Below are 71,882 nucleotides of genomic sequence, written 5' to 3'. Positions count from 1 at the left end.
CCTAGAGCCTGTGCTCTGCAACGAGAAGCCACAATGAGAAGCCTGCACACCGCAACAAAGAGTAGGCCCTGCTCACCATGACTAGAGAAAGCCCGCTCGCAGCAATGAAGACCCAATGAAGCCAAAAATAAATAAATTTTAAAAACCTTTAATATGAGGTATATAAATCAATACACTCTTTCTGGTGAACAACATGACTATTTTACTTTATTTAAAAAATATTTGAGTACCTACAGTGTTGCCGAAATTGTTTTAAGGCCTTTAATCAATAAAAGTGCAGATGCCTCTGACCTGGTAGTTTTACTGATTGGAATTTCCCTGTAGATATGCTTACAAAAGATCTACAAAAAGTTTTTTTTTAGATGGTAGCTGATGGTAGCATTGTGTGTAAGAGAAAAACAACTGGAATAATATCAAAGTGTCCATTCATCAGGGATTAGTTGGAAAATCACACTGAGTTCACATTTATTATGGAATGTACGATGTGGCTATTAAAAAGAATTAGGCATATATTGATATGGAAGACACATTAAGTGATAAAGTTTGGCAAACTACAGAATCCTTATTAATATACATAAATAAAAATCAGCATCTGTGTAGATACATATGTTGGTATATGCATAAACTTTAAGGGGCAGTGAGAGATCACAGGGAACTCTAAATAGTGATTATCTTTTTAGAGAAATTCTGGGGGAGGGAAATGCAGAGGGTGAAGGAAGTATTTTACTTTTCATAGTTTTATGAACCACTGAATTTTCTAAACTTATACATGTGTTATTTTTATTTTTTAATAATGTAAGTAGAATTTATCTGGTGTTGAGAATTTAGGACATTCATTTCTGTTTTTAATACCTAATTGTGACATTTTATAAGAAGTCCGATGCTTTTCTTTCAAATCAACTTGAAGCTAGGGTCAGATCTTTCTACAGCTTGGTATATTTTCTTCCTTGATTTGTATAATTATTGTTGCTCTTCCATCTGCCTTTTTTTCTCCTTGTGACATTGATTATTCTCCTGTTAGGTCTCCAGGATTTAGCGGCTAAATCTCTATCTTTTCCGCTCGTGATTTCTAACACACTGAATTATTGCTCTGCTGTTTCACAGATTTCTTTCACTTGATGTTCGTCACTAATTTGGGTCTCACAGGTGACCATTCATTGTTGAAGTTGTCCATTTTAGTAGAGGTCTGTTCTGAATATTTTATATTTTATTCCTCAAGGTTCCTGGTTCCCATAGGCTCTTGGACCCCTTGGGCTTCTTGTCATTTTTGTCTGTCTGCTTTGGGGCTGAGGTCGAGTTGCTATGGACTTTTCTGAGGCAGTGGTGGAGCCACTGCTGTTTCTCCTGGGTGGGCTGATGGTACAGCAGAAGCAGGCATTCAGACCTCTCGTGACAATGGGGCTTCCCTTGGCTTCTCAGTTGCAGGGACAGAGGACCTTCTCCCAGACTCTCTCAGTACTTCTGCAGGTCTATGGGGGTCAGGGAGACATGACATCTCTATATTGGTTAATGTCCTATTCTCTCTGGTGGGAGAAGGGGGTGTCCAGTGAGCTTGAGCTCCAAAAGTGAGATCTTCCCTTTCAGGTCCATGCAATGAGGCTCTCTTGTGCTGGTCCTGTGGTTCTCCTTCTGGTCTGAAGGGGAGAAAATCTTGGCAGACTTTCAATCACTTCCTCCATGCCTTATCTACACACCACCTGGAGCTGCCCCACCCAGTCGAGCCCAGCCTGAAACAAGAACCCCAGCCAATCTACAGATGCATGAGTCCAGCTCAAGTGAGCAGAGGTGCCCAGCTATGGCCAGCATAGATAACCTAACCTTTAGCTGACCCTCAAGCGTGTGAACTACAACAATAAATGAGACTTGTTCAAAGCCACTGGTTTGTTACATAGCAACAGCTAACTGATACCAGAAAGGAGGTGGGATGCTGTCTTTTATATTTCTATTTCAAAAAGAGTCAACAAGTAAGTGTTGCTAAAAAACAAAAACAAAAAAAAAACGGAGACCAAAGAAAATATTTAACAGGTGGAAAAAAGAGATCTGATATAACTTGCACTAAGAGAAGTTGTAGAACCTCAGAGTTAAAAATACTGGACTGTATTTTGCTTGAAGATAGGGGGCTGTGTCCTACCCAAAGTTCCATTCCATAGCCCCTGGCCCAAGAGACGGGCCCAACATTTATTAAATAAATAACTTCTGAAATACTCCCAGTCAAATCCTTATCTGAGAGACTAATTGAGAAAAGTTTTCCCTACAGTATTTCCATTCTTGGTCCTGGGTCTGCTTAACCATCTTCATGACGGGGTACTCACTACCTACCAGACAGCTATTTCCTTTGTGGGATAACAATAATTATTAGAAATATTTTGTTGAAGCAAACAAGAAATCTAGTTGACAGCGTGAAATCTAAACTCAACAATTCAAAAACATGAGCTCTTCCCTCCTTAAGACACCCCCTTGGATGAAACGGGCATATTTTCACGGGCTGATAAACAAGCTGCTATGGATCAGAACATCTGCATAATAGTTTCCACTTATCATTGTTACCTTAAATTCTATCCAGCTCCAAAATTACACTCCTTCATCTGTAATAAATGATCTACCTTCAGTTGGAAAAAGCAAAACGATCCCTTTTGTATTAAAATTACCTAAGAATGTAATTAACGGCATCTCATTTTGTTAGCTCATCATCTTAACTCTCTGGAAGTCTTCAAATAGGAAAAATTGGCACTTTTATTGTGTTCCTGATGTATCGCAAACATCGCTTACTAGTACACGCGGTTACAGGGCGAGTCCAGACTCTCCACTGGATCGAAAACAAATTTGTGTTTATTGTAGTGAAAAATAACGTTAGATTTAAACAGCTCCTATTTAATATTACGAGGTATCTTAACATTCACCAACCTGCCTGATTGTAGGTAAGGCTCAAGGACAAAGATTATTAGTTGAGTTCTCTCTCACTCATCCTTTTAGAATAAGTCAATATGAAAGTCTCTATTCAATTTATATTAAATGATCAATAAAATATCTAATGCACAGTGCTTGAGAAAAGTCCTCAATTGTATTTACTATAATAATAATTACTAGCCAGTAGTACTGTGACTGTTCTTAGCTTTGCGAGCTTTCTAGATCATCACACAATATACTGGATCCTCAAACTCTTCCCTAACAGCACATTCACTCGCTCCTTCCCAGACAAAACTGGGTTGTTTTCATCTAGTCCAAGAACTAACATAACTATGGCAATAAACCTTCTTCTTGGCTGCCTTCTGAGGTCAAAAGCTAGTGGAGGCTTGGCAGAGAGGGTCAGGTACAATCCCAAAGGCTCTGTCATTATAGTTCTGGGCTCTCCTAGCTCAGGCTGTAGAGACTGAAGAAACCCGTGGGCTGATGGCACAAAAAATTAACTGGGTAAAAGCCAAATCCAGCAGGCAAGAAGTGCAAGCCTGATGATGTAGGGGTTAAAATCATCCATTACTTATGGCTTGCTCTCCACTGTTGTGCTCTAGCATCAAGCTCCATGCATGGCACATAGTGGGTACTTAATAAGTGAATATGGAATAAACGAAGGAAGGTGAGATTGCTTATCACAAATCAGAGCCAGAGGAATGTTTCCATTTTCAATCTGGGCAAATTGATAGTTAACCACATGGCAGGCAGGCTGCATTCCCCTTTTGACTGGTATGCTTTTGGGTTTTCTTCCAGATACAGTCTATTTGGGGCTATCATCATGATATTGCAATTATAGGCCTTACCCATTGCCCCTGTTACTAATGCAGGGTTGCCCAATATCTGGCACAGATGCTGCTGTTCTGCACATGGGCCATGACAGACATTGCTAATGGATTGCCGCACCGCCTTTTTGTTGAGTGTGTACGCACCCTGCGGCAGACACGGAGTTGCGGCATCCAGATGCCCTTTCAAGGAAATATTTGCTGTCCAGCTGCAAGGAGTATGGTCAGCAGATGCTCTAGATGTTAGCATCTTTGAGGTCAGCTTTAGCTGCAGTGTCCCCTGCCTGGAAGGCTTCCCAGGGCAGCCTTCACCTAGTGACTGAGCCGGGTAGGTGGGTGAGGCGGGGGCGTGGGGTGTGGGGAACGGTGGTCATAAAGGCCCAGCCATTCCAGGGCACTGTTGTACAACTCTAATGGAAAATGCCAGCTCCAGAGCCCTGCCCATCTACAACCTGAAGTTGGCTGATGGTTTGTCAGCCTTGCTTTGTGCTTTGTTTTCTCCCTGTACCCAATACTGCTTCTTTCCCCTTCTCTTTAGGTGTTGATGCTTAATAAACACCTCATACTTCAGACTCTCAAGGTTTCAGGGTCTGCCTCCGGAGAACCCAACATGGCAGCCCCTGACACTAGACTGGGGCTGGCATGTGAAATTAAGTCCATTTTCCATGCCTGTCCGTCCTAAGGCCAGTGCTCACTGATAGTGATACAATCAAGATACTCAGACCATTCCAATAATTCCTGAAAATAGACAAGCCCAAATCCTTCTTTGGCCTGCAGGCCACAGAGGATACAGCCAGTTTTGCTACTTTGACGCATTGCAGCAAAGACTCATGCCTTCCTTCAAACCATGCAAATAATGTCCTTGGTTGTCTAAGAGAGGGTTTCTCAATTGTGGCACCACTGACATTAGGGGCTGGATAATTCTTCATCGTTGGGGGCTTTCCTGTGCATTGTAGGATGTTTAGCAGCATCCCTGGCCTCACCCCCTAAATGTCAGCAATACCCACCTCCCACCAGTGGTGGTGACAACTCAGTGTCTTCAGACATTGTCAAATGGCTCCTAGGGGGTACAATCTACCTGCTTGAGAACCACTGGTCTCAGAGTTCTGTCTGCGGAGGTAGTCTCCAGGTAAGGGACATGAAACCCTGAGCATGTTTCAAAATACTCCTTCTCTGGGCTTCCCTGGTGGCACAGTGGTTAAAAGTCCGCCTGCCAAGGCAGAGTACATGGATTCGAGCCCTGGTCCGGGAGGCTCCCACATGCCGCGGAGCAACTAAGCTTGTGCACCACAGCTACTGAGCCTGCCCTCTAGAGCCCGTGAGCCACAACTACTGAGCCCTCGTGTCTAGAGTCCGTGCTCTGCAACAAGAGAAGCCACCACAATGAGAAGCCTGTGCACCACAATGAAGAGTAGCCCCCACTTGCCGCAACTAGAGAAAGCCCACGCGCAGCAACGAAGACCCAACACGGCCAAAAATAAATAAATAAATAAATAAACAAAAAACCCCACTCCTTCTCTGTGGGCCTTGATCTCCAACCTGAGCTCTTCTCTCAGCAGAGAGGGGGCAGTGGCTCTTTGAATTAATCATCACCAAATCAGAAGATGGGAGACTCCCGTTTCCTAGTTAACGAGCTTGAATTCCCAACTTGCAGGCTTGCTGATAGCTGTGCCAGATCTCAGAACCAGCCTACGACCCCCACACCCTGGTCCTTGAAAAGGCCTCTCACCCCCAGGCAGCCTGTAGGTGTGTGCTGGTTTGTCTGCACCCTGAGGGAGGCTACATCCCTAAGGTCCTTTGATGGCACTGAGAGTTGGCTTTCTGTCTCTAGGCCTAATGTGAGCATGAGAGGGGCAAAGTCGTTTACTTAAAAGCTAAAAACTGGGTTTCATGGGAACCTTCAAAAATAATTAGCACCTAAATATTGTTGGAACATTTGGGATCATATATGAATGTATATATGTGTGCATAAACTTATTTACTCTAGATTTTCACTTGTTCCATTCTTACACAAATACATACCCACTGAAGAAAATTAAAAACGGTAGATCACCCAAGAGTAAATAAAAATCATTCATACTTTTACTACCTAACGATAACTATAGTATTTTGAAAAATAATCTTCTGGCGCTCTTTCTTATAACGTAAATAGATGAAGTGTAAATTTTATAATGAAAACAGGATCATATTGTGATATCATGTAACTCTCTTTGTTCTACTTATAAACATAGGTTGAGCCTGTATTTTCTGCATCTCCACTCTTTTTTTTGGCGATTACTCTCCCTTCATTTACAATGAAATCTTCTGAGGGAGGGAGATTTGTCTTATGATGACCCTAATTCTGATTTTTGGAGGGGAGAAATAAAGGTTAGGATTATAAAGGTTAGGATAAATAAAGGTGAGGTGAGCTATGCTGACCACGTTCTGTGCCATGTCTCACTCACACCCACAGGTCCTAACCTCCACAACCAGCCTGGGGATGGAGTGCTAACTCTGACTCACTTCGCAGCTTTGCCTGGAGAAATTGAGGCTGAATCCTGAAGGAAACCTCCACTGATCATATAACAGCTGTACAGAGGACTTCAAAATACCATCTCCAACAGTCAGTGCCTCGCACGTTAATGCCGCTTACATAAGACTTATCTGTAGGATTTACAAGGGAATAGAAAGTTAAGTTTTCTCACAAAATGTTTCCTGCCTTTCAAGGTCAAGTTTTAGAGAAAAATGCTTTGGGCTGACCTTGGGGAGCATACATGTACCTAGAGGGGAAGATTGGCCTCAGTGATGCCTACAGTTTCCGGGAGGCACTGAGGCTGTATGGCTTCAGTTGGGGGCTAGCAGTGGTTTGCTATTAATTAATCCTGTGACCTTGCGGCCAATCACTTCCTCCCTCTGGGCTTGCATTTCTTCTTCTGTACAAGTATTCCTTTTTTTTTTTTTTTAAACACCAAATACTTATTTGGCTTTTACTGTGAGCCACGCAGAGTCTGGTGCTGTGGATAGAGCAGTAAAGCTGTTGTGTTCCGTGCCCTCAGGGAGATTACTGCTTCAAGCTGAGATGTCCAGGGGCTTCCCTGGTGGCGCAGTGGTTAAGAATCCACCTGCCAATGAAGGGGACAGGGGTTCGAGCCCTGATCTGGGAAGATCCCACATGCCACGGAGCAACTAAGCCCGTGCACCATAACTACTGAGCCTGTGCTCTAGAGCCTTCGAGCCACAGCTACTGAAGCCTGCGCGCCTAGAGCCCGTGCTCCGCAACGAGAAGACACCATAATAAGAAGCCCATGCACCGCAACGAAGGTAGCCCCCGCTCGCTGCAACTAGAGAAAGCCCATGCACTGCAACGAAGACCCAAAGAAGCCAAAAAATAAATTAAAAAAAAAAAAAAAGCTGAGCTGTTCACTGTGATAGCCACGAGACACACGTGGCTATTTTAACACTTGATATGTGGCTGGTCCAAACTGGGTTGTGCTCTAGGTATAAAATACACATGTTGGGCTTCCCTGGTGGCGCAGTGGTTGACAGTCCGCCTCCCGATGCAGGGGACACGGGTTCGTGCCCCGGTCCGGGAAGATTCCACATGCCGCGGAGCAGCCGGGCCCGTGAGCCGTGGCCACTGAGCCTGCGCGTCCGGAGCCTGTGCTCCGCAACGGGAGACGCCACAACAGTGAGAGGCCCGCGTACCGCAAAACAAACAAACAAATAATAGTTACCACACCTGGAACACTTAGCTAGTCCAGACTTGTGGGAAGAACTGTACACACTTTTTTTTTTTACGCACCTCTTCTTAACCTTAACAAATCCATAAAGTAGGAAGCATTACTATTATCCCCATTTACAGATGAAGCAATTGAGCTCAGAGAGGTGAAGCTGCTTGCCCAAGGTCACACAGCTGGTAAGAGGCAGAGCTGGAACTTTAATCCAATATCTGACGGAACGTGTGACAGGCATCTGAGAGCTTGAAAATGAGAGATATGTGAGCCCCAGGGGCCCTGGCGGCCCAAGGGCTCATTTCTTCACTAAGAGAATAGCCAGGATCTTATACAGATTAGCCCATTTGATTCTTAAAACCTCACTATGATACAGTGGTCATTTTTTTTTAATACAGGGTTGGTTTATGACAGAATTTAGGCAGAAGCTCTAGATGAAGATGATTTTCTCAATATAAAAAGAATTTTTAACTTTTTTGAAGGCCTACGGGTAGTTAAGTTCTGTGTTGTACCCTTCAGAGGGTATAAACATCAAGTCCAACCTGATTTTGCCTCCCCACTTCTGTCCCCTAGATATTCTAGAATGGAGTTCTTCCTTCTTGATAACACATTGCCAGCTCCTAAGGCCAAGTTTCTCACTGAAAATTCAGGTGTTCCATCTTTATTTCTCATCATATGCCTGAATTTTAAGGTTTTAAGAGAAGGGACTAGGAAAACAGGTACAAACTCTGGGGCTAGGACTGGACTTGACTTTGTCCTAATAAAAATATAAATTGAGAGAGTAGGAAGTAGTAATTTCCCTGTCTGTGTCTCTGTCTCTCCACACATACATATACACGTTCTGATCTAACTCTTCTCCTGTTAGTAGTTCCTTCAACTTATTAAATATTTATTATGTTTCTTTATTGGACGTTACTTGTAATTGCCTGGATATGTCCCTCCATGTAGACTCTTCAGAAACATTCATCTTTACATTTACCAAGATCGCCTCAATGTTTGGGGATTTGAAATGAAACATGAGTCTATTGCTCACACTGATAAAAAGACTCACCTGCAAGAAAGGTGGAATTTAATCGCATTTGGCTGAGGTTGTGTGTTGCAGAATTGTTGGAAATATTTTGGAAATTAGTTTTTGCTGATTTTCTGGGGGAAATAATACGTGTTCTCTAGGGCCACGTGTCACAGGCAAGAAGGGATACTTTCTGAAATGAAAACAAGCAGAGCCATTCATCCTGGGCCAATCACAAGCAATCATGCAGCTTCCAGCATTCAGTTAGATTTGTCACAAGTTTGTTAGCCCCTGAAAGCCCTCCAGATTTGCTGGGTTTGTTGAGTGCTGAGGGTTCCTGAACTTCAGGCTTAGAGGCTGGTTGGCGACTTGCTGTCACATAGTGGAAGTCAACCAAACCGCTGGCAAAGCCCTGGAGGAGTGCAGGCATCATATCCCCTTGTGATGAAGCAGAAGGGCTCTAGACCCTGACTGCCTGGGTTCAAACTCCAGCTCTACTGCCTGTCTGTGTGGGTCATTTAGCTCCTCTGATCCTGGGTTGTCTAATAATGAAACTGTGCAGGATCCCGCGGGGCACTTCCAAGTACAAAGCCCTTTCTGTGCCCCCCATTTCTTACTTGTAGGAAAAAGGTTTCAGCCTCCTAGACCTTCCCTGAGTTCCAAAGGGCAGATTCAAACACTTTATAATTAGAGGAGAGAGAGAATGAAGAAACAAAAGCGCACTGACAGGGCACTTTGCAATAAGGAAACATTAATTAACCGAGTGAAAAGATGTAACAAGTAACAACAACAACAAAAATAATGATTGAGTACTCTTTGGGAGGCATGGTAAAGGCATTTCTTCATTCACTGACTCATTCACTCCTTAGAATAACCCTGGGAAGAGGGTACAATTATTATCATCCCACATTCTACAAAATTTCAGCCACTCACCCAAGGCCACTGACGTATTAAATGTGGGAACTATCTTTTCAACTCACGTTTGTCTGGTTCTAGGGCTGGACTCCATTTTCAAGGCAACTGACAAGCAATCATTGAGTCCCAGGTGTAAACAGGCCACACTTATTTCCAGGGTTTCCTGTCCTCTTCCCCCGCTTTTGGTCGCCCTCTTCTTTTTCAGGTCAATTCCAGTGTAAGATACCTAGTTTTGTACCTTTTCCCTTCATTGCCACACCTGTGTTTAGCTGCAGAGAAATGACAGTAAAAATATTCGTGATGGTTTTGCAGTGGCAGCCCCTGCTTTATGTATTTGCATAAAAACAAACCCTTTGCTGGAGATTATGCCTTGGGCACACAGGCAGTGCACATGCTCCCAGTCACATGCAGAGTCAGGGTGCACACCCCCTTCTCAGGTGGCCTGGATGGGCCAGGGACTGTACTGGCTCTTTTACATACTATATGTCTTATTTATTGTTGCAACAACAATAAAAAGACAATGACAATAATTCTAAAATTAACCAATGTTTTCAAGAAATATTTTCCTGAGTACATCCTCTGTGCCGGGCACTGTTTATCTCAGGGGATGTGCAGACCTGGAAGTGGAGGTTGCCCGTAGCCAAAGACTGACCAGCTCAGGGTTAGAGAAGCTCAGCTCCCTTGCTTTCGGCAGGACAGTCTCTGAGATGTAATCTGCCCTCTAGAGCTCCCCAAGGGATCAGGCTGAGGCTGCACTTTTACTCGATCCCACGTGCCGCGGAGCGGCTGGGCCCGTGAGCCATGGCCGCTGAGCCTGCGCGTCCGAAGCCTGTGCTCCGCAACGGGAGAGGCCGCAACAGTGAGAGGCCTGCATACCACACACACAAAAATAATAATAAAATAAATGTCACGTGAATTACAAGTTATGAATGTCATGCAGCTTAATGAATGCAGGTGTGTGCTTCTTGGCCAGTTTGTTTCCAGTGAACTGTTAGGCTTCTATATAATAGGCTGCTTCCACTAGAAACCTGGGTATTTCCCTCAGCTCCTTACTTTCAGCCACCCTCCATATTCACCAGAGTCCAAGAATATCAAGTTGTAACAATATCACCTCGTGCATATCACTTGCATCTATCTTTTCTCTCTTCTCCATCACTTTACCCTCCCCAGGTGAGGCCCTCATGATTGCTCACCTGAATCAGTGCAGCGTCTTCTCTCTGACCTTCCAGTCCTGCTCTCCACCAGTCCATCTTCCCTTGCTGCCTGCGGGCAACGCAGACCTGATTTTGTTACTCTTTCCTACAACTCGACAGTCCGTCCCCCGCAGAACCTGGACAGATTCTGAATCCCCTAACACAGGGGTCCCCACGCCCTGGGCCTCGGACCGGCTGCACAGCAGGAGGCGAGCGGTGGGCGAGTGAGCGAAGCTTCATCTACCGCTCTCCATCGCCCCCCATCACTCGTATTACCGCCGGAGCCATTCCGGCCCCGACCCTGGTCTGTGGAAACATCGTCTTCCACGAAACCAGTCCCTGGTGCCAAAAAGGTTGGGGACCGCTGCCCTAACAGGTCCTTGATGATCTGACCCTGATTACTTTCCCCATCTAATATACCATTTAGCTCGGGAACACATTTCCCACTCCACGCCCTTCCTTCCTTCCCGGTCAGGTACTGTATGTGGCTCCATTTCTTGTACTTGGAGCTTCTTCTGCCTCCTTGCCTGTGCTCCCACCGTTTCCTCTGACTTTCTTTGCCAACCTACACCTATTTTCCTTCCAGACAATGAGTCTGGCTCCTCCAAGAAGCAGATGCTAAGATAGAATTAAACACTGAAGAAATTTTTTTTTAAGGAGAAATACCTGAATGAAAAGAGTTTGGGAGGGAGCTGGAAAAGGCTGGGAAAGCCGTCTGACTGGAAAGCAAGGAGACAAGGAGAGAAGGCTGAATGGAAGCATCTGGACGGCCATTGAGGAGTCCTTGAGCCAAAGTCAGCCCGTGGAGTGTGGCCTTGGTGCTGGGATGGAGTTCAGAGTAGCAGCAGCTGCAGCCCTCAGTCAGCTACCCTCCCTGTAGCGGAGGTCTGTCTGCAAGGGTCGTTTGCACGACCACCACGAAGATCAAGCTTGTGTCACCTCCTTCAGACTGGCTCTTTCTCTCCCACCCCATTTCTTTCTGTTGTTCTCTTACCCTTAGGCGATCGCCTTTGCTAGAACGCCACTTCCATTGTATTATAATCCCTGGCTTACTTGTCTTCTCTGTTAGATAGTAAGATCTTTGCAAACTAGGACCTTACCTCCGTTATCTTTCAGTTCCTAGCTGTACCATGGGATATGTGGCACACGTAGGGCCTTATGAAAAAATGCTGCACTCAGAGGGAGGTCCTACTGAACCAGGTTCGTTTTGCCTGACGCTCAGCAAGCCAAAACGCCGAGACGCAGAGGTTTGTAGCAGAGAGGTTTATCTGCAAGGCGACCAACTGTGAAGACCACAGAACAAACCTCACACACACACCGCCCCCCTCCCCCCCCCACGAAGGCAAGGGGTTAGGGGTGGGGGAGGGTTGTATTTATAGGATGAGGAACAAAGCAGCAGGGCGGGCTGAGGCGTGGGGAACATGCGGGGTGTGGGGTAAGGTGATTGGAATCAGGTGCAGGAATCTTCCTTCTGCGCAGGCGTAACTAGGCTACAGGGCTCTGCACGGGCAATGGATGGGGCTTAGCACGATCTGAGGGTGGAGCTTTTAGCCCTCTGATGTCAAAAGGTCACGGAGTGGACACAGGTGCATGCCCAGTTGGAGGGTCAGTGCTCCTATTCAGTCTTAACCAGCGCAGCTAGAACTAGACGCAGCTGACTCCAAGTTTCTGGAAAACAACTCAGGCAAACATCTTATTGTTTAGGCTCCGTGCAGCTTGGAGGACATGCAAGTCTTAAAATGACCTTGATTAGTGAAGGCAGGTGAAATGGATGAGTAATCATTACCCACAGTTTCAGAGGCAGAAGGTGTGCAGACATCATTACCATTTCACAGATAACGAAACAGAGGCTTGGTGGGATGTGTGACTAGGCCAGGGTTAGTCTGGGGTGCACTGGGGATTTGAACACAGGTTGCCTGACTTTACCTCGAGGGAAGAACCTAAGGGTGAACTGGAGGCATCACCAGCTTTTCTTAACCAGACCATTCTGCTCTGGGGTCTAGGAAAAGGCCTCCCGATTAAAAATATTCAGCAAGGAAATGTATTGGCTCAAACATGAAATAGGCTTGGGGTTTATCTAGATATTCTGAACTCCTAATGAAATAAAAGAAAAACCAGTCTCTTTTCTTTGTTTCTTCCCGTGTATCAGAATCCTGTTCCTTTTTTATTGGAGTCTAGTTGATTTACAATGTTGCGTTAGTTTCAGGTGTACAGCAAAGTGAATCAGTTCTACATATACATGTTTCCACTCTTTTTTTAGATCAGAATCCTGTTCTTCATTCAAAGTTGGAGTGGATGCTCTTGGTACCTGCCCCCCTCCGCACTCATCTCTACACACAGAAAGATCCTGACTAGGAGTGTCTGCAGTCTCTGCTTGACGGTTTTTTCCTGGCTGTAGGAGCACGCTTGGCCCTGAGCAAGCCAACAGCACCGTCAAGCTAATGCTCTCAGGAGCGGTTCTCAATCAGTGCTGGACAGGGAGCCTGTGGGTGAACACTCCAGCTTCCTCACCGCGCAGCTGGGATGACCAAGGCACATGTGACAGTGTCCTGTGGTTCCCCAGCAGCTCTGAGCTCCACTGTCCACAGTGAGATCTGCTTCATAACACACTCCTCAGTGGCTGCCTCCCGTTCCCTGTCTCACTCCCCTGACTCCCGCACCCACATTCGTGGGACTACTTCCCACCTCAACTACTTGCACTCAAATCTCTGTCGCAGGGTCTGTTTCTGGGGAACACAAATCAAGACGAAACTCTAGCTCAAGTCTCACCATGTTTCATCAACATTTTATCTAAATTCCCTTTTGAATCTGAAGGGGAGGTGTGTTGCCACAGCTGCTCCAGGTCTTTGCTCAAAACCCACCAAACCCCACCTTTAGCAGGAGTTAATATAAATCTTTAAGTCAAAGGGTCCAGAGATAAGAAAGGAAGCTACAAACAAAAAACCCAGATGGAACCAGCTGGGACCAAGATGGTAACGACGGACGCTCCAACAGAGTCTCATTTATGCTGATTTTACTATATTAGCATGTTAAATGACACACCTACCGGTGGCCCTGACCAGGCATTAAGGACCAAAAGAGGATAAAAAGGGGGTGGCACCCCACTCCCTAGAAAAAAGCCCTGGCCCTTCTCCAGTAGACTAATGCGTATGTCTCCCCATCATTAGCCTCACTCCTCCTCCCTTTGTTTTTACTCTTTAAAATTAAATCCCTCTCCCCACGTGGTGAGAAGGTGATCTGTGAACTTAGTTCCCACTTCTCCATTCTTTGCCCACTGAATAAAACTTGTGCTGTGTCAATCTCAGCTTCGGATTCATTATTTGCCTCCCTGAACTCAAAGGGAAAAAAGAACCCTCCCCTGACGAGGCAGAGAGCCGCGGCCAGGCTGGGCCCGAACGGGGTCCATTCTTATTTCCATTTACACATAAAGAAAATGAAGCGCTGACACATTAAGTAACTTGCCCAAGATTCCCCCATGCTACGAAAGGGTGGGGCTGGAATTCAGTTCCAGTGCTGACTGCAGACTCTGTGTTCTAACCACTGAGATGTTATCTGGCCGTTGACACTCATCAGACCTGGCCTAAATCATGATGTGACTTTGGACATATTACCCTAAGTTTCCTGTTTTATAAAATGGAGTTTATGCTATCAACTTCATAGGGTTTCTTTCAAGCCAATGTTTAGAAAATTTTTTAGCATCACTCTTGATATGTAGTAGCAATGCAGTCAATAGACTGTATTCTTATTGTTGCAAAATAAACACAATAAATACAACTTCTCATGAATATTGTAAGTTCCATGGCACTCTGACCCTTTTGTATATGTTACCAGAACCTTGCACTGTCATCCAAATATGTTATCTAGAGGTTGGATGATTGCACTTTATGGATGGGTTGTCACTGATCACCCCACTTACAATGAAGGGACTCCTGCAGCTGTATTTAATTTTCAGAAAGAAAAGAAGCACCTCACTCACTTGGAAACTTGTTTATAGTCCCTCCTTTTTCTCACTTTTCCTGAGCCAGCACAGTGCGGCCAATTTAGAGGGTCTCCTGAACTGGGATTCATATATAAAAACATTGTTCTGAGAAACCTTGGTGATGCCTCTTAGTGTTCTCCATAAACATCCCTCTCTGCAGTAGACAGTTTCAGTGTCCTAGACAATGGGAATTTGTTATCTTTTGGAGGGGGTTGTCCCTAAATCTAGTTGCCGTATTTGTTGATGTAAAGTTGTTCATAATACTCCCTAATTCTGGGTTAGGATGGGTGGGTCTAAGCTGCAAGTCTGCTGGTCAGTCAGGTAATTCTTCATTATGTGTCTGTCATCATATTAGGACCAGTGGGCCGGCTGGGACACTTTCCTCTCCTGGGTAATGCAGACACACAAGAAAGTAAGCAGAAGTCTGCTATGCCTCTTCACGTCTGGGGTTGGAATTGGCACATTGCCTCTTCCACCTTCATGCCATTGGGCAAAGCAAGTCATATGGCCAAAGTCAAGGTGTAGGGAAATATACTCAGCTCACAGCGAGGCCACAGCAAAACTGTACATGCAGGGAATCTGGCATTCTTTTTGCTTCATTTATTATGAAGTTCTGGTGTTAACATATTTATGATTATTATGTCTTCCTGATGAACTGAATAAATCAAATTCCTTTGATCATTATGAAGCATACCTCTTTATCTTTGGTAATATTCTTTATCTTGAAGTCTTTTTCATCTTTTATTAATATGGTTACTCTAGCCTTTTTATGCTATTGTTAGCATTGTATAGATTTTCCCATCTATTTTAACCTGTTTCTGTCTGTATATTTAAAGTGCATCTCTTGTAGGCAGCATATAGTTGGATCTTAGGACCAATCAGAGAAAGCCAAATATGCTCCCCTAACAAATCACACAGGATGCCCCGCTCCTAGACAGCCCTTCTCCACCTTCCCCATGCCAACAGCCTCCTATCTGGTCACGCCTGAAGCCTCTCCTTTTTTCTACTACAAACCTTTTTCATTCCTCTGCCTGCCTTTCAGTCTCTGCCACATGCAAGTGATGGTGGCCAACTCCCTTGTGTAGCAAGCTCTGAATACATAGTCTTTGCCTGCTCTCAGTTGGTTTTTGGTGATTTCCACAATATTATTATCCATACTTTTTTTCCTATGGATATTTGTTCATCATGTATATTTTATCATATGGACATGCTATATTGTGTACTTTTGAGAATGTGTCAGGAAGTATCTTCGAAAAGATGATTTTTACATGGCTGCATAATAGTCCATCTTGTCGACCTATCCTCAGTTAAACATTGCTCTGCTGTTTGGCCCTTTAGCCTCTCTTTACTCATCTGTAAAATGGGAACACTAATAGCAATCCTATATGATAGCTGTTGAGAATGAAATAAAATCTAATCTGTGTAGCTTCTAGCAGAATTTCAGTCACATGATAGACACCCCATAAATGTGAATCTCCGTGTCAGTAAAACAGGAGGCTTCATGGGAAGGCTCCATCCCTCTCACTCTCCCACCCCTCCTTCCCATACTCGGGGTGCCTTTGCAGGACCCCAGTCTTCCCCACTGGGGTCAAAATAATTCCACTGCCTAGGAAAACAGCCTGCGAGTCAGAGATCAGCTTTCTTAGCTTCTCCCATAGCTAGGAGCTACTTAGAGAACTTGGTAATGAGTAAATAAAAACCCCAATAGGGTCTCTTCCTGTTGACATGGCAACCTGACTACCAGCTGTTAGGCAGTGTTGTCAGGCCATGCATTTAGGGGACTTTACCACCCGTACCTGATTAACAATTCTCAGCTGGGGGAGGGGAGTGGTGGATGTATAAAAGCCCTCGTCCTAGGGCCTCCTTTCCCACCCCGCCCGCCGCCAAGCTAAAGAAGCCCCCCGCTTTGAAGCTTAATTTAGGGTGCACTTCTTATTGTCCTCCCTACCCCCAGCAGCTGCTTAACCCAAGACTGCAAATAATATTTGCTTGAAGACCTTTTGTCTTCAAGTTTCCACCTGGCTGCCTTTCAAAGCTTTCCCAGCCCATGATTCAGCCTATCCTTTGCGGGCACATTCTGCAAGCAGGACTACAGGGAGACACAATAGGCAAGAAACAGCCAGTTGTCAAAAACACAAGTGATTGGAAGACAGAAATCACTTCCTTAAGGAGCAAGTTACTGCTCTGGAGTCAGAGACAAGTAGTTTGGATCCCAGTTACCTTGAACGCACGGCACAATGGGGCCGAAGATGTCTGGTGTAACTGATTCACCCTGTCTTTTATCCCTTCAACTTCAGACAAATGGTCTGATTTCTTTCCTGAAGGGTCAGACAGTTGTCTCAGGGTGGCTTTGTATGGTAGCACAGGTTGTACATTGCACAAAGCTGCCTGACAAAGGAGGCCCAATAGGGAGATCCAGTGTGTGCAACACTCACCCCTCTGGCATGTGGTCCCAGAGTGGGAAACCTTCCTAATTAAATAAACGCCCTGAACAGCCTCACAGGGGCTCCAGCGAGGCTGTATTACTTTACCAAACCCTATCATGGAGGAAAATGGGTTTGTGGGTGTGGGTGAGGGAGAAGAAGAGAGCTTTTTTGCCTGGACCTCACATTTCCAAAGGGCCTCAAGTTTAGACTTTTCTCATGAAGTCCAATTGAGTGTCTAAATACAGCACAGGGTTGGACCAATAGGATTGAACAAGTAAGATAGCCCACAATTTTTATAATGTGGTTTTGGGATGTTTCTATTTTCCAGTACAAGAGGAGTCTCTAGGTGTGAAAGAGGTTTGAGCCACTCTGGGAGGCCTTGCTTGGCTTCCTAGGCCTAGATGGCCCAACCTGGGTTTCGTCCTGCAACATGGGTAGGGGTGTGGTTAGGTGTTGGTTCACTCACATTGCATTAGAGAGAACTTTCCCCTGTCTACTCTTTCCATTATTTCTTTGAGCCTTGGAACCAACACTACTGTTAAAGACAAGAGGCCCAAAATGGAATTACTTGTGCTGAGTCCCCACTCACCAAATCAAGACTTAATTCCGTTTCGGCTCTCTCAGAAATGGAATCTTAAACCAGCCAATCAGGAATTGCCCGATCAGCTTCAGTTAGGTCATGTGCCTGATAGACCCCTACCATCCCCTAAGGGAAAATAACCTTGCCATAACCGGTCTACTTTCTGCCTAGTATAACTTCCCTGTTCCCGCTCCCTTCTGCCTGTAAAATCTCTTGCCTTTCTCTCTACTAGATTGGATGCTGCTTGACTTATGAATCACTGAATAAAGTCAACGAGATCCTGAAAATTTACTCAGTTGAATTTTGTTTTTCAACACTATCTACTTCTCTGTGTTTAGGAAAATCTGTTGAATTGATAATTTGGGCTTTTTCCCCAAGCATTTTCCCTTGGTCTCCTTTCACAGGCCTTTTTGCATCCTCTGCCCTGGGATGGGGGACAGTGTGGACACAAAGGCAAGAACAGGAGTTGTGGGCGAAGGCACCTGTCTTCCTGAAGAGCATCTCAGCCTCAGAAAGACAAAGACTTTGTTTTCTGCGCTCTGGAAATGTCACTGCCTGGCATTTAATAGGTTGGGTGATCAACTGTCCTAGTTGGCCCAGAATTTTCCAAGTTGTAATTCTGAAAATGCCACATCCTGAGAACCTCCTGAGTTCCAGGCAATCTGGGATGGCTGGTCACCCTACAAAGCTTTGCTAAACAAATGAATGAATGAATAAATGCCTTTTGTTTTCCAAAAGTCCACACTCACTGAAGAGATTATGTTAAGTTTCTTTGAGGACAAGAGGCCGGAGCAGGGATTGGCCAGTTACTTGTCATGTGCCAAAGCTGGCCCCGCTGTTTCTTTTCAGTGTCCTGAACACTAAGAATGGCTTCTCAAAATCCAGTTCTAAAAAATCAAATGAAGAATAAAATGTTGTGACATATGAACATTTTGTGAAAATGAAATTTGAGAGTCCATAAGTAAAGGGTCATGGGGCTGAAGGCCCCTTCGTCCATTTATGCCTTGTCTAGGGCTGCTTTAGTGCTACAACAGAGCTGAGTGGCTGTGACCGAGACGGCATGGCCTGTGAAGCCTGAAGTATTTACTATCTGGCCCTTTGCAGAAAATGTTTGCAGAGCCCTGGGATAGAAGAAGCCGTCTGGACTCAAGAAGAGACCAGAGTCGGAGGGTGAGAAACGTCGGGATGCTTACATTGCAGAGTGGCAGTACCTCCCAGGGCAGCCAGACATCAATGGGGTGGCCGGAATGAAGACACCCAGGCTCTCCACTTTCATAGGAGTTGTGTTCCCACAGAAGCTGAGCGCTTTCGAGAGTGGGAGGGACCACTGCCAGCATGGCCCATGAGGAGGTTGGTGGGGGCCGTGGGGGCCCTTTCTCTATCTCCTGGGTACCACGAAAATCTCCTGGATTCTAAAGTGACTCCCAGAGAGGTAAACGCTCAATGGTGACGGAGAATGGAAGTTCCTCCCAGCCTGGAGGGGGTCAGGCTTGGAAACTGATTTAAACTGAGTTTGATTAAAACAAAGAAATAGCAGTGTCTTACATCTGAGCATGGGGCTAAGACTGTCACGTTCTAGGGAGGATCCTGCTGTAGGAGTTGAAGTGTTGGAGTCTGTACTGCAGAATCTGAGTGCCTACGTTACCTAAGAAGTGCACCAAGCCAGGAAGGCAGGAAGGGTGAGAAGCAGGAGTGAGCCAGGAGAGAGAAGAACACGTTCAACGTCCAGAGCCTTTTCTGGCCTCCGTCTCCCAGGACTAGCGCAAACCCAGCACGTAGTTGTTGCTTAAAAAAATGCTTTTAATGAGTCATTATGTTTTCTGTCTCCCTTCTAGCCCTTCAGAATCTGTCAGACTCTGATATGGATCATTTCTACCTTAGCGTAAATTTAAGTAAATTGCTACCCCTCCTAGATATTTGTGGTTAAGCCTGACCTATGATAGTGGAATAAAAGCCAATTCTCCACCTAAAGGGGTTCAAACATGAGCAAATCAGTTGGGGGAGCAGGTGACCTAGAGACCCTTCCAAGGCTCTTGAAATCAGAACCCCAGGAATTATACAGACAGCTACTGTGCACTCATTAGGTGTCAGGTTCTAATATAAGCACTTTAAATGAATTGTCTGGAGTCCTCACAAAATTACTGCAAGCTAAGTCTTCTTACTGAACAGATGAAAATGAAGTTCAGAGAGGTCAAGAAACAAGCTCAAAGTCACACAGCTACTGTTTAACATTCTCAGGCTTCTAAGGCCCTAGTGGGAGAAGGGATTTAACTACTTAGAAGGAAATGTTTGACCACCATTTCCCAGAAGAGTAACAGGTTGCCAGGACTAGTTGCCTAGCCTTTTCTTCTATACATTGAATTTCTGAACAGAAGGAGTTACAGAGCCATGACAGACTCAGTGCTGGAGGAAACATATTCAGCTTTTCTCCCAATTGTTTTCCTACTTACTTGCAGCTGATTTGTTCATCAATCATCTCGGAAGAAACACAGATAAACCTCTGCTCCATTAGCTTCATCTGAAGCCTGGGGAAATTTAGCCAGAGAACTGCATTATATTGAATAATTAGCTTTCTACCTTAGCATTTCCCTATGTGTCAGAAAGTACTTGCATTAGATTACTATGTCTGGCCCCTTACATGAAATTCTGTCTCACGTGGAGTCCAGTTCGGTGATATTCCCAGCAATGTAATGAGGTGCGAGTGGAGGATTAATTCCTACCCCTGTTACTAGACCTATTACAGAACAGACTTCTAGATCCAATGATAAATTATAATGCAATATAACATATTCCCGAATCTCACAACAACTTAAGGAGTTGAAGAGATAATTTACCTGGGAGTTATTTACATTTATTGCTTCTTGTTTTCATAATGCCAAATGCCTCCTATTTGTTATTTAAGGATTTTTTTTTTTTAACTGAATCCTTGTGCCCAAGTTCCCTGTGTTATCAGCTTATGGAAATAAGGAACTTGTTTTCTGCTGGGGGGACAGAGGGTTCTCCCAGTGAGGGTGCATCTGAAAAGGAAGTTTGTAAGGGGCGTACTTTTTTGCTTTCAGAGTATTTCGGCATTCGTGGAATGCTGAAGACCCAGGCTTTAAAAAAAATTATACGTTTTTTTCTGAGTATAACATGCAAAACAACCAAAAGAAGTCCTTGTAGACAATTTGAAAACAATTAAAATGCATATGACACCATTCAGTTATAACAACTATAAACGTAGGATTTGGCATATTTATATGTGCAGCATTTTTTAGGTGCCCAGCACTATGCTAAGTGTTTGCATGGATCAACTTATTTAACCTTTTCAGTCACTTCAGGAGATGAGTAATATTACCACCCACATTTTATAGATGAGAGACAGGGCACAGAGAGGTTAAGTAATTTGCAGGAGGCCACCCAGAGGGAGTAAGAGGTAGATGTGGGATTTAGACCCACCCAGGCAGTCTGAAGCCAGACCTCAGACTCTTCAACAGCATCCAGGGTTATATCAGTATTTCCACGCAACTGTTCAATACACATTGTATTAATGGTCATATATATATGTTAATGTAGTTACACTGTATATATAGCTTAGTGTTCCTCCTTTTCTTCTACTTAACTTTTTTTTTTTTTTTTTTGCGGTGCGCGGGCCTCTCCCGTTACGGAGCACAGGCTCCAGACGTGCAGGCTCAGCGGCCATGGCTCACGGGCCTAGCCACTCTGCGGCATGTGGGATCTTCCCAGACCAGGGCACGAACCTGTGTCCCCTGCATCGGCAGGCGGACTCTCAACCACTGCGCCACCAGGAAAGCCCTCTTCTACTTAACTTTTGTCATAGCATTTCCTCTTGTCGTTAAATTGTTAAACAACCCCCCCCTTATTTTTTTAAGTTGTGGCAGGGTCAGTTGGTTACAATTGTAGAAAATGTATATTTGTACATTTGTAGAAAACAAAATACTGATGTCTCATTTCACGTCATGTTCCAAAATAAATTCCAGAGGGATTAAGGATGTTTCAAAACTCTAAAAAGAAAACTAAGAAAACGTAAGTGAATCAGGCTCACCAGAGCTCAAATCGAAGTCCAGCTGGAAGCTCTGTGACCTGGGAAAGTGACTTAACATCTCTGAGCCTCTGCTTCTTAATCTGTACAAATGGAAATGATATCTAAATTAGAGGGATGTTTTTAAAGGATTAAATAGAGAGCTTAGCACCGTGCCTGGCATATAACATGCTTCCAGTACATGCTAGATATTGTTGTGATATGTAGGGAAAGAAAAAAATTTGTCCAAAATTTCGGGGGATAAACAGCCCCTCCCCTGCCCCAAAGATTGACTCCTAATAACCCAGTCTATCTAAATAACCAGACCCCCCCGAACCTCCACTCTATCGTGATAAGAGAGGTTTGCTCTAATTGGTAGCTAAGGAGGAATTGCTCTTATTCTTTTCTGTGGCTCAGAGCGAGTTAAGTCAGCTTCAAATTAAGTTCAGAAACGCGAATGTTGTCTTCCTTCCTCTCAGCTTCTTTTATCATAGAATCACAAATGAGAGGTTTGGAGTATGAGTCTGCATATTTAGAAGAGGCACAAATGTGATTTCCATAACCAGGCTCCAATCTCCAAGGAAAAAAAGCTGGCATAATTGCTAAGCAGAAACGGTGGGTGAATTCTATTTCAAAGCTTCAGGTTCCATTTAGCCCAACCCACTCACCCAAATGAAGCCAGAGTTGTTTGCAATTCAATATCAGGTCGTTGACACTTAAACATTTTTAATTTGTTTGACATCGTGGATGGTAAATCTGTCTGTAAACCCAGCTTTATGCTCTGCGTGTTTAGGTCTGGATGATAAAGTTAGACAGTGGCATTTCATCAGAAAGTGTGAAACAATATGTGGGAGATTAATGAAGCAGTTGGCACTTCCAAGAGATTCTAGAGCAACTATTTCAGCAACTGAAGCACTGTGTCCCAGGGTTAAAAATTACCTTTCAGAAATACACAGTTTGAACAACAGACTGGTCACCAATCTGTTGATATCCTGACCGAGCACTTGAAGAAGTAGGAAAGTCACTGTTAAGAACACAGTAATGTGACAACAATCTAAAATTTGTTGAATATTATCAGTGTGACAAGATATATAAGAAACAACCGGAAGCAAATTGGGATGGGTTTTGTTGAAATCTGTTATTAGCGCAAAATTTATTTGGTTGAGAATACATATATATGGGAAAAGAAAACGCGGGGGAGTATAAACACACACACACATATACACACCACACACACACACATATACATATGCAATATATAAATAAGTATAATATATAAAAATATATCCCCCTACCCCCATGTTTTAGTTTTTAGTTTTAAATTGGCATCCTTGGTTAACTAACTCATTTGGGAAGGCGTGTGGGCCGTTTAGGAATTTTGTGGTCTTATTTTTCCCTGGCTCAGATTTCTGTACGATCTTCACTCTTACTGAGGTTATTGGTTTCCTGTTTGGGAACAATGCAAGTCCTCCCTGTCACCTTTCCCTAAGGAGGTGTATCCCTTAATTATTATGCACTTTGTAGAATTATAAAATGGCACTTGTTGCTTCAGTTACAAACACCAAGTGCAATGGAAGAGTATTAGAAAAACAGTTGGGTGAATACAAAGACGAAAACACTACAAACATCCCCAGAGCAAATATCTAGTTTGCGCATCTGCGGCAGACTCTGTGAGCTGTCTTCCAGCATTCATTCATCCCTTGTACTTCAGTAATAGAACCCCCCCCGATTTTTTTTCACTTCTTTTTAATTTCTATTTTTGCTCTTATGATTACAGGCAGACCTCATTTTATTTCTCTTTGCTTTATTGCACTTTGCAGATACTGCATTTTTAAAAATTTAAGTAAAGTTGACTTACAATGTTGTGTTAGTTTTAGGTGTACAGCAATGTGATTCAGATATATATATATATATATATATATATATTCTTTTTCAGATTCTTTTCCATTATAGGTTATTATAAGGTATTGAATATAGTTCCCTGTGCTATACAGTAGGACCTTGTTGTTTATCTATTTTATATATAGTAGTTTGTATCTGCTAATCCCCAACTCCTAGTTTATCCCTTCCCGCCCCCTTTCCCCTTTGGTAACCATAAGTTTGTTTTCTAGGTCTGTGAGTCTGTTTTGTAAACATGCTCATTTGTATCATTTTCTTTTAGATTCCACATATAAGTGATATCATGTGATATTTGTCTCTCTCTGTCTGACTTACCTCACTCAGTATGACAATCTCTAGGTCCATCCATTTTGCTGCAAGTGGCATTATTTCATTGCTTTTTATGGCTGAGTAATATTCCATTGTGTATACGTACCACATCTTCTTTATCCATTCAGCAGTTGATGGATATTTAGTTTGCTTCCATGTCTTGGCTCTCATAAATACTGCTGCAATGAACATTGGGGTGCATAGATATTTTTGAATTACAGTTTTCTCCAGATATATATCCAGGAGTGGGATTGCTGGGTCATATGGTAGCTCTGTTTTGAGTTTTTTAAGGAATCTCCATACTGTGTTCCTTAGTGGCTGCACCAATTTACATTCCTACCAACAGTGTAGGAGGAGAACCTGCAGATTTTTAGTTGGGCTCATGGCTTCCTGGAATAAGGATTGCCTTTTTCCACCCTCCTTTTCAATTCAGTGTGGCCGTGTGATAAATCTATCGAAATGGACACTAGGTGTGGCTCATGGGATGTGTTCTTCAAGGCTGGGCACGTCTTCCTCCTTCCTGCTGGCTGGAATTAGTCATTTGAGCTTAAACCATCACGTCCTAATGTGGACCCTGAGAAGAAAAGAGCTGGGGCAGATGGCAGATCAACTCCCTGATGACTGGGCAGTGTCATGCCAGCCCTGGACTTCTCAAAAGTGTGCTTCTCTAGGAAAAAGAGAAATAAATATCTGTCTTGCTTAAGCCGTCTTTATTTTGGGGTTTCTCTCTCTTGCAGTTGAACTTATTCCTAACTGATATACTCTTCTTCCTGCCCTTCTCCTTTCCCTCCTTTCCCTTTAATTGAACTGGTCCAAGATTTTGGACTAGTTCGGAATTTCTTAATTTCTGCACTATTGACATTTTGGGTTAGATGATTCTTTGTTGTGTGTCCCGTGCATTGTAGGATGTTTAGAAGCATCCCTGGACTCTACCACTAAATGCCAGTAGCTTCTGCTACCAAAAATGTCTCTGGACATTGCCGCATGCCCCCTGATGGAGACGGGGTGGAGAATCACCCCCAACTGAGAACCATTGGATTATTTCAAGCAGAGAGTTCTTCTCCTTGAATTTAGGAAAGCTGGTAAAAGCTGAGTGTCTGGTTCCTTGACCTGTACCTCTGAGAAGTTTTGGGAACTCATAAAAGCACGCAGTGAGATGGCTAGAGATTCATCGGGTACCCTAGAGAAGACAGTCTTGCTGTGAACATGTTAAGTCACTGGGCCTCCATTTCTTCCCTTATAATCTGACAGGATTGCTAAAATCTTCAAATCTCTCAGTCAATGAATATGACATTTATTTTGACCGCAGCAAATTTCAAGACCACTGCTTTGGATAAGTAATGTACAGAAAATACAAGATTAGGCAAAAGGTGTTACTCTTCCCTGATCCAATCAATTTTTGGATAATTTTCCTTCCTTATCATGAAGTACACTCCTTGAAGGCAGGACTGTGTCTTACTCATGTCTGTAGCACTAGTGCCAGACACTAGGACGTATTCGGTGAATGTTTATGGAATGAATGAATGAATGAATAAAAGAGTGAGTCAGTGAGCTGCCTGTCATTCCTCCTACCACACTGTAGGTCTTTGGTATGTTTCTCAGACTCTTTTAAATACTTTCAGCTTTTTATTTGGAAATGATTTTAATCTTATAGAAAAAGTTTCAGGAACAGCACAAAGAACTCTTATGCACCCTACACCCTAGATTCACCAGCTATTCACATTTCATTGCAATTGCTTCATTATTTGCTCTATGATTTTTTTCTGAACCATTTGAGAATAAGTTGTATATACCAAGCCCCCTTGTCCATAAATACTTCCACGTATATTTCCTAAAAAGAATATTCTCTTCCAAAAACCCCAGTAAAGTTAAAGTGTTGAGGAATTTGACATTGACAAACTTTTCTTTAGCCCATCATCTATTTTCCATTTTTGTCAGTTGACTTATTAATGCCTTTTAAATTAGTTTTCCCTGGTACAGGATCCAGTTTAAGACCAGGTATTACATTTAGTTGTTCTGCAAAATGCCATAAAGATTTTAGGAAAAAACCAATAACACTACCAACCAGGTCACTGCCTAGGTGAAGCTTCCAAATGGTACCATCCTCCCTCTTCTGTTCTCCTTCCCTATTGATTGCACTTTTCAGGACAGGCAGAAATAGCCTTTTTGGCTCACATCAGACCTTTAATCTTGGGAACCTCAGACAGGAGTTTTGCAGGGAGGTTGGGAGTTAACACACTGCAAACGCGAAAACGTGAGGTCTAAAAGTTAAATGAAACGGAGGTGTTTTTCCCTCTCCTCAGAGCTGAACTGGGATGTGGAGCCTTCTTAGTATAGCTGTGCACAGAGATGACCTGCCAGCAGGTGACAGCTTCTCAGCCACTATGAGCTTTGGGTCACTCCCCCTACTGGAATTCGTCAGAACAGAGCACAAAACCTAATCATAGACCCTTATGGTTGAAGTGGTAGGATTTCCAGTACAACTTTGAATAGAAGTGGTAGGAGTGGGCATCCTTGCCTTGTTCTTTTTTTAAAAAAATTTTTTTTAAACATCTTTATTGGAGTATAATTGCTTTACATTGCTGTGTGTTAGTTTCTGCTGTATAACAAAGTGAATCAGCTATACATATACATGTATCCCCATATCCCCTCCCTCTTGAGCCTCCCTCCCACCCTCCCTAACCCACCCCTCCAGGTGGTCACAAAACACTGAGCTGATCTCCCTGTGCTATGCGGCTGCTTCCCACCATCTATTTTACATTCGGTAGTGTATATATGTCCATGCCACTCTCTCACTTCGTCCCAGCTTACCCTTCCCCCTCCCCGTGTCAAGTCCATTCTCTACATCTGCGTCTTTATTCCTGTCCTATCCCTAGGTTCTGCAGGACCATTTTTTTTTTAGAGTCCATATATATGTTTTAGCATACGGTATTTGTTTTTCTCTTTCTGACTTACTTCACTCTGTATGACAGACTCTAGGTCCATCCACATCACTATAAATAACTAAATTTCGTTTCTTTTTATGACTAATATTCCACTGTATATATGTGCCACATGTTCTTTATCCATTCATCTCTCGATGGACACTTAGGTAGCTTCCATGCCCTGGCTATTGTAAATAGTGCTGCAATGAACATTGTGGTGCATGACTCTTTTTGAATTATGGTTTTCTCAGGGTATATGCCCAGTAGTGGGATTGCTGGGTCATATCATAATTCTATTTTCAGTTTTTTAAGGAACCTCCATACTATTCTCCATAGTGGCTGTATCAAGTGACATTCTCACCAACAGTGCAAGAGTGTTCCCTTTCCTCCACACCCTCTCCAGCATTTATTGTTTCTACATTTTTTGATGATGGCCATTCTGATTGGTGTGAGGTGATACCTCATTGTGGTTTTGATTTGCATTTCTCTAATGATTAGTGATGTTGAGCATCCTTTCATGTGTTTGTTGGCAATCTGTATATCTTCTTTGGAGAAATGTCTGTTTAGATCTTCTGCCCATTTTTTGGATTGGGTTGTTTGTTTTTCTGATATTGGGCTGCATGAGCTGCTTGTATATTTTGGAGATTAATCCTTTGTCAGTTGCTTCCTCCTCGCTGGCTCACCTCACCGAGAGGTAAGAGGGGAGGCTGGCTTCATGGACTGCTGCCCCCCAGCCAGACTGGAGTCGGGGCCTTGCACAAAGTCGTCGTGAATCCATCACTGTATCTCTGAGCTCTGGGTCCTTCCGCAGTGCTTTCATTCTCAGGCGGTTCTCTCCAGTTTACATTCCAATGGCTTAGAAACCCTGGCTGAAAGAGAAGTCCTTTTTTCTTTTTTAAAAATTTTAAAATTTTATTTTATTTTAATTAATTTATTTTTGGCTGCATTGGGTCTTCGTTGCTGCGCACGACTTTCTCTAGTTGCAATGAGTGGGGGCTACTCTTTGTTGCGGTGTGCCGGCTTCTCATTGCGGTGGTTTCTCTTGTTGCAGAGCAGGGGCTCTAGGTGTGCGGGCTTCAGTAGTTGCAGCATGTGGGCTCAGTAGTTGTGGCGCACGGGCTTAGCTACTCCGCGGCATGTGGGATCTTCCCGGACCAGGGCTCGAACCCCTGTCCCCTGCATTGGCAAGTGGATTCTTAACCACTGCGCCACCAGGGAAGTCCAAGAGAAGTCCTTTCGCTAATGAGCAACGACCACATTTTCATCACTAACTCTCTGAAATGGATGCGTGCCCATCCCTGAACTGATCCTTGTGATTGTGGGCCCACCTAAGGTTCAGGGAAGATGGTAAGCTCTATGGGTGCTGATGGCCCACCCAGTTCATTTTCCAAGAGGAAACTGAGGTACGGTCGTGAGAAGGGGGAATGGACACTAGGTAAGCAAAGACAGCAGATGTGTGCTCCCAAATGGTGGAAAGGTGGCCAGTGAAAGCCTCTAGAATGAAGGGACCCCTGTTTAAAACCACGGAGTGTGTTTTGTTTGAAGAACAACAAACAAAAATCAAGGGGGCAGCACGGACTGGAGGTGGTAGAGGCAAGGAGATGGGAATGATGCAGTAATACATTCAGAGAATTTCAGTTTTCCAAATGCTGTCCCCTGTGTTTTCTTCTTTGAGCCTCCCTTGGACCACCTGGGTGGAAGACTCCACTCCAGTTTTCTCACCTGTAAATTGTAGATAGTATGTCTGCTGCAGAAGTGGTACCAGCAGCTCCCACTGTCACTAGGTCCAGGGCAATACATCACCCCTTGTTGGTTTCTCTTACTCTGTGCACACTGCTGTAAATGGTTCCTTTGTTAATGTCTCCTCAACTAGACTGCTTGGGTGTGTTAGCTGTGCCAGGCAGGGGCCTCGACTGGTACAACAGCATGGCTGGTTGGGAGTAGTGTGCAGTACAGCTGGTCCCCCACACCAGGTGTTTCTCTGGGCAAAGCCCTGTCTCATCTCCTCCCAACATATAGAAAGGGGTTGTCAAATAACAGTTACATGAATCTTGCAGCATGTTGGCCAAAAGTCAGCAGGAGAAAGAAATGAATTGCAGGCTATTTGTCACTAACAGGCAAGCCAATCAAGCCCCTTCATGATCTGTAATGCAAAGTTGGCTTCCACAGGAGACATTTATTTTAGCTTCATCACTCCTTCCTCCTAATGATGGTTACTCTGCAAAATGCTTCTCATAATTTCCTTTTTAATTTTTTCTTCTTGGCAACTGCATCCTCTTGTCGGTATCCTCTTTTATGCCAAGAGCCTCAGAGATTCCAACCTTTTCAGAAGACATATGACTCTATTAATTACTCTCTGAAATGAGACTTCTGAAACTCAGCTGTAGAATGAAAGAAGAACCTAAGAAATATCACAGGAGGATGAATGAATGATTCTATCCAAATAGACACTAGAAAGTCAAGGTGAAGACACTTTTCTAACAGCAACATTCAGAGGCCACTGATTCCATCCATCTTTCCTTCCTTTTGTCCTTCCATCCATTATATATTTATCCGTTGCTAGGGAATTAGACTGGGCTCTAAAGAAACAATAGTGAGCAAGACAGATATGGTCTCTGCCCTCCCAGGTCTTATGGTGCAAAGGGGCACTTGGAAAATTAAACAGCCACAGTGTAGTATGATCCGTTTTAAATAGGTACAAGACATTCATTATGTGAGCACATTAACAAGGGGACCTCAGGCAGTCCAGAAGGGAGGGCCAGCACGAGCTTCCTGGGAGAAATAATGTTTAAGCTAAACCTGGAGATGAGAAGGAATTAGCCAGGTGAGGGAGGAAGCATGCACCAGGCAATAGGAACAGCATGAACAAAGGCTTCAACGTGGGGGTCAGATACAGATGGCTTTCTATATCTCATTACATTTCCAATTGTACCTTGTCCAGCTGGTCTGCCCTTGAATCTGGCTCTGACTACATCACCGTAGTAGGCTCCAAATCCTTCAGCTCTGTTCCAGTTTATCTTCAGTCCATATCCTTCTCACTTTTGTCAGAGCACCTCCCCGCAAGTACATCTGGTCAGACATACTGTGGCTCCAAGTCCCAACTCCTTAGGCTACTGTTTGAGGCTGTTCGCGTTTTGTCTGTAACCATCCTTTGTAGTTTAAATCTCACTACGCTCTCAGCTCACTATTCTCGTCACAGCTTTGAGCCTGGCTTCTGCGCCCTTGGTTGAGCTCTTCCTTTCACCTGCACTGTCCTCATCCTCTCCATATCTGTGTGAGTCAGGCTTCCAGCACATTCCTGCTGGTACCCTCAAATGAGGCAGCTCAGAAGGATTAAAAAAGAGACTGCGTGCTTACATAGATGTTGGCAGGGTTGAGGCAAACCAGCATGAGATGGGACGGTCCCCACAGCTACTCCATGACCACCTCCAGACCAGAAGGGGCAAGAGACGGAGCAGTTACCGGAAACACAAGGAGGGGCTCTATGGAGAAGTCTCACACCCCTCCACCCTCCCAGTACCTCTGAGGTCATTGGCCTAATCCAACAAGAAGCCACAAGGCAAGGTCACCTGTTAATGGCATCCACACAGGTCAGCTGCCCTGGACCCAGATCAGGGGGGAAAGGAGTGCAGAGAAGACCTGGAGAGATAAACAAAGAATAAACAAAAGACCACCCCCCTTCCCGACTGCTTTCACCATTCATCTCAACCTTTTGAAATAACATCCACTAATTGAGACCCAATATGGATGCCAACTCATCCACGATTCCTCCCACCTATGCCCTTCACAGCCCTCCAGCTGGACGCACTTTTCCTCACCTCTGAATGTGCCAAGTGCTTTCTCAGGATCTCTGTCATAGTACTTCTCATTCTGAACCTCACTTCCTCATAACTTATATGCATGGGTCTTAGGTTGGGTTCCCCCAAAGCAGACTCGGACATGAGATTTTTGTGTCAAGGTGATCCATTAGGAAGTGTTCCAGGAGGAACCGGTAGGGAGGCGGGAAGATGGATGGGAAGGGAACCAAGGTAGGGTATGACTCACTGCTGCAGGGGAGGTTGGTCTGGGGGTCAGTGCACAGCTGGCTTCAGAGTTGACCCCATCAGAGGCAAGGGGCCAATTAGATGGATTCCCACACAAGTCAGTCATTGGCGAAGGACTTCGAGTTCTCTGAGCTCTCAGGCAAAGTGGCTCCAGCAGCCTGTGGTCAGACCTTAACAAAGGGACGGAGGGTCTGGCTGTTGAATATGGCTGCTCACTGGGATCAGATGTGGACAAAAGTGGTAAAGAAATTGAAAATGATGGGGAGAAGCACTGACAGGTCTTTTATTACACACATCTTCCCTCCCTCCTTGGATACTAACTTCTCTAGGGCGAGCAATGGAGTCTTCTTTGTAACAGCACATATATCTTTATAACATCAAACACCAAGGCTGGCTTCATGGGTGTGACATATGTAATCCCATAGTGCTTAGAAGGAGTCCATGCTTGGTTTAATGCTCTGCTGTCACCACTGAAATTCTTAAAAATTACGGAGAATTCTTAATAATCAATGCACAAATTAGGCATTTAACATGTGTTTATTGAATGAAGGAATGAATGCCTGGCATTCATTAGGTGGTCAGTAAATGCAGGTTAAGTGGGCGTATCAGGAGGGACTATTGTCCTAAGTCTTCAACTTCAAAAATAAAGAAGAGGGAGTGGGGTCCTGCCACCTCGCCCCCTCCCCTACTTCCCCCAGTCTTCACACCTTTCTAGGCCCCTGCTGAAGTGTGGGTAGGACTTGTTTATTTCAAACTGCTATTTATTTTTTTCTCTTCCCATGCCATGGAAAATTCCTGGCATCAGGCAGCCTCAGAGCAACACTATTTTTATTTCCCCAGCGAAATAATTAAATTTAGGCTCAGTTACTTTTCCCTAGTAGAGAGGCTGTGGGCAAAATGGGATGAAAAGGCTGCTGCAGAGGGCTGGTTGCGATGGGTTCCAGAGAGGCTAGGCACCATGATCTGAGACACACTTAACCATGGAGCCACACGGGAAGGAGGTAGCGAAGGCTTTGTAAAATCACTCAGTCAGACCTTTCTGCTGAGTAGGACAACCACAAACATGTCTTAGAATCTTAGAGCTGGATGGAGCTGTAGGAATGATCTAGACCAGGGGTCAGCAAACTATAGGTCAAGGGCCAAATCTGGCCCTGCTGCCTGATTTTGTAAATAAAGTTTCATTGGACCGTAGCCATGGCCATTCATTTGCGTGTCGTCTATGGCTGCTTTCATGATACAGCAGAGTGAAGATGCCGTAACAGAGACCATATGGCCTGCAAGCCCAAACATACTTATTGTCTGGCCCTTTGTAGACAAAATGTATTGACCACTGACCTAGACAAGGAACGCTCACAATGTGTTATGTGGAAACTACTAGTCTTTCAGGATGCTCTATACAAAAGTATGCTGTGGTCAAATATCTTTGGAAAATGCACAAACCTTATGTCCCCTCTTGAAACTTCACAGACCCCATCACCCTACTGCAGCAGCCCCTGTCCATGCTGTGCCCACATGCACTGCACACTCTGCTTACTGTACGCACCTGTGGCTCTTGCCCTAGGTTCTTGTTCTGTTATTTGTTGTCTTTTCCTCCCGATCCAGGGCGCAGGGCAAGCTGGAAGCACTGGAGAGTCAATGACCTTGAAAGCAGACATCAATCAACGATAGACACTATAAGGGAGAGAATTCCTCAGCTTCCTTGCCTGTTGGTTGGGAAAACTCTGAGGCATGATCTACACTGTCTCCTAGAGCTCACCTGAGGGACCAAGACCCCGCTGTCCACGGGGATCAACCTGCTCATTAACGCACCTTTAGTGACTGTCCTCACTTCCCCTAGCGGAGTTCTTTGAAATCACCTCCCAAACAAACGAATTCTATTCTGATTCTTAGTGTGCTTCTGGTGGAATGCAAACCAAGATACCTACTAATTAAAGGCTCTGAGAAGTCCTGTAGTAAACATATACATATCTTCTTAATTTGGCCCTCAAGGCTTTTTTTTTTTTAAATCTGGCTTCTATCCAACTTCCCAGCCTAATTTTCCTCAAATCTCCCCCACTCATCTCAAGCTTTTTCTTTTTTCCTATTTTTCTTCTTTTTATTTCATTTATTTATTGAACCTATTCCGCTTAAATACATATATACGTTGACAGCAGGAATTTTGTTTATCTTCAATACCTATAATAATGCCTGGCGCATAATAGATATTCAATAATATATTTTGAAAGAATGAGTAAATGAATGAATATTATAAAATATTCAGCTGAGTTGACATCTAGGTTCTGTGTACAACTATGTGTGGCCAATTTAAGGAAATATTTACTTATAAAAATAAAGTATAATTCCATTTTCATATTTATAATCTTCATAGACTTTTTTAATGTAGCTCACAATACTTTTGTTTCCACTATGAATAGGAAAGTCTTCTTTCTTTTTTTAAAAAATTTATTTTTTTATTAGTTTTCTATTTTATACATATTAGTGTATATATGTCACCCATCTCAAGCTTTTTTTCAATTTCTTGAACCCACCATATTCTTAATGATGTTATTCTCTTTCCTCATTGCCTTGCTAACACCTACTCACCTTTAAGGCTTTAAATACAATGTCATGTCATCCTGGAAGTCATCCAAAAAAAAAAAACTTAACCAGGACTAGGTGTTCCTGCTGGATATTCCTGGACTTCCCGTATCACGGTGTTTACCGAGCCACGCAATTCCCAGTTTGGTCTACCTTCCCTCCAAACCATGTAGCTTCATAAGAATAAGAACCATGTCTGTCTTCCTACCCCACTGTATCCCGGAGCCCAGCAGAAGTGCTTCATAAGAATCTGTTGACAGTGTGGATGGACAGTTGAATGCTTCACGTACTCTTTGTGTCGGAGCAGAGGTAGCACACTGGTAGGGTTTGACCAGCCTCTTGGTCAAACTTTAACCTGGTGCCTTTGAGCCCAGCTCTTGACCAGGTCTTTCCTGTGGCCGCCAAGCCCAGGATTAGCAAGTTTAGTGAGAATCCTCCCACTCTTGATATCTAATCAATTTCTTCTTACTAATTTTTCACCTACTCCCTCACTCTGACCATTGCCTCTAAACCCCCGCTTCTCCCTTTTATATTCAGAGTTGAGTTCCATTTCTCTCCCCTATTTGAATAGTTTTGATCAAAATCTTCTTTGCCTGTTTAGGTTAGAGTTGAGCTCAATTCTATATGGAAATCTCCTTTACTGCAGTACCTGGAATAAAATGAGTCAATAAGAGGGAGTATTGATAGAAACCTATTTCCTGTCTCCTTCCCCACCATTCATCTACCACCTACCCAAGTCCCAGGCACACAGAACTATAACCTTTCCCTGCAGTTACCACACATGTTCCTGCCTTCATATATATGCTGTCCCTCTTCTTCGAAGAAAGGGAGTATTTCATCTTCTCTGTCTCATGATCTCCAACTGTGAATCATCTCCCAAAGGATTCTAAGGAATAGCTGGAATTATCATTAGCAAGATTTCCCAAGACATCCACATGTACTTTTTGATTACTTACGATGTACGAAAAACTGTTCTCAGTCTCCCAATTCATCCCACCACCACCCCTTGGTATCCCCCTTGGTATCCATAAGTTTGTTCTCTACATCTGTGTCTCTGTTTCTGCTTTGTAAATAAGATTGTCTATACCAATTTTATCAGATTCCACATATATGCGTTAATATACAATATTTGTTTTTCTCTTTCTGACTTCACTCTGCATGACAGTCTCTAGGTTCATCCACGTCATATATACACTATTGATATTATGTATAAAATAGGTAACTAATGAGAACCTACTGTATAGCACAAGGAACTCTACTCAATGTTCTGTGGTGGCCTAGATGGGAAGGAAATCCAAAAAGGAGGGGATATATGTTTATGTATAGCTGATTCACTTTGCTGTACAGCAGAAACTAACACAACATTGTAAAGCAACTATACTCCAATAAGAATTTAAAAAAGAAAAAGAAAAACTGTTCTCAGTATAGGGGTCAGGGGAGGGGTTCTCTCAGTTTGGATTCCACCCCCCCCGCCCCCCCGCAAAGCAGACCGTGAGACAGGAAATTAGGTGCAGGAAGTTTATAGGAAGGCGAGCCTAGGAAGCAAAAGTAAGGAAACTGGGAAAGTGAATTAAGGAAAGGAGGAAAAATAATAAAAGTATATTAACGGGTAATTTACCACTGGAGGCAACTGGGTCTCAGTCTCCCTGGGGACCTTCTGAGAAGCTGTGAAGGACTTGACTCATAATCAAAGGGTGGGGAGGCTTTGAGGGTTTAGTCATTGATTTTCCTCCTCATTGGCTGAGAGTTGCCTCTAGGGGTTTTAACTCTCCACGTGCCCATATGTCCCCTGCCGGCTATAGAGCAAGCTCCCAGCGCTCCAGAGAAGAAAGATGTGTGTACCTGAGGTAGGAAGTTGTCAGCGAGCTGGAGATAGTCTCCTGAGGTGACAGGGGGACTCAGATGTGCTGAGAAGATACGTGCTGGGCATCAGCGTCATCCGCTACATAGTGACATTCAAAATCTATGACTCGTATGACATCAGCCCAGAGCAATGGGCATAGATGCTGATCGTGAATGTGTGCTGTGTACTTGCCAACGAGTACAATCAACCCATCCTCGTAAGGATACAGACACGCGTAAGAGTCTTAGTTCTCAGGCTGAGATGCTCCAGGCACAACTGACATGATTTCTCAGGTCATCTTTCTCAGGAAGAGTGATGACCTCCTCTTCCTGAGGTTTTGCATCAGCCCCCAAGCAGCTCAGGACAGTTGAAATGAAGATCAGAACTGACATCATACGCAAGTTGGCTTTGTGTGTGGCCTCAGGGTGCTGACAAAAGCCTCCCATTCCTCTGAGCCCGATCACCTGCCTCGAGCTTAATTTCAAAGGGGTCTCCTGGTCAAGAAACCGCAGTTCATTCCCACATGGTCACCCAGAGATTAGAAGTAATTTCCATTCTTCACCTCTCTTCCCTTTCTGATTTCAGGGAGCGGGTGGGCGGAGGGAATCCAGCGTGGACAGCTCATGAGTCATAAGCCCCGTTGCTCTGCCATTTAATGTCTTCACTATTCCACACATGCCTTGCAGGGGGAATCGAAGCTCTTTCCTTGAAGACCAAAGTGTCAGAGAAATCGAAGTTCTCCTTTTCCCACTTTTAATTTCATCATCGATTTTCATGAAGCCCTTCAGAGTCTCCCAATACCTCCAGCTTTCTTTCCTTCAAAGAGAGAGATTTAGAGAAAGCAGCCAGTTCCCAGCTTTCACAGGCCACTAGCGATGTGGCTGCCTTGCGACCAGATCAACCCAGTCCTGATCCTGAGGCCTCCATCTCTCTCCCTGGTGAAGGGTCCAAAGCTTTCCCAGGATTAACCTGTCCCACTGTGGGCTGCAAATCTGTCTGAGGTCAAAGCGTACTCTTAAGGTAAAAAAGGACAAGAAACTATAATGAGAAACAGATGAGGCCAGTAACATTTCTTGGAATATAAAGACAAATCATTGCATTTTGAAAAAGCTTCATCTTATAAATAAAAATGTGCCTTTGGACCTGGCTGAGGTCCCATAACAGATAAGACACAGAAGGAGCTGGAAGTGCACTTGAGGCTCTGCCCCCAGATAATCACAGATGGAGAGCGGTTCTGGGCTCTGAGCTCCACTGTCTTGATGGATTGTCCACTCTGTGTGGGCTTTATTGGCCCCTAGACAATGGGGATGTTTCACTCTCTGTGTCTTTGATCTCGACAATACACTTTGCACGGCTGATTTGCTGGTTCTGAGCTAAGCTAAAGCGAAAGCAATCTTAAACTGAGTATAAATCTTCATTCTTACCGATTTTTAAAGCTAGCACAGCCTTTGTCATCAGACCCAGTGTGCTCACCTACCATTAAAGCACACCATGTTTTCTTTTTTTTCAGCAAGACATTAAGCTGTGTCCAAGCAAATAACTTCATGTTCCCGTTTTGCACCTCTTCTGTTTGAGAAGGACTCATTCATTAATTTTTTTTGTTTCATACTCATCAAGCACCCCCTATACTCTAGGTGCTGTTCTAGGTGTTGAGGATACTGTATAAGCCTGGCAGGGCACTTACTTTTAAAGATGTTACTTACAAGCCAGTAAATGGCCACATGAATTGTGTGACTTATGTGGCACTTTCAAAACTTATATAAAGCATAGTTACATGTTTTTAATCTACAAAGCATTGAGAAATCATCAGCTTTATTTTTTTTAAAATCTATGTCTTTTTTCTCTGGGACATCTCTTGCTTACGGACGTTTAGCCCTCTGTGTATTGGGCTTATAACACAGACTGCCAAGGTCAAAGATGGGAAAGAGAAGTAGAAGAGACAGCTTTTTTTTTTTTTTGTGGTACGCGGGCCTCTCACTGTTGTGGCCTCTCCCGTTGCGGAGCACAGGCTCCAGACGCTCAGGCTCAGCGGCCATGGCTCACGGGCCCAGCCGCTCCGCGGCATGTGGGATCCTCCCGGACCGGGGCACGAACCCGCGTCCCCTGCATCGGCAGGCGGACTCTCAACCACTGCGCCACCAGGGAAGCCCCAGAGACAGCTTTTTAAGTGATTAAAATTTGTCCATATGGTCACTGGCACTTGCTATAATTTTCTTAAAAAAAAAAAGTCCGGTTAATACAAAAGATTATTTCAGAATGGGAAGGGATTTGGGGAACATACGGTCACAGGGCACCCTTTCACTAAGTGAGGAAGAATCTGAGACCTGGAAGCAGGGGATCAGGTGCAAAGCCGGGAAGAAAAGTCCAGGTTCTGCCCTCCACGTCAGCATCCACAACGACCCGCCTAGCAGGTGCATGTCGGGAATCCCTTCCTCTCCCAAGGGCCCTTCTGCCCTTCCTTCCCTTCTTCCATGGCCTCCCTCCTGCCACTTATACTTTCTTCAAGCAAAACCATGGGCTACAGACCACACAGATTTTAAAATTCCACGGCCTTTCCCCAAAGGAAGAATTGCCTTCCTAAATGACATAGAAAGGCAAGGAAAACCAAGTTACACTGTTACTGCTTTTTCCCTTAATGCTTCTTGATTCCCTTTGGGTTCTGGACGCGTGAGATGCTGCTGCTTGCTCTTCCTCTTTCTCTCTTCCTCCTCCTTGTTTTGGAGAACAGCTAATTATAATCAGGTATAAGCTGTAAATCATGGGGATGCTCTCCTTTGGGGAGTTTTATATCCACACGTGTCCTCACAGAAAGGAGCCAGACTGTGGCACGAGATAGACATGGGTTGGAACCCGGGTTTTATCTTCCACTTATTGCTCTGTGACCCTGGTAAGTCACTCGACCTCTCTAAACTGCATTCTCTTTGGTGGAATAGAGATCATAATACCAATCTCTTAAGGTTGTTTAGGGAATTAAGCAGAGGACCATCTGGCAATACCTGAGTGTAGTAGATGCTCTATTAGGGGCAGCCATGAGCAAGAACAATGATAATGACCATTTGTCCAGAATTAGACAAATCAGAGTGGATATGAGACACGTACACAGGCCCACTTTGCATTCCTGAAGTATTTATATGCTTCCTTAAGTCTCACAGTGACTTGTCTTAAGAAAATAGGTCCCACTCTGATCCCACATTTATGTTTGAAAAAATACGAGGCTCACTCAGAAAAGGTGGAGGGCTTTTTCAGGGCCACAGGGCTGGTGGTGGTGGAGCTGGGACCAGAGTCCAGCCCTCTGGACTGGTCCGCTTCTCCAGGCCAGCGATTCCTCCAGAGGCATAGACCCCGCAGCCATACCATCTGAACATTCGTGCGAAGTGGGAGAAATCAAGACCACCAAGAGCCTCTAGGTAGTTACGGTTCATGTTTTGTCACCAAATAAATATGAAAAACTTCAGCGTCCACTGTCCTTACATTCAGAATTGTGGATGAAGTATTGAATACGTGGGACAGGAACATAGGCCTCAAGTGCGCAGTAGTGGAGACCAGGCAGAGACCCTGCTTTACGCCAGAATTTGGTCATTTCAAAACTGTACCCCACAAAAGATCAAAGAGAAATCTGAATCCATGGAAATTAGAGGAAAGAGACTGGCACAATAAGTCTTTCAAGGCCAATTTGCTGGGTTACTTTCGCCCCTTGTCCGTGGACTGTGTCAGCTTTCGCCAGATTCAGTGAACTGGCCTTCCTTCTCTTCGCTCAGAATTCCGCTGAGAACTCTCGTTACCTTTACCAGTGCCGAAGGTCAGCTGACGTGCAGGACTCCTGTTGGTTTCCTTCCAGCACTTTCCCCCTTTCTCACAAAGGACTATTTAAAGCACAATTCCTGATCTCATACTTGGACCCATTTTTAGAGGCTAAAATAAAGAAAATTAGGGGTTCCAGGACTGGGTATGTTTCTGTCATGCTCACCAAATTGCAAGGGTGCTCACAGCTCTTGTATAAGAAGATCTTAACTACATTTAATCACAGGAAGCCTTCCCAGGGAGGCTCAGGTTTGCTCCTTTTATACAGTGATACAAGAAAGATTTTACCTGGAGTAACAAAGGAGATTATTCCATCAATTCCTATGTTTGCTGAGCCCATGCCTGAGAAGCAAATAACACTGCCCTTCTTATCCAAGTTATGGATTTTGTATTAGAGATTCTTATAATTTTCTGTCAGTCACTTCCTCCCTGGCTCCTCCCTTCCTTCTTTGAGAACCTGTCCATATACTTTGCAGAGTCAGTTCCCACAGGCCCTGCTGAGGGGGCACATGACTTGCATCCCTGAACACAGACAGCTAGATCTGGAATGATCCCTACTTGAATCCAGCCAATCAGGTTCTTGCTCTGGGGGATTGGAACTGGGCTTCTGAGATGCTAGTGAGTGTTGGCTGAGTGTTTAGAGAGAGAAGTGAAGCCAGCAATGGGGACAATGTGTTTGGCTTTTGGGCCTAGAATCAGAAAAAAATAACACAGAAAACCAAAAACCAAAAACCACCAAAAAAACAACTAGTCAAGAGGTACAGATAAAGAGAGAGGTAGAGATGGAAATGAGGGAGGGACCACATGCAGACAGAAGCAGAGCCAAGAAACCAATTCATTAAGAGACACTAAGAGCAAAATCTTGGTTTTGCTTTCTATCGCTGTTTCCAATGTTTCGTGGACATTAGTTGCATTCTCTGCCCTTTCATTTTGCTATATGCTGCTGTACTTTGTTGATAAATACAACCCGTGCCTTTTTCCTTCGTGTGTGTGTGTATATGTGTATGTGTGTATGTGATTCCAGCGCGCTTTGTTCTTTGCAACCAAGGGATACCAGGACAGATTTGCATCCATAATCACCTGTGATGACCAGTAATATTTTCAAGATGGAACCTTTGTTTGAAGAGTAGAGCTCATGGTCCTGGGACCAGAACCAAGAGGTGAGGCTCCTGTGATCTAGGGTCTTAGCACAGTGCTCATCAATTTATCTGTCACTGATGCTCCAAGAGCTTTTGCTCTGTTTTCATTCTTTGCATCAGGCTAAAATAGATTCTATAATTGATTTCCCCCTCAGAGGAGTGTGATTTCCCATCTGGGATGGAGAATCTTAAATCCTTTGGGAGCCCCAAGGGTTGGAATGGCTCCAAGATTCCTCCTCATACCATTGGCCAGGGTCTCTTTTTTCCTTTTCTGAAAGGTGTGAATCTGACCTTTCGATTGGTCACCAAGGTTGCCATATTCAGCTACTTGTGACTAAAATACAAAGGGCTTGGAGGGAGCACAGCCCACAGATTCTATTTGAGGAATGCCAAATGGTTCTCCAGGACCCAGCTGGTACCACGCTCTCTCTCACACAGTGCCTGAAATGTGCACAGTTATTTTTGTTAAATTATATTATTGCTCATGAAGAAGTCTAATATTAAAACAAAACAACAATGCCCACAGAGAGGGCAGAGAACTCTCCAACCTGCCAGCTGTGTGACTTTGGGAAAATCAAAACCTCTGTGCTTTGGTTTCCTCATCTGTGAGATGATAATACTAATACCTACCTCAGAGGGTCATGATGGGAGTTAATATTTGTAAAGCCCCTAAACCAGTACCTGGCACATGGGTTGAGTCTTGTTGAACACACATTCCTCCTATTAAGATGGTGACAGAGTAAAGTCTGGGGCTTTCCCTGACATGGTACATAAACTCTTGGACTTAGAATGCCTAAGGTTTGGAAAGTAGGGAGGACTAAGGAGTCGGGTCTTGGTGGATTTGGAACACTGCAAGATGAGATAACGCTTCTCCAGACCAGGGTCAGAGGTCTCCCTTTGGAAAGGGATCCTTAACATGTTGGGCTGGGAAGAAACGAGGAGGTGAGGGAGGGAACTCAGGAAGCTACAATAATATTATAATGAGTAAAAGTCTTTGAGCAAGTCTATCTCAAAGATTCAGGCATTGATGGGTGTGTGTGTATAATTTAAACTCAGGAACATAGGTATAGCCATAGGGGCTGTGTGTCCTTAAGACATGCCCAGCTTTAGATCATATTCTCAAGGAGTTGTTGGTTAAATCATGGCCAGAAATTACAAAAATACTGGGATTTGGGGGTTTTAAGTCATATTTACTTAGGTAGAATTCACATACAGTAAAATTCACCCTTTTTAGTGTGCAGTTCTAAGAGTTTGACAAATGTGTGCAGTCATGTAACCATTACCGCAATCAAGTTATAGAATATTCCCATCCCCCCTAAAAGTTCCTTTGTGCCTATTTGTGGACAACTCCATTTCCCACCTGCAGCCGTGGCAAGCACCGCTCTTCCCGCGCCCCCCCTATAGTTTTGCCTTTTGCAGAATGTCAGTAGAGCTTATCTGACTTTGATACCAGGTCTGGTGATAACAGCTCTTTTAGCATCCTGTAGCCCTTATCACAGTTATAATTATACTGTATATGCAATTGATTGATGAATTGTTCATAGCCTATCTCTACTGCTGGACTTCTGCAGGCATGTCTGAAGGCAGAGATTAGCTGGTTAATTACTGTATCCTCAGCAATACCATCAAGTAGAGGTTCAACACATTGTTTAATGAGTGAATGAATGAGGGACTCAATGATTATAAGGAAAGTGCTCTAAGACACTACTGATGCAGCAAAAGCAATGCAATATTCAGTGGTATCAAATCTATCATATTGTAAAGCACCAGAGACTATATTATTTAAACATTTTTGAAGAGTACGCATAGACTTTTTAGTTACACTGGGTCTGAATATTAGCAATCAGAACCATCCTAGGCAACCCCAGGTGCATTATCAGTACCTTCAATTAATTAAAAATAAAATGAAAAAAATTTCAATAATTTAATACTGTCTTTTGCCATTAATTTGTCTAACTATATATTTAAAGCTGTTTATTGCATAATTTTTTTTTTTTTTTTTGCGGTACGCGGGCCTCTCACTGCTGTGGCCTCTCCCGTTGCGGAGCACAGGCTCCGGACGCGCAGTCTCAGCGGCCATGGCTCACGGGCCCAGCCCCTCCGCGGCATGCGGGATCCTCCCGGACCGGAGCACGAACCCGTGTGCTTTGCATCGGCAGGCCGACTCTCAACCACTGCGCCACCAGGGAAGCCCTGTTTGTAGATTTTTTGATGATGCCCATTCTGACTGGTGTGAGGTGATACCTCATTGTAGTTTTTTTTTTTTTTTTTCAGTACGCGGGCCTCTCACTGTCGTGGCCTCTCCCGTTGCAGAGCACAGGCTCCGGATGAGCAGGCTCAGCGGCCATGGCTCACGGGCCCAGCCACTCCACAGCATGTGGGATCCTCCCGAACCGGGGCACGAACCTGCGTCCCCTGCATCGGCAGGCAGACTCTCAACAACTGCGCCACCAGGGAAGCCCCCTCACTGTAGTTTTGATTTGCATTTCTCTGATGATTAGTGATGTTGACCATCCTTTCATGTGTTTGTTGGCAGTCTGTATATCTTCTTTGGAGAAATGTCTAGTTAGGTCTTCTGCCCATTTTTGGATTGGGTTGTTTGTTTTTTTGATATTGAGCTGCATGAGCTGCTTATCAATTTTGGAGATTAATCCTTTGTCAGTTGCTACATTTGCAAATATTTTCTCCCATTCTGAGGGTTGTCTGTCTTATTTATGGTTTCCTTTGCTGTGCAAAAGCTTTTAAGTTTCATTAGGTCCCATTTGTTTTTATTTCCATTTCTCTAGGAGATGGGTCAAAAAAGATCTTGCTGCACACACTCCCTTTTAACTTTATTATGGAATAATTGACAAATATAATTGTATATATTTAAAGTGTACAGTATGATGGTTTAATACACATGCGTTGTGGAATGATTACCAAGATCAAGATAATTAACACATCCATCACCTTACAGAGTTAACTTGTGTGTGTGTGTGCGTGTGTGTGGGGAGAATGCTCAAGATCTACCTCAGTGACCTTCAAGCATGCAGTACCGTATTACTAACTATAGTTACCATGCTGTGCATTAGAGCCTCAGAACTTGTTCTTCTTAAAATTGGAAATTTGCACCCTCTGACCTATACCACGCCATTTTCCCCTTCCCCTAGCTCCTGGCAACCACCAATCTATTCACTGTTTCTATGAAACAGGCTATAAAAAAAATCACTTGTGGAATTAAAAAAAAAAGCCGATTTCACACACACTCTTTTAAAACAATCATAGATTCATGGGAAGTTGTACCCTTGACCCAGCTTCCCCCAGTGGGTGGCACCTTATATCACTGTGGTATGCTGAAACCATATATATTTATATCTTAAAGGAACTATAATACTTCTCTTTTAAACGTCTCAGAATACCCATAGAACCTGAGAGACTGTTTACTTTTAAGTTTTTTCTTGCTCAATCTACCATTAAATGTTGGTGGTTTAGGTTCTGTGTGAGGCCCTCCTTTTTTCTTATGCATTTTCCCTAGGCTACTACTTTCCAAAGTTTGAACATGTACTGCTGGTAGAATGTAACACAGTTTTAGGTGATGCAAGAATAAATATTAAATAAGAATGAACAGTCATCTATATTTTTTTTACTACATTCCACTTTTACCCACTGAATTTACATTTAAAATGGTGATCAAGGCTCCTTATAAAATAATTTCCTTTAAGTAGAGCATTCTCTTAACAAGTTCTAAGTACATTATAATACAGGCTATAGGCAGATATGGGAAAAATATTGAAGATGGTATTCAGGTGGCTGAGGTTTGAGAAAGATGCCTCTAGGTGATTTAGGTCACTTCCTTCTGTTCAGTAACCATTTTCACATTGCCCACTCTCAGTGTTATAGATCTCTATTCTGACCTTCCCGCTCACATATCCTGTTGCTGTCCGAGTTTCTCCACTTGACAGTTTCAAGGACATCTTAAACTTGACACATGCTAACAGAACTCATCACCTGCCCCCACCTCTCTCCCCACCTCAAATCTGCTTATTCTCCAGCCTTCCTCTTCTCTGGAAATGGGACCACCACCCACTTCCTCCCACGGTCAGAACTGAGGTATCATTATTTGTCCCCCTTGCTCTTCAGCCTTCATGGTTATCAGATCCCTCTCATTCCACCTTCCAGATGCCTCCCATATTTGCCGCCTTAGTCCAAACCAACATCTTTTGTTTGGATTCCTTCCCCACGGTTCCTCTTTTCTTCGTTTCACTCCCCATCCCAACCACAGTCTCATCTCCTACTGCAGCTGGTGTAATTTCTTCGACCCGGATTTAGAAACTTCCCTGGCTTCCTCCTGCCCTCACACTATGCCCCTGTAAGAAGTGGCTTCTCTTCACCTCCCCGGCCTCCTCTTCCACTGCTTCCTACTTCCCTTCCTCTTCTCACCAACACTTGCCCTCATAGGTCTTTGACATGCTTTATGCCAAATCCTCTGCTGGGAATGCCATCATTCTCATCCCGCACGCACCCCGCCCCCGGTCCCTGCTCACTCTTGATCTCATTCTTCAGATCTTAGCTATACCTTAATCTCCCAGGAGCTCTTTTTTGACCACCAAGCCCAAGATGGTCCCTCTGTTTTATTCTGTCACTGCATGTTCTACCCTTTCACGGTCCTCTGACTATTTCTAATTACTTTTTCAGCACATCTCTCTACTCTGCTGGATTGTTAGCTTGTTCACTGCATTAACCCCAGGGCACAGCTCATTTCCTGGCGTAGGGTAGGTGTCCAATAAACATTTGTGGAATGAAGCAACATAATGGTGCCTTCGAGCTGGAGTTGTTGACTCTTCGGGCCAGCCGTTACGGCGTGGCCCCCTGTTTCTTGGTACCTATTAGTTCTCTTACCTCTGTGAAATTCCTAAATTGGGTTTGCAGTAGATTTTTGGCAGTAGCGTTCCCAAGTTTGCCATCAGGGTCAGAAAAGTTTCTGAAAATCATAGCGGCAGTGGCGATGGCTTTTTCCAGATCTGAACCATTGCGTAGAGCTGTGAAAGAAGAAATGTACAACTGTGTAGCCTAGGTTAGAAATGACCCTTCCCCAGACATGAGGCTCTACCTTCCAGGGGAACTTAGGGAACAGGGATGGAAGGTTTGTGTCAATGTGATCCTGGCCTTGGGCTCTTTGCCACCTATCTGGGAGTGGGACATGGGGGAGTCTGATCCTTGACCTTTAAACCATGGAGAACAAAAGTCCCTCAGTAGCAATTAGAATTAGTAGAATTCGGATGAGATTTATCACCCTCTTCCCCTGTGACCTTGGGAAAACACCTGACCTCTCTAAGCCTTGGTCTTTCGACGTGTAATTTCATTCAGTTATTCAACAAATCTTTATAGAGCATCTACCGTGTGCTTGGCTCAGTCCCTGGCATTAAGGATACCTCACTGAATAAGACAAAGTCCTGCTCTTGTGGAGTTTATATTCTGTGTCAGATAGAGCATCACCACATGCCAGTGTGATAAAGGAGAATGATATCCAGGACAAGTCCTTTGATATCATGATAGACAAGGGATCTCTTTGAATCACGGCCTCAATCACAGTGATCTAGCTGGTTTCTCTGATTTAAATTCCTTGAAAGGATGGTACTAGCTCAGTCCCTTCCAGTGGGTAGCACATAGTGAACTCTGAGAAGTGCACAAAGGACAGTGAAGAAAAATCTTATCCTCTCTGTTCTCTCAGTCCCCAATACAACCCCTATTATAGAACTTTTCCTGCTTTACGCTTATTGCATGTTTAATCATCTTTCTCTCTAACTAGAATACAAGCTCCATGAGGCCAGAGATCATAGCTTTTTTTATCACTATATTCCCAGTGACGAGCACAAATGCCTGCTATGTAGTAGGCGCCAGTAAATGCTGTTGAATGAATGAATAGGAAGAAGAGAAAACAAAATCCAACAGCTTTCTGCCCAGGTAAAGCGCAACAATCATGGATTCAAAGAAAGGTGATCAGTCAGATATTTGTGACTTTTGTATCGAGCACTTACTGTGTTTCTGGTACTTTCTGAGCTGTTCAGCACATAGAAGTGACAGAACCAGATGTGGCCTCTGCCCTCATCTATATTACAATCTAGTGGGGTAATAAATAATAATCAAGAGGATATGTGTGTATACATATATTTGTTTTATACATATTTGACAATTATTTATTTCTCCATATACACATATATTATGCATATTTGCAACCTGTATGAGGCAAAGAAGGTATAGAAACAGAAGAAATAGAAAATTACAGAGTAGGTCTCAGAGGAAAAGTACTGAGATAGGTTGTCTTGGAGGCATCTACTATATAAGTAGATTAATATTTAAGCTAAGACCAATACGGTGGGAAGGACCTGCTGGGGTGGGTCAGCCTGGGATTAGGGTTGTTTTGAGTGTTCCAGGCTCAGGGAACAGCATATGTGAAGGCTCAGATCAGGAGCCTGGCACATTGGAGGAGCTGAAAGGAGACAGTTGTGGCTGGAGTCTAGAGGCTGAAAGTGTGTTTCATTAGAAAGGTTGGCAGGGGCTAGACCATCCAGGGCTCCTAGGTTCTGGAAAGGAATCAGGATTTTCCATCAGATGTACAGAGAGGGCATTAAAAGATTTTAAGCATTTAGTGTTTTTTTTTAAATTAAAGTTCAATACACAACATGGTTAATCAACTATACCCCAATATAAAATAAAAATTTTAAAAAAGTTAGATGGAATGACAAGAGTTAAGAGGAATGGATGAAGGGAAAAGAACTGTGGACCTTCTCAGTTTTTACTGTATCTCTGAACAGGACTCCAACTAAACAGTAAATGGTGTGCATAAACACCTGCCAAAGCATTCTAATCAATGTGTTGGCCTCTCTCTCTCTTGCATGAGGAAATGTGTGTCCTCTCCATCCCCCCGTGTCATTTCACCCACAATTAGGCCGAAGCTTGAGGCATTCGGACTTCCTGGTCCCGCAAATGGATAACTCTTTTTTGCCCCACACTCAAGAGTACCCACTTATTTGCTCCAAGCTAGAGCAAGTCAAGGACATGTGTGTAAGCAGCAATCTGGTTGGGATAGGAAGTTGGAGCTGCCATTTATTGCGCACCTATTGTGTGCCAGATACTTTAATAAATTGTATATTTACTTCTCATAACCACCATAGGGATTATTATACCATTTAAATTTTTATTGCGTTTTTAACCTTTTTATTTTGATATGATTATAAATTTACAGGAAATTGCCAATAAATACGCAAAAACAATCTCCCGCACCTGTTCCCCCAAGAAACATCTTGCATAATTACAGTACAACATCCAAAGCAAGAGACTGACATTGATACAATCCACAGTTTCTTCAGATTTTACCAGTTACATATGCCCTCATCCTGTGTGTGTGTGTGTGTGTGTGTGTGTGTGTGTGTGTGTGTGTGTGTGTGTGTGTGTGTAGTTCTAGGCAATGTTACCAAATGTGTACCTTTGGGTAACTATCACCACAATCAGTATACAGAACTGTACCTCCAGCACAAGATTCTCTCATAGTAACCCTTTATAGTTACAGCCAATCTTTCTACCTGCCCCCTCCCCCATCCCTAACCCCTGGCAATCACTAATCTGTTCTCCATCTTCATATGTTATGCAACAACAAATGTTCTGTGAATGGAATCATACAGAAGTTCTCTGAGAATGGCTTTTTAAACTCAGCATCATTCCCTTGAGGTTTTTTTTTCCTGTTTTTATTTTTTTATTGGGGTATAGTTGCTTTACAATGTTGTGATTCCCTTGCGTTTTTTTAAAAAATAAATTTATTTATTTGATTTTTGACTGCGTTGGGTCTCCGTTGCTGCGAGCAGGTTTTCTCTAGTTGCAGCGAGCAGAGCTACTCTTTGTTGCAGTGGGCAGGCTTCTCACTGTCGTGGCTTCTCTTGCTGTGGAGCACGGGCTCTAGGCGCACAGGCTTCAGTAGTTTGGCCACACAGGCTCAGTAGTTGTGGCACACAGGCTTTGTTGCTCCACGGCACGTGGGATCTTCCTGGACCAGGGCTCGAACCCATGTCCCCTGCACTGGCAGGCGGATTCTTAACTATTTTGCCACCAGGGAAGCCCCTCCCTTGCATTTTATCCAAGTTGTTGCATGTAGTGATGGTATTTTCCTTTTCATTGAGTAGTATTCCATGATATGTATGTACCACATTCACCACCAAAGGACATTTGAGATGTTTACAGTTTTGACTATTTTAGTCCCCTTCCCACATAAAGTTTAGAATAAGTTTGTCTGTTTTTTTTTAAAACAACTTGAATGTTGTTGTTTTTCATTAAACTTAGAGAGCAACTTGGGGAGAACTGGTATCTACTATGTTGACTCTTCCAACCCATGAACACTGTATGTCTCTCCATGATTATACCATTGTATAGATGAAGAAAGGATAGGATCTTGCTGAGGACACATTAATAAGTGGCAGAGCTTGAATATGAATCCATGTTGAAAACACAAGCCTTAAGAAGATAGGAATGTTTTGCCTGTCTTCTCTTCTGTGGAAACTTCAGCACTTAGAACAGTGCCTAGGATCTAGGAGGTGCTTCACAAATCTGTCGAATCAATGTCTGCAGAATCTGTGCCCTTAGCTTCCTACTCCTTGATTTCCTCTTTGGTTTCTGATCCTCAGTCCCATCCTGACCTGTGGCTTCTGTCTGCTAGTCCAGTGGCTGGCTCTCCATCTAGACTACTATCCCAGACTCAGAAAGTTCCCTGCTTCTTTGCATTCAATTTTTAGCTCTTTTCCCTCCTATCCTTATCCACCTCTTCCCTTCACTTCTGCCACATCCTGAAACCCACATTTAAAATTGGGATTTTTTGGCTTCCCTGGTGGCACAGTGGTTGGAAGTCCGCCTGCCAGTGCAGGGGACCCGAGTTCGAGCCCTGGTCCAGGAAAATCCCACATGCTGTGGAGCAACTGAGCCCGTGCGCCACAACTACTGAGCCTGCAAGCCACAACTACTGAAGCCCGCATGCCTAGAGCCCGTGCTCCGCAATAGGAGAGGCCACTGCAGTGAGAAGCCCGTGTGCCACAACTACTGAGCCTGTGCTCTAGAGCCCGCGTGCCACAACTACTGAAGCCCATGCACCACAACTACTGAAGCCCTCGCACCTAGAGCCCGTGCTCCGCAATAGGAGAGGCCACTGCAGTGAGAAGCCCGTACACCGCAATGAAGAGTAGCCCCCGCTCACCACAACTAGAGAAAGCCTGCGCACAGCAACGAAGACCCAACACAGCCAAAAATAAATAAATTAAAAAAGTAAAATTGGGATTTTTTTCCTCAATTACCCAAGATTTTCCTGCTCATCAAAAACAAGGAGATGGCATATTTCTTTTAGCTCATGTCTCCCTTCCCTGGGAGGTGGGGTTGAGGTGGTGAGGAGCTGTATGGCGGTAACTTGGCATTTAAGTGGCTAAAGAATAAACTCTGTTTATAAATAGTCTTGTTTTTAAGAAGCAAAGTGCTTAGAAGAAACACCTTAATTCCTTCGGAGGTAAATGTCCATTCTGTAACTTTTACCAGTTGATTTATTTATTCATAACCCAGAATAACTAGACAGGGCTTTAGTATGGGTTGTTTTGCTGGGTCTGAGACTTCTCATGGGGGACAGTAACCTCTTCCTCCCCTGGCTGTGCCCTTCTGGAAAGGAATGGGTGAGCTTCCAAGCTGTGAGTGAGCTTGCAAGTAATGATAGACACCTTTCTTTTTCTTTTTTTTTTTGCGGTACGCGGGCCTCTCACTGTCGCGGCCTCTCCCGTTGCGGAGCACAGGCTGCGGACGCGCAGGCTCAGCGGCCATGGCTCACGGGCCCAGCCGCTCCGCGGCATGTGGGATCTTCCCAGACCGGGGCACGAACCCGTGTCCCCTGCATCGGCAGGCGGACTGTCAACCACTGCGCCACCAGGGAAGCCCTAGACACCTTTCTTGCTTACTATGTGCCAGATGCCTTTCAAACATAAGCTTATTTAATGCTTCATAAACCCAGAAGGGTAGGTACTATTTGTGTCTCTATTTTACGTATTGGAAACTGACACATGGAGAGATTAAGAATCTTAAGGTCACATTGCTCCCGGGTGGCAGAGGAAAGATTCGAAAGTCTGTCTGCCTTCAAAGGCCACAGAAAGACCTGCCACTTTGGAATAACTCCTTCTAAGGGCATCTCCATGGAGGCTGTGGAACCAGACGTTTCCCAGTCCTCTGATGAAGTTCAGGTCTGACTGCTCTCTAAATGGGGACTCCATCTGGACTAGCCCACTTCTCTTCCTTCTCCTCCATTCATTTTAACACAGCATGCATTTTCCCTGACTATAAAATAACATATGCTCGTGGTAAAAACCGAACTAGAAAAAAATTTAAAATAAAAGATAAAAACGAACTCCGCTTATCCTACCAATACTGATGAGACTTTGTGAGGCATTTTTTGGTTTCCTCTTTTTATGGTTGGGTTCTTCCCTTAATAAACTCAGTGTGTTGCCTCCTAATTCCTGCCCTGTCTGCCTCACAGAGTTGTGGGCGAATATGTGAAAGCATATTGTAAAGAGCGAAGTGCCATTAAAAATGCAAAGGATTGATGTTTCTTTTTGGGTGTCTCTTATTGCCTCTCTTGCCTTTAGAATGGGGGTGGGGGGTGTTAATCCAGGCACTTCATGTCTACATTTCCTGCTAGCTCCTACCTCACTTTTTATGCTTTAATAATACTAAACTGTCTGCAGTTCCTTACACACTCTGTCCTCCCAGCAAGTACTTATTGCCGGGCCTTGTCCTAGTTCTGGGGACAGAGCAATATTAAGTGAGCAATATTAAGAGAACAACTCCTTGGTTCCTGGAGCTTGCATTGTGATGGGCGATTATGGAGCCCACGCTCTGTATGCCAGCCACTTCTTTATGGGGTGTATATGATTTGACTCATTTAATTCTTACATCAGTCCTCCGAGGTGGGTTCCAGTATCATCTCCACTTTATAGATGAGGAAACTGAAGCACAGAGAGGTTAAGTAGCTTGCTTAAGGTCACACAGTCAGTCTGGTTCCTCACCGTGATGCATGCTACCTCTAGATCTTGTTTTTCAGGCAGTGTATCCTGCAGGATTCTTTCCCAAACCCTGGGATAGGGCTACCTGCCCCTCCTTTGTGCTTTTCTACTTCCCTAAACATAAGCTTGTTATAACCTTCAGACTGAAACACTGTTTATCTGTCTCAGTTACCTTCTAGATCAGTGCTGTCCAAAAGAAATGTAATACGAGCCTGAATTATAATGAAATTTTTTCTAAGTAGCCACATTAAGAAAGTAAAATGACGCAGATAAAATTATTTTAGAAATATATTATTTAACCCAATTTATCAAAATATCATTTCAGCATGTCATCAACATGAACAAATTACTCAGATATGTTACACTTTTTCCTATTAAGTCTCTTAAATCTGTCATATATTTTACACTTACAGCACAACTGGATTCAGACTAACCACATTTTAAGTGTTCCATATCCACAGGTGGCTAGTGGCTACCATATTGAACAGTGCAGCTCTAGACTGTGTGTTCCCTGAGGTCAGTCACTGCATCTTATTTATCACTGCATTCATTCCCAGGCCCTGGCGCGTTGTATGCCTTAGCATAGACATGTGCTGAACTGAGCTGACTTGAACTTGAGAACAATCCCTGCCTCCTTCTCCTCACTTGCCCTGGAAAGTGGAACCTAAAATGTGAAACATTTCATCTAGTGAGTTCCTAACACTTTAGTGTAGTAGAAACACAAACCTCAGTACAGCAAAGTGTCAGAATCACCTCATTTTAGAACTTTTCTTAATATTAGTTATTTTTTCAAACAAAGAAATGAAGACCCACAGGAGAAACGTGGTTTTTCCCAGTATGCGTCAGTCGTACATGGCAGAACTAAAAATTAGATCTCTTCTGTTTTCTCGCTAGATCGATAGTTTCCCCAATACTCTAGCACTTTTCAAGCTTTTCCACTATAAAACTACTTTGGATGCTACAGGCAAATATGTACTCAACACCCATTTCTATCCACCTCCCCCGAGAGATCAAGGGCATAAGCCCAAACAGCCAGAAGTGAAAATGTGGGTTGGTACTGACTTCTATTCCATGATCTAGCCCTGCTTGATTTCAGTGAATAACACTTAAAATTACCATTGAATACAATACATTCTGGCAAGATGAGCCATATTTATCCTGTGTTTTCTTAAGGCATGGGAATAAATGTGGCCCAGTTGTCTACTGTAAGGAGTCTGGTGCCAGGAATGATGTGTGTGTGTGTGTGTGTGTGTGTGTGTGTGTGTCTGTGTATTGGTGGGCAGTGTGGATGATAGAGAGTTACACTCCCCCCTCAGCCTCTCAGAGGAGGCTGTTATATGAGAAATGTCATGGATATTTATCATGTCATGGACATGATATTTTGTCATTGACATTATCAAAAGTGCCTGAAATTGTGAAACAGAAATCATAGGTCTCTTGTGTTGTGATAGTGTAACAATAATATTCTCACCAAGATGAAGATTTATTTCAATAGAAATATAAAGCATCTCCTCTGGAGACATAGACCAGCCAGCTAGGAGGAAAACTAACTGCAATATAATAGAATCCAGCTGTGCTTGTTACTCTATAAAGAAGCCACATGTTTTGGAATAAGATAATGATCCCAGTATATGAGTATATTTTTTCTTATACTGTTATTTCCATGACAGCATTGTTGGCTCTAAAAATATTCTACCTATAAAATGGAATGCTGACGGCAAATGTGTACACCTCGGGAGTTTGCCACACTATGTCTTGATCGATCAACAGAGGCAGTTGGGGACTGATTGCACCCTGAATACCACTGAAGGTTTACGAGTCAGATGCTGACTTGGACACACTGAGGGTCCTGCCCATGGAGGGCCAACTGGCTATGGTGGGATGAACACTGAATTAGGAGTCAGGGATCCATGCTCCTATTATAGCTGGGCCTTTAGATTCGGGTGAGCTAATTCCTATCACTGGACCTCAATTCCCAAATGTTTAAAAAGAACATCAGGGGCTTCCCTGATGGCGCAGTGGTTAAGAATCCGCCTGCCAATGCAAGGGACATGGGTTCGAGCCCTGGTCTGGGAAGATCCCACATGCCGTGGAGCAACAAAGCCTGTGTGCCACAAGTAGTGAGCCTGCTCTCTACAGCTCGCAAGCCACAACTATTGAAGCCCGCATGCCTAGAGCCCATGCTCCACAACAAAGAGAAGCCACCGCAATGAGACGCCTGCACACCACAAGGAAGAGTAGCCCCCGCTCGCCACAACTAGAGAAAGCCCGCGCGCAGCAACAAAGACCCAATGCAGCCCCAAATAAATAAATTTATAAAAAAATAAAAACAAGAACAAAAAGAACATCATAAATGCTTGATGATTTATCTGCAAGTTCTCTTGCATCGTTGGCATTCTTTGGTGTCCTATTATTTTTAACTCTTGGCATGCTCTCACGGTAGAGAAGGAACACATACATCTCTGTCACACCAGGCCTTACCTTTTATTAAAGCCAGTTGTTTGGATATTGAAATGCTGCCAACAAAATGATAGAAACATAATGATTCTGGGAGTTTGGGTACTGATATCAGCATCTAAAGTAGAGCAATATAATGATTTAAAAATTAATTTATTTTCAGTAAATCTGCCCTGAGCGTTCTGGTGGAGCTGCCATCTGTCTTTCAAAATCCTTTCTCCCCTTGTCACATGGTAAAGAAGTACAATACTTGGCAATGGCTGGCCCCACATATCCTAGCCTTTTGTGTAGCCTTTTGTGACCGTATGACCAAATGCCCTCCAATGGAAAAGGAGCAGAAGCGAAGTGGTTGCCTTCTATGCAGCCTCTTCCCGTGCCCTTTCCTGTTTCCAGCCAATTAACACAGAAATTATCAGGAGTACTTTGCAAGCCACATCTTGAAGCCACAAGCCACATCAGCCTGTGTCCCTACATGGTGGCATGGAGTAGGACTGCCACCCACCTGGAACCCTGACTCTGAACTGTCACATAAAAAAGAAAAAAATAACTTCTTGTTTTGTAAAAGACTGAGGATTTGAAGTGTTATTTGTTCCAGCAGCTTAGCCTACCTAAGAATCTACCTACTGTGCTAGGGCGTGGGGACGCATCAGTGAATGACTGAGATGTTCCCACACTCTTGGGGCTTAGAGTCTAGCGCAGAAGGCAGATGTTCAACCCGTGATTCAATACAGAGCAATGGCAGAGCGCATACAGAGGGCAGGGAAGGACTAACCCAGTCTACAGGTCAGGGTAATGGTATTTTATCTCAACCAAATGAATCATTAGGTGAAGAAGGAGGAAGAGTGTTCCAAGCAGAGGGAACAGGGCGTGCTGAGCCCCGGAAGCGGGAGAAAGCATGGCAAGATTGAAGAACCAGAGGAAGAACAGCATGGCTGGAACATGGAGAGGGAAGGAGATAGTGGTGGAAGAGGAGGCTGCAGTCAAGGGTCAGGACCAGAGCACTTGGAGTGAGCCTTAGGATGGACGCAGGTTGTTAGCCTAAGGGTAGTGGGAAGGAAAGGGGTGGCATGATCAGATTTGCATTTGGGGAAGTTATTCCACCTGATATATGGGAAGGAGAGTGGAAAGGGACCAGATGGGAGGCAGGGAGATGGACCTTGCTGCTCCCTTATAAAAAGCAGACAAGGGCTTCCCTGGTGGCGCAGTGGTTGAGAGTCCGCCTGCTGATGCAGGGGACGCGGGTTTGTGTCCCAGTCCGGGAAGATCCCACATGCCGCGGAGCAACTAAGCCTGTGCGCCATGGCCGCTGAGCCTGCGCATCCGGAGCCTGTGCTCTGCAACGGGAGAGGCCACAGCAGTGAGAGGCCGGTGTACAGCAAAAAAAAAAAAAAAAAAGCAAACAACATTTGCTTGATACTTCAACCCCCAGTGGCTGGAGTGGTTTGGAGAAAGCCAGTAAGAACAGTAGAACTTGGTCATATCTTTGACAGCTCTTTAAAGGGAACTTTTGGGTTCGAGATCTGGTTTGGCACTAACTAGTTAAGAGATCGTGACCTTTGGGGACCTCATTTTTCTTACTTGTAAAGTTAGGAAGCTGGACTCTATGATATCTTGGACTTTTTATGGCCTTCTCCATGAGCTACTCCTAATTTTCAAAAAACTCTGCACCCAGGCTTCCCTGGTGGCGCAGCGGTCGAGAGTCTGCCTGCCGATGCAGGGGACGCGGGTTCGTGCCCCGGTCCGGGAGGGTCCCGCGTGCCGCGGAGCGGCTGGGCCCGTGGGCCGTGGCCGCTGGGCCAGCGTGTCCGGAGCCTGTGCTCCGCGGCGGGAGGGGCCACAGCGGTGAGAGGCCTGCGTACCTCAAAAAAACAAAACAAACAAACAAAAACACTGCACCCTTATCTCCTTCATAGGACAAAGGATGTGCACTTTATCCTACATACACTTTACACGACGTACACTTGCAACATGGCTCGTGTTATTTTCTTTTGCCACGATCTCCTCCATCAGAGTGTGAGGCCCTTGACAGCAAGAGTTCTGCAGATTCTCCATAACTCCTACCCCTGGCCCAGCAGAATACCTGGCACCTGTCAAGTGTTCAAAAACTTTTTTGAACTAAAGCAGGTCCCCTAAAGGGAATTATGTAAGGAAGAATATTTTTCATTTATTAGGCATAAATTTACACATTTGCATGATCCGAAACCACTTCCCTCTCTCATGGATAATTTGAAAGAATATGTCATACCCTTAAAAGCATTACCAATTTTGATTTACAAATGTTTTTCAAGAGGCAATCAAAGACATTTGTGTTAATTGTATCACTTTTTCAGTTTGCAATCAAAGCTGCAAATTTGTTCTCTTTAATTTTCCAACTCAGTTGAAAGCGGGATTGAGGTGGGTAACAGGCACCAAACTGGCACCATTTTGGCTACCAAGTTGTAGCCATGAACTCTGGAAATAGACCTGCAAGCTTAAATGAAACTCGATAAAGGAGAGCCAAGCGCCACTGACCTTCTGGGCATTGTCCTAGGTGCTAAAGTAGATGTTGCGGCTGCAGAAGGATTGGGCTCCCCTTCCAAGTGGAGTGCTTGGTCCTGGGTACTGTGCATACAGCCACACATACTCTGCTCTCCTGTTGTGTGTTGGCCCTTCCTAAGCGGCAGTTACTTGCCCACTGTTACTACTGTCATTTGTTCCATAGCAACTATACAGTGGCCCTTGCAGAAGAGCCTTTCCCTAGTGTTATTTGCAGGCAGACATTAAACCAGTCATGCCATAGTCAACAAATATTTGAGTGTCAAAAAAAAAAAAAAAAAAATATTTGAGTGTCTGCTGTGGGCCAGACACCGTACAAGGTACTGGGGACACAACAGTGAGAAAACTCAGCCATGGACTTTGATCCCAGAGAGCTTAGTGGTCAAGGCTGATATTAATCACGTAATCGCAAAAGAAGTCACCCCTGTGACAATACCGTGCAAGGGGGATGCTATGAGGTTGGTGTCAGTCAGGGAGGTGAGGGAGACATCCCTGGGGAGGTGATGTTTGATGCCGAGTAGGAAGGAATGAAGCAGGTGAAAGGGCAAGGGATCCACATTGTAGGCAGATGGAACAGCCTGTGGTAAACCCAGTGGCAGGAGGGAGTGTGGTGATTGGGAGGGACTGAAAGAAGGCCAGGGTAGCTGGACCAGAGAGGCTGAGGGGGAGGGAGGCTCCAGGTGAGGATGAAGAGGAGGCACGGTGACTAGACGACGCAGGACCTGGGAGGCCACGGTAGGGAATTTTCACTTTATGTCAAGAGAATAGGAAACCATTTGTGAGTTTTAGGCAAGGAGGCCGATAAACTTAGATTACAGTCTGGAGACATCACTCAGTTTTCAGTGTGAATAATGGTTTAGAGAAACGAACAGCGTAAATTCAGCAAGACCAGTAGGAAGGCTATTTCTCTTGTGTTTGCTTAGAGCTTGCTCTGTAAAAGCTGGGGGATGTCAGCTCAGTCAAATGAGTCTGGGTCAGGGAAGACATGACCAGCGATTACTTACATCGCTGATGAGTTGATGGGTGAGAGGAGATAGATCTCAAGAGAAGCCAGGCATAGTCATTGTTCTGGCTTCCGCTTGGCTCCAGGGACACTGCTGTCATTACTGCATCACTGGTCACTGCTCCAGCATATGGCCACTCCACTTGCTCATTAATGGCCTGCTTCTCTTTATGGTTTTCTTTTCTGTCCTCCCTCTACCTCCCGACTAATTTCCTTAGCATTTTTCATTTAAATACGGGAGGGAGAGAGAGTCTGATTGATCTCACTAATTACTGTTGCCCGTACTGGTCAGAGTTTTAATGCCAGCCTGCCCCGTCGGTTGTCAGTTAACCTATGCAATCAGCTCCCTCGGAGCAGGTGATGACGCTAAGCCAGCTTCACTGCCCACGTTAAATCCAACAGCTGGTTTCCTCAGTGGAGAGCTCTGAGTAGGTTTCTGAGAATCTGGATTTGTAAGAAACACGCCAGATGATTCTGACATGGACTATATTGCAGAACTGTTGGCAGTGGTTAAAAAGAGGCTCTGGAGTAGTTTGAATTCTGACTCTGCCATTTACTATCTGTGTTACCTGGGATAAGATCTTTAAAATGGCTAAGTCTACTTTCTCATTTATAAAATAATACTTTCCTCATGGAAATACATTTCTCATGGAAAGCACAGTGTCTGATACACAGGGAGCAATCAATAATAGACACGGAGATGACAGTAGAGGTGACGTGTCATCAGGATCCTGGCAGGACACAGACTCTAACTCGGATGGCATCAGAGACACCCATGAAGGGATCACTCAGCGGTCACGGTTAGGAAAATAAACATGGATGTCGAGGCACCCAGAGACTAGAAGCGATGGAAGACTTATCACTCATGTCCTGAAGGAGCAAGGAGAGGAAATCAGATGATGGAGCCCAGAGAGGGCAGGATTCTTGGAGCAGGGGCCACTTGACAGAAGTCGTGGATGAAGGGAGACAGCCGCGGCTACAAATGAGGCAAATCAGGGAGGGAGTGGGGAAGAGATACCCCAGGCTCTGATCTCCAGCCTGTGCCTCCCGTTGACCAAACCAATCAGGGAACCAGCAGGAAGGAGGCCTGGGAGGTGGAGTCTGAGAAATCAACCTCTTGGGGCAGAGGCTGGAATAGGAGGGTGGGGTAAACAAATGGGCGAGAAGCATGATGATGGTGGTGATGACGATGGTGCTGATGGAAGCAAAATACTGGTAATCAGGTTTATTCATAACCTTCTCCTCAAGACTGAATCAAACTTAGGATCAAAAAGGCGTAGCAGGGCTTCCCTGGTGGCGCAGTGGTTAAGAATCTGCCTGCCAAGGCAGGGGACACGGGTCCGAGCCCTGGTCCGGGAAGATCCCACATGCCGCGGAGCAACTAAGCCCGTGCGCCACAACTACTGAGCCCGTGCACCACAACTACTGAGCCCGTGCTCTAGAGCCCGTGAGCCACAACTACTGAACCTGCGTGTCACAACTACTGAAGCCTGCATGCCTAGAGCCCGTGCTCTGCAACAAGAGAAGCCACCACAATGAGAAGCCCGTGCACCATAACGAAGAGTAGCCACCGCTCGCCGCAACTAGAGAAAGCCTGCGCGGAGCAACGAAGACCCAATGCAACCAAAAAAAAAAAAAAAAAAAAAGGCATAGCAGTATCTACAGACAGTTCGGGTGATAATATATCATTTTCCCCTATACCTGAATTTCACAATATCATGGAACATTTAGACTATTTACACACAGTGTCAAAGCATCTGGAAAAAACATTAAAAAAATGTTTGGGGCTTCCCTGGTGGTGCAGTGGTTGACAGTCCGCCTGCCGATGCAGGGGACGTGGGTTCGTGCCTCGGCCCGGGAGGATCCCACATGCCGCGGGGCAGCCTGGGATATATGTTGCAAAAAGAAACCCCAGGGAATCCAGTGCCTTGTGGTTTGAATCCTGGAGTCCCTTAAGTCTGTCTTCTCTCCTCCACCTTTTACACTTGTGTTTGTTTTACGTATAATGGCCAGGGTTTTTAGTTGTACTTACTAGGAGGATTAGGGAAAATACGTCTACTCCATCTTCCCAGAAATGGAAGTCCCTGTGTAACTTTAGAAACATTAGCTTATTTAAATACTTGCAGTGTAATAACGAACAAGCTCAGAGAGCTTAAGTAACTTGCCCAAGAGCCTGTTTTCGGACCTGATACCTACAGTTTATATACCCTCACTCACGATGCTTCTTTGCCAATAACGGTAACCGCCTTTATGGAACTCCATGCATCCCGGTCAGTGTCCCAGTTGCCTCCACATACTGTGTAGCTGGGTCCTTATTTATTTATTTAGCCTCTCTAATAACTTTGGTATCTACATTTTGTTAACCTATTTCTATATGCCTGTGCTGTTGTGATGCCCTAATGGTCGGCACTGGGATGATCCTGTCTTTATAATGGGACCCTGCTATTAAACCCCTATGGTGACGGCCAGCACACTCCCACAGAAGGGTAGAGATTCAGGCTTTCTGAAAATACAGTTAGTACGTAGCAGAATTTGACCCTCACATGTTACATATTTTACGCGATACCTTTTTCGTCTGTCTGTTTTTAATCAAAAAGTTATTTTGCATTTGTTATCCACAAGCCAGCAGGCACTGGGGCCCCAAGCTCGTCAACAATGCAAGGGGCTCCCTTGTCAGACTCTTCTCCTCTCTTTGGTTGGTCATTGTTGGCAAAACCACATGAAAAAAACAAAACAAAAACAAAAACGTGGCTTTGCTATGGGCCGGGCTGGTGAGGTTGCCAGCAGATGGCTTAAAGCATCTAACTACCTGCCCTGATGTAGTGAAAATCGGATTTCTGAATAAGAATGCTCGATGTTTTATTGGTCTGGGCTTTAATTATCTTACAATGTAATGGGAGAAAAAGCGAGAGCCTTTCATTTTCCACTGGTGACTGTCATTTTGCAGACCTTTCTGACGCTTGCTTGGGAGGGAGAAACTGCTTCTACTGGTCACTGGAGCAGCCTGCGGCCCCTGCGTGAATAAAACATGCCGGGTAATTTCTGTGATGTGGCCAACACACATGTATGTAGAATCGATGCTTATTATCCCGTCAATTAACAGAGATAATTAAAAAGATTTTAAGCTTTGTGATTGTCGGGAATCCCCCACTCACGAAGAGGGTCTCTAATTTCTTTGGTTAATCCTTGGGTTCTTAATTTAGGATTTTAATGCCCACAGGGAGAAGGAATCAGACGAAAATGCTCAGCTCCAGAAAATATGCTTAAAGAGGTTTGACGTTCGAAAGACTGAAGGAATTGTTCATCCTGACGATGAAATGCTTGCTTGTATTTTCCTGAGATGGTAGCTTAGGCGGGGAAAAGGCTTGCTTTCAAAGTCATCTGAGAGTGTTTAATGATATACATTCAAACTTTTATTTTTTGAATAAATACCACATTTTCAGGCTTTAAACCAAACATATAAAAGGCAGAGAGTAAAAATTTCCTTGCTATTACTGTGCCTCATTTCTCCAGTTTTTTTCTTTCCCCTTATAACCACCTTCATCTGAATTAGTTAGAAAGTCTGAATTTTTTTTTTTTTTTCCCTCAAAAAATCCCGTGCATGGTTCTCATACAGAATCGCGATTGTCTTACGTCCTTTAGGGGACCAGACACAGAATAAGTGAGGACATAAATCCCGAACTATAAAACCAAGGATCCAGGGGAGACATGATAGAGTGATGTTTTCCCCTCTCTCTCCCTTGTGGACCTTTCAGAGGCTGTGTGCCTGCTGCCTGATTTCTAATAAGCCACTTTCTGTGTTTCCGAGAGCGGGAGAAGTCATGGCACTGCTCAGCTCAATAACTGGGAGTGTTTTGAGCCTTTGCTATTATCCTGGTGGGGATCTTGGCCGTCCCCTCCCCTGTTTCCTTTACTCATTTTTTTTTTTATATTGAAGTATGGTTGATTTACATAGTTGTGTTAGTTTCTGCTGTACAGCAAAGCGATTGTTACACAAATATATACATTCTTTTTTTTCATATTCTTTTCCATTATGGTTTATCATGGGGTACTGAATATAGTTACCTGTGTTATACAGTAGGACCTTGTTGCTCATCCATTCTATATATGATAGCTTACTTATCTACTCCTGACCTGCCCCAGGAAATTGCAGGGCTCAGCCTTCATTCAGGCCTTTCTTTTTCTCAGTTTATGTCTCCAGCACATGAATTTTCAAACCCAACAGAAGCTTTTTTCTAGGCTGGTGTTAGAGTTTGAGACAAATCTGCACTGAAGAAGTAAAATACAATATGATATAAATCTCCACTGGTGCTTCTGTGCTGAAGGGAATGTGATTTAACCTGGAGAGACTTGCATTCCCAGAATACTCGCAAGATCTATTTTCCTTTAGCACTTTTGTTTTACTCTATTTTGGACCACCTTCTCACCATAGTGTGTATATGGGGTTTAAATAGATGGTGTTGATCAAACTGTCCTTTTAAAACTTGAAACAGCTGGCAATATGTCTTCCTAGTGGTATGTTTGAAATTGGACGGATACAAATAAAGCAAGTTGTAAACAGAAATGGCCAATGTTGAGCCCAGCAGAGATATTAATAAACTGAAGAATCTATTTGGGGGGTTCTAATTTCCCTAACACAGTATATTTCCTCCTGAGCTCTGACTCTGGGAAGTGGGGCATCAGCAAGTTGCCTTGAACCCCTTAGCGCCTGTCATGGTGATAAATTGTTACACAGCATGTCTGCTTGAGCAAATCCCACTAGCAATTTTAAGTTGCTAAGCCCTTTGTAGGATTCACAGAGCACAGAATATACCTAAAAATAACACCTAAATAAAAATGAGCTGATACCTCAGTTACCTCCGCCTATCACTGACACCACTTATCAGCAAGAATTCTTATCTATTCGTACACTCTGAGATCACCTCTTTTCAAATATCTAATTTAGAACAAGTGTTACTTTTGGAAGGAACACACTTTGGAATCATTTCTTTATAGTTGCATGAGTCCGAAGAGATTCTTGCTTTATATATATATGTCCATCCATTCATCGATCCATCCATTTACAGAGTCATTCATCATTTGACGTTCATTAACCAACACAGGTTGGGTGCCAATTGTGTACCAGGCACTGTGTCAACGGCTTAGGGCTATCTAAACGCAATAAAGTTAACTGAAAGTAAAAATTCAGTTCCTTCGTCATATTTTAAGTGATTAATAGCCACATGTGGCTAGAGGTTACCATATTGGACAGTACAGAAGTTGAATGTCTTTATCACTGTAGAAATTGTTGTTGGACAGCACTGCACTAGATTTTAAATCCTGTGTCGATAGAGAATGTGTCAACTTTGTTTACTGCTGTATTTTGGGTATTAAGCACAGTACTTAGCATACGGGTACTCAATAAACATGAATCGATTGATTGTTTAATTGGCTGAGAGGCTGTTTTGTGAGGAGAGTCAGCTCCACTCAAAAAATGAACTGAGGCTGCATAGTTATGTGTAGATAAAAAACATTCAAAACTTCTCTCTTATCTGTGTCTTTCTAAAAGCTAAATCTGTACCGTCTGTGCTATTTCAGATGGGAATGATCTGAAACACCTGAACGATTTAATAGCTTTCATGTTTCCTTGGCAGTCCTTTCCCTGAACGGTTTCATGTTCCAGAATTTCCAAACAGTTGAGACTAAGCAAGTCGAGACATGCTCAGGTTTGTATGTTTTCAGCAATGGATGGAGTTGGTGCTTTTCCTAAAGGCCTCTAAGCATGAGAAAAGGCCTAGCTATAAATTCAGTGAATATAAAATGTTTAGTAATCATACACTGTCACTAAAAGAAATAGCTTAAGTGTTTAAGAGCTTCTACTCCAGATCACAGAGATCTGGATTTGAATCGTGGCTTCACCACTTAAAACCAATAGCATAAAAGTCCTAGTTTATTTCCTGACATCACACTATAAGGTGAGTACTACTGTTACTCTCATTAAAAAAGAAAAAGGAAACTGAAGCAGAGAGGGGTTAAACTACTTGCCCAAGGTCACACAGCTAATAGTTGTGGTGGAGATGTGGGTGAAACCCAGGTAGTCTGATTCCAAGGTCAGTTTTTTTTTTAACTACAGTACTCCCATGTGTCTGATCTTGACTTCTTTGTGCCTCAGTTTCCTCATCTGTAAAATAGGGATAATGCTACCTAGCTCACATGAATTGTTGCAAAGATAAAACTCTTGGGCACAGTATCTGCCAGCTACTGTTGGAGTTGTTTTCTCTTAAAGGAAGGTATTCATTAAGAAAAACAGTCTCATCACAAAATAAATATATAAACAACAAGGTTATAACAGTTTTCTTTTACCTATGAGACTGACAAAAACTGAAAATGAGATAACATCCTCATTTGGCTAGGGAGAGGTAAAAATGTATGCCTGGGAGCTTCCGGGAAGATGGCGGAAGAGTAAGACGCGGAGATCACCTTCCTCCCCACAGATACACCAGAAATACATCTACACGTGGAACAACTCCTACAGAACACCTACTGAAGGCTGGCAGAAGACCTCAGACCTCCCAAAAGGCAAGAAACCCCCCACGTACCTGGGTAGGGCAAAAGAAAAATGAAAAAACAGAGACCAAAGGATAGGGACGGGGCCTGCACCAGTGGGAGGGAGCTGTGAAGGAGGAAAAGTTTCCACACACTCAAGCCCCTTCGCGGGCGGAGACTGCGGGAGGCGGAGGGGGAACGCTTCGGAGCCGCGGAGGAGAGCACAGCAATAGGGGTGCGGAGGGCAAAGCGGAGAGATTCCCGCACAGAGAATCAGGGCCGACCAACACTCACCAGCTCAAGAGGCTTGTCTCCTCACCGCCGGGGCGGGCGGGGCAGGGAGTTGAGGCTCGGGTTTCGGTCGGAGCGGAGCGCCGGGAGAGGACTGGGGTTGGCGGCGTGCACACAGCCTGAAGGGGTTAGTGCGTCACAGCTGGCCGGGAGGGAGTCCAGGGAAAAGTCTGGAGCTGCCGAAGAGGCAAGAGACTTTTTCTTCCCTCTTTGTTTCCTGGTGCGCGAGGAGAGGGGATTAAGAGCGCTGCTTAAAGGAGCTCCAGAGCCGGGCGCGAGCCGCGGCTAAAAGCGCGGACCCCAGAGACGGGCATGAGACGCTAAGGCTGCTGCTGCCACCACCAAGAAGCCTGTGTGCGAGCACAGGTCACTATCCACACCCCTCTTCCGGGTAGCCTGTGCAGCCCGCCACCGCCAGGGTCCCGGGATCCAGGGACAACTTCCCTGGGAGAACGAACGGCGCGCCTCAGGCTGGTGCAACGTCACGCCGGCCTCTGCCGCCGCAGGCCCGCCCCGCGCTCCGTGCCCCTCCCTCCCCCCCCGGCCTGAGTGAGCCAGAGTTCCCGAATCAGCGGCTCCTTTAACCCTGTCCTGTCTGAGCGAAGAACAGATGCCGTCCTGCGACCTACACGCAGAGGCGGGGCCAAATCCAAAGCTGAGACACGGGAGCTGTGAGAACAAAGAAGAGAAACGGAAATCTCTCCCAGCAGCCTCAGAAGCAGCGGATTAAAGCTCCACAATCAACTTGATGTACCCTGCATCTGTGGAATACATGAATAGACAACGAATCATCCCAAATTAAGGAGGTGGACTTTGAGAGCAAGATTTTTGATTTTTTTCCCCTCTTCCTCTTTTTGTAAGTGTGTATGCCTCTATGTGAGATTTTGTCTGTATAGCTTTGCTTCCACCATTTGTTCTAGGGTTCTATCTATCCGTTTTTTTTTTGTTTGTTTGTTTTGTTTTTTTTCTTAATAATTATTTTTTAATTTTAATAACTTTATTATATTTTATCTTACTTTATTTTACTTTTCCTCTTTCTTTCTTTTTTTCCTTCCTTTCTTCCTTCCTCCCTCCCTCCCTCCCTTCTTCCTTCCTTCCTTCCTTTCTTTCTTTCTTTCTACTTCTACTAATTCTTTCTTTCTACTTTTTCTGTGTTTTATTCTGAGCCATGTGGATGAAAGGCTCTTGGTGCTGCAGTCAGGAGTCAGTGCTGTGCCTCTGATGTGGGAGAGCCAACTTCAGGACACTGGTCCACAAGAGACCTCCCAGCTCCACATAATATCAAACGGCGAAAATCTCCCAGAGATCTCCATCTCAACACCAGCACCCAGCTTCACTCAAAGACCAGCAAGCTGCAGTGCTGGACACCCTATGCCAAACAACTAGCAAGACAGGAACACAACCCCACACATTAGCAGAGAGGCTGCCTAAAATCATAATAAGGTCACAGACACCCCAAAACACACCACCAGACGTGGACCTGCCCACCAGAAAGACAAGATCCAGACTCATCCACCAGAACACAGCCACTAGTCCCCTCCACCACGAAGCCTACACAACCCACTGAACCAACCTTAGCCACTGGGGACAGACACCAAAAACAACGGGAACTACGAACCTGCAGCCTGCAAAAAGGAGACCCCAAACACAGTAAGATAAGCAAAATGAGAAGACAGAAAAACACACAGCAGTTGAAGGAGCAAGATAAAATCCCACCAGACCTAATGAATGAAGAGGAAATAGGCAGTCTACCTGAAAAAGAATTCAGAATAATGATAGTAAAGATGATCCAAAATCTTGGAAATACAATGGACAAAATGCAAGAAACATTTAACAAGGACCTAGAAGAACTAAAGGTGAAACAAACAACGATGAACAACACAATAAATGAAATCAAAAATACTCTAGGGCTTCCCTGGTGGCGCAGTGGTTGAGAGTCCGCCTGCCGATGCAGGGGAGACAGGTTTGTGCCCCGGTCTGGGAGGATCCCACATGCCGCGGAGCGGCTGGGCCTGTGAGCCATGGCCGCTGGGCCTGTGCGTCTGGAGCCTGTGCTCTGCAATGTGAGAGGCCACGGCAGTGAGAGGCCCGCGTACCGCAAAAAACAAAAAAAACCAAAAAAACAAAAAAACCCAAAACTCTAGATGGGATCAATAGCAGAATAACTGAGACAGAAGAAGGGATAAGTGACCTGGAAGATAAAATAGTGGAAATAACTACTGCAGAGCAGAATAAAGAAAAAAGAATGAAAAGAACTGAGGACAGTCTCAGAGACCTCTGGAACAACATTAAACACACCAACATTCAAATTATAGGGGTTCCAGAAGAAGAAGAGGAAAAGAAAGGGACTGAGAAAATATTTGAAGAGATTATAGTTGAAAACTTCCCTAATATGGGAAAGGAAATAGTTAACCAAGTCCAGGAAGCACAGAGAGTCCCATACAGGATAAATTCAAGGAGAAATACGCCGAGACACATATTAATCAAACTGTCAAAAATTAAATACAAAGAAAACATATTAAAAGCAGCAAGGGAAAAACAACAAATAACACACAAGGGAATCCCCATAAGGTTAACAGCTGATCTTTCAGCAGAAACTCTGCAAGCCAGAAGGGACTGGCAGGACATATTTAAAGTGATGAAGGAGAAAAACCTGCAACCAAGATTACTCTACCCAGCAAGGATCTCATTCAGATTTGATGGAGAAATTAAAACCTTTACAGACAAGCAAAAGCTGAGAGAGTTCAGCACCACCAAACCAGCTTTACAACAACTGCTAAAGGAACTTCTCTAGGCAAGAAACACAAGAGAAGGAAAAGACCTACAACAATGAACCCAAAACAATTAAGAAAATGGGAATAGGAACATACATATCGAAAATTACCTTAAATGTAAATGGAGTAAATGCTCCCACCAAAAGACACAGATTGGCTGAATGGATACAAAAACAAGACCCATATATTTGCTGTCTACAAGAGACCCACTTCAGACCTAGAGACACATACAGACTGAAAGTAAGGGGATGGAAAAAGATATTTCATGCAAATGGAAACCAAAAGAAAGCTGGAGTAGCAATTCTCATATCAGACAAAATAGACTTTAAAATAAAGACTATTAGAAGAGACAAAGAAGGACACTACATAATGATCAAAGGATCGATCCAAGAAGAAGATATAAACTGTAAATATTTATGCACCCAACATAGGAGCACCTCAATACATAAGGCAAATACTAACAGCCATAAAAGGGGAAATCGACAGTAACACATTCATAGTAGGGGACTTTAACACCCCACTTTCACCAATGGACAGATCATCCAAAATGAAAATAAATAAGGAAACACAGCTTTAAATGATACATTAAACAAGATGGACTTAATTGATATTTATAGGACATTGCATCCAAAAACAACAGAATACACATTTTTCTCAAGTGCTCATGGAACATTCTCCAGGATAGATCATATCTTGGGTCACAAGTCAAGCTTTGGTAAATTTAAGAAAATTGAAATCGTGTCAAGTATCTTTTCCGACCACAACGCTATGAGACTAGATATCAATTACAGGAAAAGATCTGTAAAAAATACAAACACATGGAGGCTAAACAATACACTACTTAATAACGAAGTGATCACTGAAGAAATCAAAGAGGAAATTAAAAAATACCTAGAAACAAATGACAATGGAGACACGACAACCCAAAATCTATGGGATGCAGCAAAAGCAGTTCTAAGAGGGAAGTTTATAGCAATACAATCCTACCTTAAGAAACAGGAAGCATCTCGAATAAACAACCTAACCTTGCACCTAAAGCAATTAGAGAAAGAACAACAAAAAAACCCCAAAGTTAGCAGAAGGAAAGAAATCATAAAAATCAGATAAGAAATAAATGAAAAAGAAATGAAGGAAATGATAGCAAAGATCAATAAAACTAAAAGCTGGTTCTTTGAGAAGATAAACAAAATTGATAAACCAATAGCCAGACTCATCAAGAAAAAAAGGGAGAAGACTCAAATCAATAGAATTAGAAATGAAAAAGGAGAAGTAACAACTGACACTGCAGAAATACAAAAGATCATGAGAGATTACTACAAGCAACTCTATGCCAATAAAATGGACAACCTGGAAGAAATGGACAAATTCTTAGAAATGCACAACCTGCCAAGACTGAATCAGGAAGAAACAGAAAATATGAACAGACCAATCACAAGCACTGAAATTGAAACTGTGATTAAAAATCTTCCAACAAACAAAAGCCCAGGACCAGATGGCTTCACAAGCGAATTCTATCAAACATTTAGAGAAGAACTAACACCTATCCTTCTCAAACTCTTCCAAAATATAGCAGAGGGAAGAACACTCCCAAACTCATTCTATGAGGCCACCATCACCTTGATACCAAAACCAGACAAGGATGTCACAAAGAAAAAAAACTACAGGCCAATATCACTGATGAACATAGATGCAAAAATCCTGAACAAAATACTAGCAAACAGAATCCAACAGCACATTAAAAGGATCATACACCATGATCAAGTGGAGTTTATTCCAGGAATGCAAGGATTCTTCCATATACACAAAACAATCAATGTGATAAACCATATTAACAAATTGAAGGAGAAAAACCATATGATCATCTCAATAGATGCAGAGAAAGCTTTCGACAAAATTCAACACCCATTTATGATAAAAACCCTGCAGAAAGTAGGCATAGAGGGAACTTTCCTCAACATAATAAAGGCCATATATGACAAACCCACAGCCAACATCGTTCTCAATGGTGAAAAACTGAAAGCATTTCCATTAAGATCAGGAACAAGACAAGGTTGCCCACTCTCACCACTCTTATTCAACATAGTTTTGGAAGTTTTAGCCACAGCAATCAGAGAAGAAAAGGAAATAAAAGGAATCCAAATTGGAAAAGAAGAAGTAAAGCTGTCACTGTTTGCAGATGACATGATACTATACATAGAGAATCCTAAAGATGCTACCAGAAAACTACTAGAGCTAATCAATGAATTTGGTAAAGTAGCAGGATACAAAATTAATGCACAGAAATCTCTGGCATTCCTATACACTAATGATGAAAAATCTGAAAGTGAAATCAAGAAAACACTCCCATTTACCACTGCAACAAAAAGAATAAAATATCTAGGAATAAACCTACCTAAGGAGACAAAAGACCTGTATGCAGAAAACTATAAGACACTGATGAAAGAAATTAAAGAGGATACAAATGGATGGAGAGATATACGATGTTCTTGGATTGGAAGCATCAACATTGTGAAAATGACTCTACTACCCAAAGCAATCTACAGATTCAATGCAATCCCTATCAAACTACCACTGGTATTTTTCACAGAACTAGAACAAAAAATTTCACAATTTGTATGGAAACACAAAAGACCCTGAATAGCCAAAGTAATCTTGAGAACGAAAAACGGAGCTGGAGGAATCAGGCTCCGTGACTTCAGACTATACTACAAAGCTACCATAATCAAGACAGTATGGTACTGGCACAAAAACAGAAAGATAGATCAATGGAACAGGATAGAAAGCCCAGAGATAAACCTATGCACATATGGTCACCTTATCTTTGAAAAAGGAGGCAGGAATGTACAGTGGAGAAAGGACAGCCTCTTCAGTAAATGGTGCTGGGATAACTGGACAGGTACATGTAAAAGTATGAGATTAGATCACTCCCTAACACCATACACAAAAATAAGCTCAAAATGGATTAAAGACATAAATGTAAGGCCAGACACTATCAAACTCTTAGAGGAAAACATAGGCAGAACACTCTATGACATAAATCACAGCAAGATCCTTTCTGACCCACCTCCCAGAGAAATGGAAATAAAAACAAAAATAAACAAATGGGACCTAATGAAACTTCAAATCTTGTGCACAGCAAAGGAAACCATAAACAAGACGAAAAGACAACCCTCAGAATGGGAGAACATATTTGCAAATGAAGCAACTGACAAAGGATTAATCTCCAAAATTTATAAGCAGCTCATGCAGCTCAATAACAACAACAACAACAAAAAAAACCCAATCTAAAAATGGGCAGAAGACCTAAATAGACATTTCTCCAAAGAAGATATACAGACTGCCAACAAACACATGAAAGAATGCTCAACATCATTAATCATTAGAGAATGCAAATCAAAACTACAATGAGATATCATCTCACACCAGTCAGAATGGCCATCATCAAAAAATCTAGAAACAATAAATGCTGGAGAGGGTGTGGAGAAAAGGGAACCCTCTTGCACTGTTGGTGGGAATGTAAATTGATACAGCCACTGTGGAGAACAGTATGGAGGTTCCTTAAATATCTACAAATAGAACTACCATATGACCCAGCAATCTCACTACTGGGCATATACCCTGAGAAAACCATAATTCAAAAAGAGTCATGTACCAAAATGTTCATTGCAGCTCTATTTACAATAGCCTGGAGATGGAAACAACCTAAGTGTCCATCATTGGATGAATGGATAAAGAAGATGTGACACATATATACAATGGAATATTACTCAGCCATAAAAAGAAACGAAATTGAGCTATTTGTAATGAGGTGGATAGACCTAGAGTCTGTCATACAGAGTGAAGTAAGTCAGAAAGAGAAAGACAAATACCATATGCTAACACATATAATATGGAATTTAAGAAAAAAAATGTCATGAAGAACCTAGGGGTAAGACTGGAATAAAGACACAGACCTACTAGAGAATGGACTTGAGGATATGGGGAGGGGGAAGGGTAAGCTGTGACAAAGCGAGAGAGAGGCATGGACATATATACACTACCAAACGTAAGGTAGATAGCTAGTGGGAAGCAGCCGCATAGCACAGGGAGATCAGCTCGCTGCTTTGTGACCGCCTGGAGGGGTGGGATCGGGAGGGTGGGAGGGAGGGAGACGCAAGAGGGAAGAGATATGGGAACATATGTATATGTATAACTGATTCACTTTGTTATAAAGCAGAAACTAACACACCATGGTAAAGCAATTATACTCCAATAAAGATGTTAAAAAAATATTTACCTCTTGTAGTTATCATTATCTGTAAAAAAAAAAAAAAAAAAGGTATGCCTGTACATTGCTGGTGGGAGTATAAATGATGTAACCTCTAGGGAGGTTATATCAATTATAGGGAAGGAATTGGAAATATCTATGAAGATTAAGAATATACATATCTTTTGGCCCAAGAAACCCACTCCCATAAATTTATCTTTTAGATATTCTTGCAAATGTGCTCAAAGATATGTGTTCAAGGATATCAGTTGCTGTGATACTTGATGTAGCAGAAGATTGATCTAATAGTAGAGAATTGATTTGGTAGAGAATAAACCAGGGCTTGGCACACTTTTTCTGTAAAGGGCCAGACAGTAAACGTTTTAGGCTTTGTGGGTCACAAGGTCTCTGTCATAGTGTGAAAGCAGCCATAGACAATGTACAAACGAATGGCCATGGCTGTGTTCCCATAAAACGTGACTTACCAAAACAGGGAGTTGACTGCATTTGGCTGTGGGCTATCATTTGCTCACTCCTGGTCTGGATAAATCATGGTATGTCCACGCAAGGGAATATTATGCAGCCATTAAAAGGAATATGGAGCAACCTCTAAGATATACTATTCAGTGGAAGAATCCCGATTTGGCAAGCATCTACAGAGTAACGACCACGTGCCAGACACTATTCTAAGTGCTTTACGTGCATTAACTCATTCATATTCACAGTTACCCTGTGAGGTAGGTAGTTACGACTGCTATTACCCCTATTTTACAGATGAGGAAACCAAAGCAGGGCACATTAAGAAACATGGTCAGCTTCCCACAACTAATATGTGTTGGAGTCAGGATTCAAACCACAATTTGAAACCCAAGACCAAGACAGGCTGTCTTCT

The 71,882-nt window shown here is 43.7% G+C and overlaps 1 protein-coding gene across 1 annotated transcript; it reads right to left on the bottom strand.

Moving 5' to 3' along the window:
* Positions 1–17,790: 17,790 nt before the first annotated feature.
* SNTN (sentan, cilia apical structure protein) lies at positions 17,791–56,281 on the bottom strand. The gene is made up of 4 exons (XM_089919521.1): positions 56,128–56,281; positions 53,641–53,675; positions 32,286–45,120; positions 17,791–30,957 (listed from the first exon to the last, which is right to left on the bottom strand). The coding sequence occupies exons 1-3, from the start codon at positions 56,235–56,237 to the stop codon at positions 44,936–44,938; spliced, it is 330 nt and encodes a 109-aa protein (XP_089775647.1). The 5' UTR covers positions 56,238–56,281; the 3' UTR covers positions 17,791–30,957; positions 32,286–44,935.
* Between the last annotated feature and the right edge of the window lie 15,601 nt (positions 56,282–71,882).

The sequence above is a fragment of the Delphinapterus leucas genome, chromosome 10 (assembly GCF_059928025.1).
Source record: "Delphinapterus leucas isolate spDelLeu-1000000601 "Yukka" chromosome 10, BTC_Dleu_Yukka2, whole genome shotgun sequence".
Taxonomy (NCBI): domain Eukaryota; kingdom Metazoa; phylum Chordata; class Mammalia; order Artiodactyla; family Monodontidae; genus Delphinapterus; species Delphinapterus leucas.
This window is presented reverse-complemented; position numbering and strand designations above follow the sequence as displayed.

Coding starts and splice junctions, on each gene's coding strand:
- SNTN (XM_089919521.1), bottom strand. CDS start 56,237: ATGTGTGGCTGTATGCACAGTACCCAGGACCAAGCACTCCACTTGGAA. Junction 53,676..56,127: donor CCTAGGACAATGCCCAGAAG/GTCAGTGGCGCT, acceptor TTTTGTTGGCAG/CATTTCAATATCCAAACAAC. Junction 45,121..53,640: donor ACAACTGGCTTTAATAAAAG/GTAAGGCCTGGT, acceptor CTTCTTTCACAG/CTCTACGCAATGGTTCAGAT.